The sequence below is a fragment of the Triticum urartu genome, unplaced genomic scaffold (assembly GCF_003073215.2).
Source record: "Triticum urartu cultivar G1812 unplaced genomic scaffold, Tu2.1 TuUngrouped_contig_259, whole genome shotgun sequence".
Classification (NCBI taxonomy): domain Eukaryota; kingdom Viridiplantae; phylum Streptophyta; class Magnoliopsida; order Poales; family Poaceae; genus Triticum; species Triticum urartu.
The window spans coordinates 1-66,237 of record NW_024113078.1 but is presented as its reverse complement, the minus strand read 5'-3'; the positions used below and the strand labels follow the sequence as shown (position 1 = coordinate 66,237).

The following is a 66,237-nucleotide window of genomic DNA, read 5'->3' as shown; positions in this document are numbered from 1 at the left end:
TGAGGGAGTCCTGGATTAGGGGGTGTTCGGATAGCCGGACTATACCTTCAGCCGGACTCCTGGACTATGAAGATACAAGATTGAAGACTTCGTCCCGTGTCCGGAAGGGACTTTCCTTGGCGTGGAAGGCAAGCTTGGCGATACGGATATGAAGATCTCCTACCATTGTAACCGACTTTGTGTAACCCTAACCCTATCCGGTGTTTATATAAACCGGAGGGTTTTAGTCTGTGGGACAACATACACATCAACAATCATACCATAGGCTAGCTTCTAGGGTTTAGCCTCTTCGATCTCATGGTAGATCTACTCTTGTACTACCCATATCATCAATATTAATCAAGCAGGACGTAGGGTTTTACCTCCATCGAGAGGGCCCGAACCTGGGTAAAACTTCGTGTCCCTCGTCTCCTGTTACCATCCGGCCTAGACGCACAGTTCGGGACCCCCTACCCGAGATCCGCCGGTTTTGACACCGACAAAGATCTTCATCGGTCAAACCACACAACAACAACATACGTTGTTCCCTTTGTCATCGGTATGTTACTTGCCCGAGATTCGATCGTCGGTACCTCAATACCTAGTTCAATCTTGTTACCGGCAAGTCTCTTTACTCATTCTGTAATGCATCATCATGCAACTAACTCATTAGTCACATTGCTTGCAAGGCTTATAGTGATGTGCATTACCGAGAGGACCAGAGATACCTCTCTGATACTCGGAGTGACAAATCATAATCTCGATCTATGCCAACTCAACAAACACCATCGGAGACACCTGTAGAGCATCTTTATTGTCACGCAGTTATGTTGTGACGTTTGATAGCACACTAAGTGTTCCTCCGGTATTCGGGAGTTGCATGATCTCATAGTCATAGGAACATGTATAAATTATGGAGAAAGCAATAGCAACAAACTAAACGATCATCGTGCTAAGCTAACGGATGGGTCAAGTCAATCACATCATTCTCTAATGATGTGATCCCTTTAATCAAATGACAACTCATGTCTATGGTCAGGAAACATAACCATCATTGATTCAACGAGCTAGTCAAGTAGAGGCATACTAGTGACACTCTGTTTGTCTATGTATTCACACATGTACTAAGTTTCCGGTTAATACGATTCTACCATGAATAATAAACATTTATCATGATATAAGGAAATATAAATAACAACTTTATTATTGCCTCTAGGGCATATTTCCTTCACAAAGTTCAAGGCTAGCTCCCATTTTAACAATGCTCGTCTTTCTCACTTTCACTTTTCTTTTTGAAAAAGTTTTAGGTTCCCCTCTTTATTTTTTTTGTTTTTAAACTATTTAAAAGAACTTAACAGAAATAAATGACTCTCTAAAAACTTTCGGGTTGTCTCCCTAGCAGCGCTTTCTTTAAAGCCATTAAGCTAGGCATAAAGTGCTTAAGAAATGGATCCATCCGGGTCCCAAGGTATATCAAATTCAATTTTAATTAAAAATAATTTGTGATTTAGTAGTGAGCACAAAGTAACATATATCATGCAACATCAAAGTCTAACTCTCTTCCTATGCATCGGCATGTCATAAAAGAACAATTCATGCACACAAAGTAAAGGCCAATGCATAGTATAAACAGTTTCTTGCAATTTTATTGTATTGGAAACATAGAGAGGTGGAGATGTAGTTCCTCTCTCATAATAATTGCAAGTAGGAGCAGCAAGCACATGCATATTATATTTATCAAAATCATCATGTGCAATAGTAAAATGCAACCCATCAATACAATCCTTAATAAACGCAAACTTGTCCGATATAGTGTAGTTGGGAGAATTCAAAAGGAGAATAGGACTATCATGCGTGGGTGCAATAGCAAAAATTTCATGTTTAACATAAGGAACTATATCAAGTTCATCTCCATAAGCATAATTCATATTGGCATCATGGCCACAAGCATAGCAATTATCAAGTTCATCAAAAAGGGATATTTTAAATGAATCAACAGGATCATAGCATTCGTCCTTCGGTAAGAACGAAGGGACATTAAACAATGTATGATTTGGAGGGATACTCTCATTAGAAAGGTGGGCACAGGTAGCTAATCCGCTCTTCCTCCTTTTGTTCTTCGCTCTCCTCATCATCTCTTTCATCCAATGAGCTCACAGTTTCATCAATTTCTTCTTCCATAGACTCCTGCAAAATGTTAGTCTCCTATTGGACAGAGAAGGAGTCCTCAATATATGCATAAATATCGGCATTGTATTCATAATTCTCATAGCAATATTTAAGTATAGCCAAAATTTCAGGTTTGTAAACAACATCATAAATATTTCCACACTTTTTAAAGAAAGATTCAATTTCATAAGCACCCTTAAAAGCAATGAATTCTTCTATTCGTTCAACATCATAGTAATCATATATATCATTAGCATAAGAAGCCAAGGTTTTATTATCATTAAATTTACATGACAAGGGAAGCTATGGAGCCTTCATCCTAGAGCAACAAGTACAATCATATCTCAAGCATAGTTCTCGAGCATACCAATGCAACATATAAATTTGATCCCATAATAGTTTCCATTTTTGAGTCAAGCGATAATCCCTAAAGTATTCACATTGATCCAACGTGTCTCCGATTATATAATTGAATGGGGCTTTCTCCGGATTATTAAAGTAGTGCATAATATTTTTCACATAATGTGCATCGAGGGTTTTAGGAGGTTCCCCATCTCCATGAGTAGCAAGTACACCTAATTTTTTTGGTATTTCGTGTTCCATATCCATAACTAAAGATATAAAACAACTTGGAACAGCAAATAAAATCTATTTAGTGATAAAGCAAACAAGCACACACGAGAATATTCACCCCACGCTATTGCTCCCCGGCAACGGCGCCAAAAAAAGGTCTTGATAACCCACAAGTATAGGGGATCAATTGTAGCCTCTTTCGATAAGTAAGAGTGTCGAACCCAACGAGGAGCTAAAGGGAGAACAAATATTCCCTCAAGTTCTATCGACCACCGATACAACTCTACGCACGCTTGACGTTCGCTTTACCTAGAACAAGTATGAAACTAGAAGTACTTTGTAGGTGTTATAGGATAGGTTTGCAAGATAATAAAGAGCATGTAAATAAAAAGTAGGGGTTGTTTAGATAAAGAAACAACTAAGTTAGTTTTAGTAGAGAGCTTTTTGTCACACAAGAAAGTTATTTGTCCCTATGCAATCAATAACTAGAGCGGTAATCATTATTGCAATTTTATATGAGGGAGGGGCATAAGCAAATATACTTTCTCTTCTTGGATCATATCCACTTATGATTGGAACTCTAGCAAGCATCTACAACTACTAAAGATCATTAAGGTAAAACCCAACCATAGCATTAAAGTATCAAGTCCTCTTTATTCCCATACGCAAACAACCTACTTACTCGGGTATGTGCTTCTCACTAGTAGAAAAAGGGTCAAATGTGAAGCACATTAGTGCCGGTTTGAATTTGAGCCGGCACTAATGTGACCATTAGTGCCGGTTCCAATGGCTAGGCGGGAGGGCATCATTAGTACCGGTTCGTGGGTAACCTTTAGTACCGGTTCATGCCACAAACTGGTACTAATGAGGCTGTGTCAAGCTATGGTCAGTCTAGGGCCCCACGAAGACCTTTAGTACCGGTTCATGCCATGAACCGGTACTGGAGTTTCTTTGTAAGCTGATTTTTAGTCCCACCTTGCCAAGAGAGAGGCAGTATGAGCGGTTTATAAGCCGTGAGTGCACAGACAATGACGAAGAGTTGCAATGCTCACCTACATGTCGATTAGCTTCAAGCCTTGCGGAATAGCATAGATTGCACTGAGCTATGTGCAGTGCAGTCTACACTATTCCGAATGGCTTGAAGCAAATTAACCAACATTGCACCTCTTTTTTATTTTTAATAACTTATTTGAACTCTGAACTTCTTTTGTGTTCAGTATGCAGCATTCAAAGCGACGTCATCAATTTCCAACATGTTCTGATATCATTTTTTGTTTTTCGGTCATTTACCTAATTGTTTAGAGAGCTAAATGACCGTGAAATTGAAAATCACTACAAAATGAATCCTGAAAATGTTGAAACTTGGCATGGTATCATCATATCACCCGCATAGCATGCGCGAAAGAGTAGAGGGTCACGGCAAAAACTGGACGCACTTCATGTACAAACTGGACAAACTCTTTCAGAGTATCAGGGTTTCGGACGAGAACTCATCTGTTACATGGCCACTTCAATATTTTTTAAACTTATTTGAACTCCGGACTTCTTTTGTGTTTAGTATGCAGCATTCAAAGCGACGTCATCAATTTCCAACATGTTCTGACTTCATTTGTTGTTTTTCGGTCATTTACCTAATTGTTTAGAGAGCTAAATGACCGTGAAATTGAAAATCACTACAAAATGAATCCTGAAAATGTTGAAACTTGGCATGGTATCATCATATCACCCGCATAGCATGCGTGAAAGAGTAGAGAGGGTCACGGCAAAAACTGGACGCACTTCGTGTACAAACTGGACAAACTCTTTCAGAGTATCAGGGTTTCGGACGAGAACTCATCTGTTACATGGCCACTTCAATGTTTTTTAAACTTATTTGAACTCCGGACTTCTTTTGTGTTTAGTATGCAGCATTCAAAGTGATGTCATCAATTTCCAACATGTTCTGACATCATTTGTTGTTTTTCGGTCATTTACCTAATTGTTTAGAGAGCTAAATGACCGTGAAATTGAAAATCACTACAAAATGAATCCTGAAAATGTTGAAACTTGGCATGGTATCATCATATCACCCGCATAGCATGCGCGAAAGAGTAGAGAGGGTCACGGAAAAAACTGGACGCACTTCGTGTACAAACTGGACAAACTCTTTCAGAGTATCAGGGTTTCGGACGAGAACTCATCTGTTATATGGCCACTTCAATGTTTTTTAAACTTATTTGAACTCCGGACTTCTTTTGTGTTTAGTATGCAGCATTCAAAGCGACGTCATCAATTTCCAACATGTTCTGACATCATTTGTTGTTTTTCGGTCATTTACCTAATTGTTTAGAGAGCTAAATGACCATGAAATTGAAAATGACTACAAAATGAATCTTGAAAATGTTGAAACTTGGCATGGTATCATCATATCACCTGCATAGCATGCGCGAAAGAGTAGAGAGGGTCACGGCAAAAATTGGACGCACTTCGTGTACAAACTGGACAAACTCTTTTAGAGTATCAGGGTTTCGGACGAGAACTCATCTGTTACACGGCCACTTCAATGTTTTTTAAAATTATTTGAACTCCGGACTTCTTTTGTGTTCAATATGCAGCATTCAAAGCGACGTCATCAATTTCCAACATGTTCTGACATCATTTGTTGTTTTTCGGTCATTTACCTAATTGTTCAGTATGCAGCATTCAATTTCAAGAAAAAAATAAATAGAAGAAAAGAAATAATGCAGAAAATAAAAAAACTATACAAAAAAATTACTCAAAAATAAATAGAAGAAAATAAATAATGTAGAAAATAAAAAACTATATAAAAAACTACTCAAAAATAAATAGAAGAAAATAAATAATGCAGAAAAGAAAAAACTATATAAAAATTGTTGGCGCGCTGCCCAGTGGGCCTGCCAGACCTAGGGTATGCAAATGCAGGCCCAGAAGGGCCAGCAGGCTCATAGGGCAGCGCGCCCTAATTAATTAGGCCCAGAAGCCTGCTATATAGAGGAGTTCGAAGAGGTAGCCGCGGCTGGGTTTATAAACCAGTGCGGCTGCCCTTCGCCCGGCGAGGTGGGACTAAACTTTGGGGTGGCAGCGCGAGGCCTTTAGTACCGATTGGTGGCTCCAACCGGTACTAATGACCACCCTTTAGTACCGGATGGAACCACCAACCGGTACTAAAGGCCTGCTCTTCCCGCCTCTTGGCCTGGCCAAAGTTGGCCTTTAGTACCGGTTGGTGGCTCCAACCGGTACTAAAGGCCTCTCCTATATATACAACACTTACGAAAATTCAGTTAGATCTCCCACTTCTTTCGTCTCCAACCTCTCGCGCGCCGCTTGAACCCGTCCTCGCCGTCCGTCGTCCGTCGTCGTCGTCGCTGTCCCCGCCGCCGCCCGTCGTCGTCGCCGTCTCGTGCCGCCGCCCCGAACGCCACGCGCCGCCGTCCGTCGTCGTCCCGCCGCCGTCCCGTACGTCTCTCGCTCTCGCGTATACCCGCCGCGCCGCCGTCCGTCGTCGTCGCACCCGGCCCGTATGGCGGCGCCCCCGCCCGTACATACGCCGCCGCCCCCGCCCCGTACGCCGGCACCCCCGCTCGTACGTACGGGGCGGCGGCGTACGGGGCCGCACACATACACACACATGCATATATACGTACACACTACACATACACACACACACATACACACACACATTTTTTTACTTATTTTCTGTTTTTTAGAAAAGTTAATTAGATGATCGAATGTTTGATTAATGTCGAATGTTAGATGAATTATCTAGATAGAAAATTGTCGAACTAGAGATTTGAACTAGTTTGAATAATTAATATAACTAGTTTATTTTTAGTAAGAAAATTATCGAACTAGTTTATTTAGGTATATGAGATTTGAACTAGTTCAATAATTAATATAACTAGTTTATTTTTAGTAAGAAAATTGTCGAACTAGTTTATTTAGGTATATGAGATTTGAACTAGTTCAATAATTAATATAACTAGTTTATTTAGGTATATGAGATTTGAACTAGTTCAATAATTAATATAACTAGTTTATTTTTAGTAAGAAAATTTAGGTATCTGAGATTTGATGATCTAATTAAAATATTATTTGTTAATGAGTTTTTCTGTTTATTTAATTTTTTATATATTTTGAGTTTATATAAATGTTAGATTACTGTCGAATGTTAGATGAATTAGATAGAAAAGTTAAATATATAGTAATGTCAATTGTTAGAGATGAATATAGTTAGATATATTAATGTCAAATGTTAGATGAATATATATTTGGCTAGATATTAATTAATGTTAGATAGTAATAGGTGTTTAATGTTTCACCTATATGAACATAGGAAATGTCATCTGACGACGAAAAAGATTTCATTATGTGCGAACACTGTGAAGACCAGCGCGGCCTGTGCGACAGAAATTTCCTTGTTGATGGTAGGCGCTTCAGCATCAAGCTGGATGAGACATTCAAAGTTGATACAGTAAGTCACTTTGTCAATTATTATTTCAATGCAAAACTTATACTTCATTTGCTTCAACTTATAATTTTAAATTTTCACTATTCTACTAGCGCATCCCCTGCCATCCAAGAATTTTTGTCTTGGATAAGATAGGTTTTAGTGCTATAGATGATATGGAGGTAAAGAGAGTTTACTTGAAGACGGAGCATGGGTATACTTTCAACGTCAAATTATATAATGGAGACACATACACCCATTTTGAATGCAAAACTTGGCAAGCACTATGCAAGGCTTATGCATTTGAGCCTGGTATGGTTGTCACCTTTGATATTCATCCGGAAGATGATATTGAAGGTAATATAGACATCTGGGTCGATGTGCAAACGCCTCCAGTTCTACCATTATGTGAGTTTTTCTCAACCATGCATGCATATGTTTATGTCTTTGATACAGTTTATTCAAAAATAGTTGACAACTAATTTGTATTGTCAGCTTATTTCGGTTCAAGCAAACATGTCCGGCGCTTGGTAGACAGGACCTACTACTACCCCGGGGCTCAACTAAACTGCGAGGAGATAAGTCATTATGTTTCATGGCTTGAGGATCTTAATACTGTCAAGACAAATTTTTTTCCTAAACTTATAAATGTTAGTACTCAAAACGTGCGACCAATGGTGATCGTATTGAACTACGGTCACATCTATAATCGAAAGATGGTAAGATTTTAACTATTTGTCCTTAATTAGTGCATCTTTTGCATACATTATTTTTGAAGCTAAACTTTCATTGCTTAGTATATTAATTACTATACGATGTTCTTCAACAGGGACTTTCGATGACAGTTGTGCCTCAGTGGATCGAGACTAAAGGTGACATGTCAATGGTTAGCTTACGGCCAAGATATCCTACATTGCACATGAGTGCATTCAGGATTTCTGAAAGCGAAGAATGCTTAATAGTGAAAGATTGGAGCAAAATTGTTAACGATCGCAGAGAAGTACTAGGGGGCAGCAAGGAGAAGTGCAACCCAAGATTAGGAGACAGATTCATCTGCATGCTCCAGTATGATGAATCAGGAGAGCTATACATGTTCTATGTTATTCTACCTGAGAGGGAGCAGCACTAGTTCATGCTCTTAATTAGTGTCTCATGTCCGTGTCCTGAACTTCGATGTTGGTGATGATTATGTTGAACTCGATGATATCTTTGCTTCTGTACAAAGTGAATGTTTCCTCTTTAAGCTAGCCAGTGTTGGTGATGATTAGATAGCTAGCGGTAATGACTATGATGATTAAATAGTGGTAATTAGACGACTACGATGATTTTTACCTAGCTAGAGTTTATTTATTTATTAATATGCGATGATGATGATGATGATGATGATGACTACAACTCATTATAACATAAAACAATCCTAAATTTAATTGATAACACAAATTTAATTGAAAAATACAAAATAAAACAAAAACCCACAAACATTTAGTACCGGTTGGTGTTACCAACCGGTACTAAGGGGCTCCCGGCCCCCGGAGCTGACTCGTGCCACGTGGTTTCCCTTTAGCACCGGTTCGTGCTGAACCGGTACTAAAGGGGGGGGCCTTTAGTGACCACACTTTAGTGCCGGTTATGGAACCGGCACTAAAGGGCCTTACGAACCGGTGCTATTGCCCAGTTCTGCACTAGTGTCTGTCACTCACGCCACCCACCATAAGCAAATCATGAACATATTGCAAACCTACAGCGGGGATCCCTCATGCTTGTGCGACATGGAGAGCACCATAGGAAAGCACCAATAATAAAGCATGCAACTCAAACCAATCACGATCATCAATCAACCCATAGGACAAAACGGATCTACTCAAACATCATAGGATAGCCATACATCATTGAGAAATAATATATAGCGTTGAGCACCATGTTTAAGTAAAGATTACAGTGGGGAGAAGGGGCGTTACACCGCTGCTTATAGGGGGAGTACTACTAGGGAAAACCCTAGCAGTAGCGCTGGTTTTGTGCTCACTAGTAGCGTGGGTAGGCGCGCTACTAATAAGGCACTACAGCTATTGCTTAGCAGTAACGCGTGCCCGCACGCACTACTGCTAGGACAAATAGCTGCAGCGTTTGTTCACTCCCACGCTACTGCTAATGTAACTACTGGCAGCGTGTTTTCTCTCCATCGCTACTAGTATTCTTTTTTATTTTTTTATTTTTAGTGTATTTATGTGCCATCGTACAAATATTGGTACAATACCAGTTATGAGGTTTACATCATTATGTCCATAACAGTGTGTCAAATGAAGGTGGATTAGCTTCAAGAGGCAATATGTGGTGCATGTCAAAAGTATACTACTAATCCACTTGATCTAGTTTGGACTAGTAGTACTTTCGATGTGCACCACATGTTGCCTCCACTTGAATCTAATCCGCCAGCAGAAGCTATTTAATCATCATCATAGTCATTACCACCAACAATATTTATTTAATCACCACTAACACTAGCTAATAATAATCATCATAGTCATTACCACCAACACTAGCTATTTTATCGTCATAGTAATAGTGTAGCACATCATCATCCTCAAACTCATTTCTAGCTAGCTAATCACTCCTGCTGCTCTCTCTTAGGTAAAATAACATAAAACATGTGTAGCTCTCCTCCTTGATCAAGTTGGAGCATGCAGATGAACCTGTCTCCTAATCGTGGGTAGCGCATCTGTTTGCTGCCCCCTAGTACTTCTCTGCGCTCCCCCATCACATATTTGGTCCAGTCTTGCACTATTAAGCATCCGTCGCTAATCTTGAATGCACTAAAGTAATCTGTAGGATATCTTGGCCGTAAGCTAATAATACTCATGGTACCTTTAGTCTCGATCCCATAAGGCACAACATTCATCGGGAGTCCCTGTTGAAGAACATCGTATGGTAACATACTTAACAATGAAGTTTAGCTTCAAAAATAATGTATGGAAAAGATGCACTGAGGACAAATAGTAAAAATCTTACCATCCTTCCTAAATGATGTGACCGTGGTTCATTACGAACACTATTGGTCGCACGTTTTCAGTACTAACATTTCTAAGTGCAGGAAGAAAATTTGTGTTGACAATATCAAGATCCTCAAGCCATGAAACATAATGACTTAGCTCCTCGCAGTTTAGTTCAGCCCCGGGACAGTAGTAGGTCCTGTCTACCAAGCACTGGACATGTTTGCTTGCACCGAAATAAGCTGACAATACAAATTAGTTGTCAACTATTTTTGAATAAACAATATCAAAGACATAAATATGGTTGAGAAACTTACATAATGGTATAACTAGAGACGTCTGCACATCGACCCAGATGTCGGTATTACCTTCAATATCATCTTTCGGACGAATATCAAAGGTGATAACCATATCAGGCTCAAATGCATAAGTCTTGCACAGTGATCGCCATGTTTTGCATCCAAAATAGGTGTAGTCGTCTGAATTGTATAATTTTACGTTGAAAATATAACCATGCTCGGTCTTCAAGTAAAATTTCTTTTCCTCCATAGTACGACTGAAACCTATCTTATCCAATACAGAAACTCTTGCATGGCAGGGGATACGCTAGTAGAATAGTAAAAAAATACTTGTCATGCTTAATGTCATGCTTAAATTATAAGTTGAAGCAAATGAAGCAAATGTCATGCTTAATTACGAAAAAAGACTTGTCGTTGTGACTTACTGTATCCACTTTGAAGTTCTCGTCCAGCTTGATGCTGAAGCGCCTATCATCATCTAGGAAGATTCCGTCGCACAGGCCGCGCTCGTCTTCGCAGTATTTGCAAATACGAAATCCTTTTCGTCGTCAGACATTTCCTATGTTCATAGTTAAAACATTAATTGAAAATCGATTGAAGACAACTACCAGGATACTCAACACACAAATCCGGGGCACTCGATATTTCCTACATATTCTAGCACAAGTCATGCCAAAATTCACGGAAAAATCCAGCATGACCTTTGCTAAAATAGGACATATCGAGCGCCTGAAATTTGCCGGAACGGAAATGAATCAACACTCCGGCAAAACATAGGCCACTCGGAGGTGTAACCTGCAAACATGACCGGCCACTTGGGCAAGCACATATCCTATTTGAGCAACACAAGATATACATTTCAAAATATCTTATAGGACTCAAATTAGCAAGCATTCAATAAGCAAAAGTAAATCATCTCATGCGTCTGTACATCGTCGAATATTATCACTAATACATCCCGAATAGTGTCATACATATAACATCACTAATACAACTAAAACCCTAGCACACGACGGGTATCGGCGCGGGCGGTGGGCACCCACAGAGAAGGAACCATCACGGGATCATAGCTCCAGTGAGATCCCTGGAGAACCTGCCAGGTATTGGAGAACCTGTGCTCCAACGCAAACAAGTAGCGACAGACGTGCGCTTCCTCCTCACTGACACGGTGACGCACCACCTCCGCGGGGTCCTCGAGCCTCTGGACCGTCACTGGCCCACGCGACCGCCACCAAAGATGGTTTGGGTCAACGACAGGCTGGCTCCTCACCAACCTGCGCCTCCCGGTAGGTAGCACCTCCCAGTACCACCCCGGCGGAGCCCAGTCCCGGACATGGTCCATCTGGTCAAGCAGGTGTCGTCCTCCGCCGACTCGATGATGAGGATGCGGGATAGGCATCGTCGACGTCGATGCGGGAAAAATTGCTTTAACTAAAAAAATAGCAACAAGTTCTTACTAACGAGTTCTATTAATTCAATTAGTTCTTACTAAAAATAAACTTACTATAAATAAAAATAAACTAATACCTAAATAGTACCTAGTTCTTACTAACTAATTAGTACCTAGGACCTACTGCCCTAATTACCATATAAGTAATTAACTAACTAGCACTAAAAATAGCCTAGGGTTCATACTAACTAGCACTAAATAGCTAGGGTTCATACTAAGCAGAGAAGAGGGGTCGGAAGGGGAGAATGCTTACAGAGGGCGGGGAGAGAGATGGGGTCGGGGGAGACGGCAGCGAGGCGGAGGCGAGGCGGGGTCGGGGAAGACGGTGGCGAGGCGGGGTCGGGGGAGATGGCGGCGAGGCGGAGGCGACGAGGAATAGTAGAGGAGAATTGGAGAGGAAGCAAAGGAGAGGGAATCAGGCCACGCGGGGGGTTAGGTGAAAATAGCTTTAATAGTAGCGTGGGGAGGCAAAACGCGCTGCTGCTAAAATCCATAGTAGTTGCGCTGTTCGTAGAAGGGCTCTACTAATATACCTAGCACGTCAGGAACGGTGTTGCAATTATAGTAGTAGCGCGTTCTGTTCCTGCCGCGCTACTGCTAAGCGGGTAACAGTAGCGTCGTTCTAGTAGACGCGCTACTGCTAAGTAGCAGTAGCGCCTCATTTTAACAAGCGCTACTGGTAACATTCTGTGTATAAGGTTTTCCCTAGTAGTGGAGAGAGTTGGTGATGACGGCGGCGAAGTTGTTGGTGTAGATTGCGGTCACGATGATGGCCCCAAGGGTGTTCCGGCGCCACCGAGAGAGAGGGGGAGAGAGCCCCCCTCCTTCTTCTTCTTCCTTGACCTTCCCCCTAGATGGGACAAGGGTTTCCCCTCTGGTCCTTGGCTTCCATGGCGGCGGAGGGGCGGGAGCCCCTCCGAGATTGGATCTCTCTCTCTCTCTCTCTCTCTCTCTCTGTTTCCTTCTGTTTCTGCGCTCCCTGTTTCTGGCCTTTCACCGTTTCTTAAAATCCTGGAGATCCATAACTCCGATTGGGCTGAGATTTTTAACATGATTGTTATCCAGATATTGGCTTTCTTGCGGCGAAAGAAGGGCACCAACCTCCTTATGGAGAGTCCACAAGGACAAGGGGCGCGCCCTACCCCCTGGGACACGCCCTCCGTCCTTGTGGGCCCCTCGGGCATCGTCTCGCGTTGATTCTTTTTCCCAAAAAATCACATATATTCCAAAAATAATCTCCGTAAGTTTTTATCCCGTTTGGACTCCTTTTAATATGGATTTTCTGCGAAACAAAAAACATGCAACAAACAAGAACTGGCACTGGGCACTGGATCAATATGTTTGTCCAAGAAAATCATATAAATTGTTGTCAAAAGTATGTAAAAGTTGTAGAATATTGGCATGGAACAATCAAAATTATAGATACGACAGAGACGTATCAGCTTCTCCCCCTCTTATTCTGGCATTCTGCAATTCAGTCCACAGATGCTACCCTGTTCATTGATACAGATGCATATGTAGTATAGATCCTTGCTTGCGAGTACTTTGGATGAGTACTCAAGGTTGCTTTGCTTCCCCCTTGTCCCCTTCGATACCCGGTTATTGTAATCAGATGATGGAGCCCAGGAGCCAGACGCCACCGTCGACGATGACCCCTACTACACAGAGGGTGCCTACTACTATGTTCAGGTCGCCGATGACCAGGAGTAGTTTAGGAGGATCCCAGGTAGGAGACTTGTGCTTCTTTGATCTGTGTCCCAGTTTGTGCTAGCCATCTTATGGCTCCTTGTTTAACTTATGTCTATACTCAGATATTATTGCTTCCGCTGACTTGTTTATGTTCGAGCACTTGTATTTGAGCCCTCGAGGTCCCTGGCTTGTAATATGATGCTTGTACGACTTATTTGTGTTTAGAGTTGTGTTGTGATATCTTCCCGTGAGTCCTTGATCTTGACCGTACACGTTTGCGTGTATGATTAGTGTACGATTGAATTGGGGGCGTCACAAAGATTACAATTGCGAGTCAAGGATGGACATGCAACTGGGGTAACTACACTACTATAAGCCTAAGTTGTGAGTTGAGGGTAACCTTGCAACTAGGGCAATTATAACTAGGAAGAGCCCTAGTTGTGATTCAAGTGTGCACTTGCAACTGCGGAAACTAAAACTACAAAATAACAATTTACGAGGCGAGGTGGACTTGCAACAGGGGCAACTACACTACAACAAGCCCGTAGTTGCGAGTTGCTGGTTAACTTAACCATGGCGCAAACTACAACTACAAAAAAGTTCGCCCAATTGCAGACGAGGATGGACTCGCAACAGGGGCAACTACACTACTACAAGTCTCTAGTTGTGAGTCGATGGTGGACTTGCAACTAGGGAACTACACACTACTAGGGAAAAGGCTAGCAGCAGCGCGGGTTCTAGGTATATCAATAGTGCGGGGACCAGCGCTACTAATAAGGCGCTACAGCTAACCCGTAGCAGTAGCGCGTGCACACCCACGCTACTTCTATACAAGTGTAGCAGCAGCGCGCTTCGTGGAAGCTCGCTACTGCTAATAGCTATAGCACGCTTTTCCTGGACGCGCTACTGGTACTGTGGTGCTGCTGCTAACTTTTCTCCACTCGCTACTGCTAATTTTAGTAGTTTTTGTTTTTTCCTGCATATTTGTTTTGTATTTGAACAGGCTTTATACAAGAATATGTAGCAGATACAAATGTCATCATGATACACATACAAATGGCTGCGAGACCACAAATGTAATCATAGCATATACATACAAATAGTCTCATCATAATCATCATCCAACACAAAGTGGTATCTCGTCATCATCTCGAAAATAGCGATACATGCAAGTCTCAAATACTTGCAACTACAACGTCATCCATCTAAACAATGGTATAGGCGAGAAGAGCTATCACTATGAGTGAGAGCGGAACTATGTAGTACATGAGGCGGCGGTTACGAGTCCTCTCTCACGCTAGCGTGAAACTCAAGTAACTAGCTTCGGCTTCTTGTCTGGTTTTGAAGCCTTTATGGCTGGCGCTCGAGACCCCATTCACTTGCGCCTGACACTCAGGCCACTCGTTGTACACCCCCGGAACCTTCCCTTTGTACACGACATAGCACCACCATCTCGCCATCAAGAAACTAGGTACCTGTTAGAGATGCATGTTCATCAAGAGGATGTACAATCATATGCAACAAAATATATATATATATTAGAGCAACACGAAAAAGAAAGGGTTAATTAGCAACTAGATGCAACATACACTATGCAAACTAATTAACTAGAGGTACGCAGGTCATCGTACCCAAACAAACAAAGTAGTGTTACGCAAGTTCGGCAGGGACCGTGGACATCACAAAGTTTCATCGCTACAGAAAGTATACAAGTTCAACCGACACATATCATCATCATCGGCATCGTAAATCACTAAAAGTTCCATCCTTCCATATCATCGAGGATGGACCCTAGATTCTTGAACGACGTGAGGTCTTGATGTTGCATGCCTATGCGAGTTCAGATGTCAGCTTGCGATATAGGGCCGTGGTGGAACATCCCCTTCTCATCGACGACTTCTTTCATGATGATCGTCGCAATGTCCCTTTGGATGCGAAAGAAGTCATCTCGAAGTTTATAATCCGCTTCTCCATGAGAGTCTAGCCACTTGTGGATATGTTCATCATTTCTGCTTATCATGCGAAGCTTTTGGTGATCCGTGTTGAACTCAATCATGAGATGGAGGATGTAGAATCCATCCTTCTTGCTTGGTTTTGGGACATGGATGCAGCAGAAGTTAGTTTTATGCGCGAAACCCATCTTCTTGTTCCTTTGTTTCCTGATCTGCATGTGGCCACCTCTAATGTTGAAGCCCTGGAGAGCATCATCCAGAATATTCATTATGTGGGTGTAGTCCTTCTTCTCGTAGTCCCTGGAAGGGTCGAAATACACGGCGTGGGAGACTCGCCGGTAAAGAACGATAAGGACGGCGCACCCGTTGCTGCGGGGAAAAGATACCTCAAATTATTCTTCATATGAGCAAGAAGGAATGATTGAAATGTACAAAAGGGTTGTCCGGAACTGACTTACTTTGGATGATAAGGTAGGAGGACAATTTCATGGTCCTTATTCTGTACCATGAAGTTTTGGAGGTAGTCCCTAGCAGTTTCATGCTCAAAGTCGTCGAGATTCAAGAAAGACTCGTGCATGTAGTACGCATCCGCCACACAGATTTGCGAGACTTCTTCCCTCGTCATGACGGAGCTCATATGTAGCACAAAAAGGCGAACGATTGTAAAATCGAGCCGCCTTGTCAGAAACATCTCAAAGATATGGTCAAACCGCATGAAGAACACCTCCGCGGGCCGTATGTCGACGTAGCACTTCCCCTCAGGCACACGAGCCGCGTATGTCGGATATCCTGGATCCTTCGAGGCTAGTAGGCTTTTCTCAGTCGACAGCACATGGTCGTGCAGTCTCCTGAGATCCCCTGATAGTGCCTCCAGCGGTTTCAACGGTAGCATCGGCTCGCCCGTGAGATGGAACATGGCCGCACCTTTCACGAGTACACGCTCTTCAGAATCCATCATCTGGCCGCTATGTGCTCTGGCTTGTCCCCGATCTCTTCCTCTCCTTTTTCTTGGGCACACCTTCCAGACCCTTCCTTAACCCCTGCCCCGGTGTTCCCGGGCTAAGCACTGTACGACCCTCGGCTAGTTGAGCCTGTGTTGAGGCGGCATTTTCAGGCGTGTCCTGTGAGGATTTCATGAAGAGAGACTTTTTGCAATCCCTGCTACGACCTTCCTGCCCGGGCAGATCATCCATATCCTCATTAGCATGCTGATAGCCCGATTCGTCGTATGGTTGACTCATCATATCTATGTCACAGTCATACGCGTTTGTATTGAGGAAACCCATTGGGTCGACCTCCGTCTCATCATCCATTATATGTTCTACAGGACCGATTACATCAGCCAGTACTATTGCACCCCCTTCATCATGTCGTCCACCGCTCTCACCCGACACTACATGAGCTGGTAATTGCGTAGGCGGGGTGGTGGTCTCCGCACATGGTTGTTGATGTGTGGTTATTGGTGTGCTCTCGGCCAGCTCTAGACGAATAAGATTCTTCGGCCATAGCAACACCCAACCCTTGCAGTTTCCAATCCGCGGCGGGGTCTCGTCGTCCTCTCCCACAGGATGTACTGGAGGAGGCAAATGCTCGTGCCCCGATTTCACACTAGACAAGTTAACCCTGAAGTGCCCAGCGGGGATCGGCTGGTTGTGGAACGTGGGTTGCAAGGGGTTCATTATCATCCCCTTTCCCACGTCCACCTTCTGGCCTTTGATCAAGTAGAGTATGGTGCATGGGGTTTCTTTGGCCTGCAAACACATATGTCTGTGGCTAAAACATCCGAAAGGCAACGAAAATGCAATATTCTATATATATATATGTATATATATATGTTGGTGCGACATGTAATTACCGTGACGGCGTCGAGCTCAGCCAAAGACGAAGGCCCACCTAGCGCGCCAGAGACTAAGGACGGGCTGCTATGAGCGGGAGCGACTGCGAGAGGAGGCCCGGTTGCGTAAGCAATTGATGGTGCGGTGGTGTTGTTGTTCATGGAGTTGCTCCCAACGAAACTGGGCAACAGGAAATCATGTACCGTCTTGTCAGGATTTTCCTTCGTCCAGTTGATGATAGCTGGAACCAAGTTAGTAGCAAAATCATTTCTGCAGGCAGTTACAGCTGCATTGACTGCTTGCAGTAGCAACTCATTTTTCTCCCGGCTGTTTTTTCGCATCCTCAGCTGCTTTTTTCTCGACTGCAAGCTTCACCTTCGTGTCGATGTCTGCCTGACTAAACTTCCTTTTCTGCTTCTTGGCCTCCGGGCCCTCGTTGTAAAACACCTTCCACGTGGCGTCGTCTCTAGCACTGTGCACACGACCATATTGTGGCCGCTGGCCCAAAGGGAGTCCCTTAAGTTCGTTCAAGGACCGGTTGAGAGGGGTGTCCCACTTGGGCCTCATCGGAGAAGTAGGACTTTCGGCTGCAAGCTGGTGTTGCTTCTCCTGCAGAAGGAGCGTGAACCGTTTAGGAATGTGTAGTCGACTAGATATGGAGCTAAATGTAAGGGGTTAAAGAATAATTACCAGTAGTCTAATCAATTTCCTCGTGATCTTGTCCATGTAAAAAACCTTCTTTTCCTTGTCCCACTTGTAGAGGGCCCTGATGAAGTCACGCTCCAAGGGGTTGGTGAATTCGCGAAGGGGTCTGGGAGACCCGCGGCTTCATGTTCCGCGTCCTCCTTATCCCATCTGGGCCTTTTACCGAGGTAGCCACGGCTTCTGAGGCGATGCTTCCCCGTGTTCCTTTGCTGAAGGCTCTTGAATTTCGTAGCCTTAGCCTTGGCTGCCTCGGTAGCGCAAGTGTCCTTGAACTTTTCGAACTCCTCTACCGTAAGTGTCGGATTTTCCTCCAAAATCTTGGACAGGGGTTCCTCGGCCTCAATAGCTAGTTTCACCCTCCCTTTCCAGGAGGCCAAATCATTGCTGAACATGCCCATGGCATGATTGTTAGTCTTTTTCATCTTGGATCATCCAATGGTTCTTCTATGTTATCATCCTGGTCGGGGAACTTGAATCTCTTGTGCAACTTCGTCAGGAGCAACTGCGTCAAATGTTCTTTACTCCTTAAGTCATCGTCGTTGATGCTCGCGCATTCCCGTAGGATGCATCCTACTTGGTTCCCATAGCACTTGCGAGGTTCTTCCGGCTCTAATGGCTCAAACTTCCCAGGTTCCATCTTTGTGATCACTGGTCGTCCAATCCCTAGTTTGTTAGGTTTTCGTATCCTCTGCTTCTTCTTTTCGGTAGTGGCATCGGCGCCGATGCCATCCCCGCCAGTACCTTCCCTGCCGGTCTCGGCGCCGCCATCGGTCTCGGCGCCGCCATCGGTGCCGGCGCCGTCAGTGTCGATGTCGGCGTTAGTACCATCATCGAGGCCGACCTGCAAACCTTGCTTAGCAGTCAAATAGTCGAGGTACTCTTGTTCACCCTCATAATCCATCTCGTCTGCATCTTGGTCAGAAGGCTCAGTTTCTTCGTTGTTCGACATGTTTCCTATGATTAAGTCTCCTTGTTTAATTCTAAAAGTATAAAAAAATGAGAAATGACATAAAAAAGAAATCTATGTTTGTCGGAATGTCGTTTCCCAGCAACTCCCAGCACTCGATATGCCTACTATCTAGCACAAATCATGCCAAAAATCATGGAAAATTTTAGCATGACCTTTGCTAAAAATGGACATATCGAGCGCCTGAAATTCACCGGAACGGAAATGAATCAACATTCTGGCATAACATAGGCCACTCGGATCATTTACCCTGCACATAATCATCATTTTCCAAATATGACATGTCCAAAACATCACATGTCCAAATTCCAAACATGACATGTCCAAAACATCACATGTCCACATATCACATGTCCAGTTCAAATTTGCATATAAATTCAGCCTACCTAAATTTGCTTTAACAAGGGATGTTGATTTGGACAATTTCTTAAATGCTGCCTTTTCTTTTAACTACAATTGCTTAACCCTAAATTTTTGTCCTATTTTAAAACGTACGGTTCATAAAAAACTAGCTAAATTCATAACTAAATAGATAACCTAATTAACCTACTGCCCTAACTAAAACCTAAGTAAATTAACCGAAGAACCCTAGCTAGCAGAGGGAGGAGGAGCGTTGGGGGGGTTTACAGAGGGTGCAGGGGTGAAGAGGTAGGCCCGACGACGGCCGAGGTTGAGAGGGGAGGAAGCATAGGAGGGAGGTGTGGTGCGTCGGGGTCGGGGGCGAGCGTCGGGGACGGGAGCGAGCACCGGGGTCGGAGCCGATGCCGGGGACGGTGTCGGGGCGAGCGCAGGGGCGCGGCAAGGGCGGGGCGAGCGCAGGGGCGCGGCGAGGGCAGAGCCCCAGCGGGATTTGGGGAGAAAAGAGGCGGGATGAAGCAGAGAGAGTGAGGATTTTGGGTTAAGTGGACGTAGCAGTAGCGCGTTTAGAGAAAAAGCGCTACTACTATTACAGGTAGCTATAGCGGTTTTGTGTAGAAAGCGCTACTGCTAACTTGACTAGCTGTAGCTCTTTTTCAGTAAAGCGCTACTGCTATAACCAACAGTTTTCCTTTTTCTTTTCCTTTATTTTATCTCACTTTTTTTCCGAGAGCAGTGAACGAAGGGAAGGTGATATATATTGCATCATTTGACGATTAAATATGTATACAAAGTAGGAACATATATATTACATCATTGGACCCATATGCATAATAATGGCTAAGTGTGTATACAAAATAGGAATATATATATAGACACACACACACACAAACACTATTCTGATCACGGGATCAGAATAATATTCTGATCACAACATGAACTTCCCGAGTAACGCGCCTGACCTCCCCTGATTACTAGGTTGAACTTCAGCTAAAAGGTGTCCAAATGGGGCTTGCGATATACCGTTGGAAAGCTATGGACATCAGTATCATGACCCAAGTTAAATTTTTTGCAAAATGTAAGCGGTTTAAGAGCAGTTTTGAAAACCGTTTTTTCTTCATACAAAAAACATGAATCGTATTTTCGATCGCATTTTAAAACCGTTTACCGGAATGAGGCAAATAATATGGCGTTGGAAAGCTGCTGAAAAACCTCTCCTTCCACATGTTGAAAGTTTTCTCTAATTCCCTACGGTTAAAGAGTAATTCGGATAATCGTAGAATTTCGCAAATGGAACACCCGAGTTTGTATTTTCGATGTCATTTCTAAACGGCTAATCCAATTGAGGCAAATAATATGGCTTTGGAAAGCTTATGAAAATGCGCTACTTTTTCATGTTAAAAGATTTTTCAAATTTTGAACGGTTTAAAAGTAATTTAGAAAACGGTACAAGTTCCACCGAGTTCATATTTTCGAACTAATTTTTTAACCGTACGTCCAAATGCAGCAAATGATATGGAGTTGGAAAGCTTGAAGAAATGCGAAACTTTTTTGTATATATTGTTTCTCCTAATTCATTATGGTTTTATGTCAGTTTTGAAAATGGCTAAAAACATATTTTTGCTGTAATTTCTACAAACTTTATCAAAATGGGGCAAATAATATACTGTTGAAAAGCTACGGAAAATTCAAAACTTTTTCATGTTGATGGTTTTCTGTGATTCCTTGCCATTTTCATGTAATTTCAAAAATGACGAGATCGTTCGTTCTGCCTTTATCGCGAAACAGATTCTTCAAAAATGCACCGCGTGAAGAACCTGAACTTCTCGGCATGTCTACTTGAACTTCACTCTGTTTTCACGTGCTTTTTTTGCTCGTAGATCTCCATCCACTGCTCGTAGCTCTCCATCCACTCACCGGAATTGAGCAAGTGATATACCTGTGGAAAGCTGCTGTAAACACGCAACTTTTCTGTGTTGATCGTTATTTCATACTCGCGACGATTTTAAAACTTTTTCATCTAAAATTCATTCAGTGCATTAGTTGAACTTCCTGCTGTTTTCACGTTGAACTTCTGTGACGTATTTTTGTTTATAATTTTCTCATCCATTCGTTAGTGTTACACAAATGATACTCATTTTGTACAAACCCCTCTCACAATAATTTCTTTAACTTTCTTCAACCGAGGAGTTGAACTTATAACAACAAAACTTTTAGTCATTGCTTTCTTATTCTTTTTTAATGTAAAACGCACTCTGTGTAGTACGTGAACTTCTCTCGGTTACGTGAAAATATCTAAAAAAATTATAAATATTTATCTGAATTTCTTAATATATTTTTTATGAATTTCGAAGCGCTCTATTTTTTAAAAGTTGAACTTCTTGTTATTTTATTTTTGAACTTCTTGTTTCCATTCTTTAATAACGAGGAAAATCTGAGTTTTCTATAATCATTGAACTTCTCCATCTTTTTAATATGGACTTCCTAGTTTTATTTTTTCTTAATCTTTTATATGAAATTTTGAAGCGCTCTATTTTTTAAAAGTTAAACTTTTTGTTATTTTATTTTTGAAATTCTTGTTTCCATTGTTTAATAAAGAGGAAAATCTGAGTTTTTTTATAATCATCGAACTTCTCCATCTTTTTCTTCAGTATGTGGTACTCGTGAACTTATGAATTTCTGAAACACGAACTTCACATGCTATTGAATTTCAAGAAAATTTTCTGCACATATAAAAATTTGAGCACAATAGTACAAGACAAACAGTGCATTTTCTGTATCCATTTTTTGACATGGCAACATGGGTGCAGGGGCTCGTCGGGGTCGTTGTGCACCAAACCAAAACATATGTACACGCATCAACAATAGAGGTGATGTTCATTCGTTGAATTGTTTACTATGTTAAGACATAAACACCAACGGGGGAGAAAGAACCGGAGAGGGAGAGTTGGATGCGAGTGCTACGACCGCATATCAACTACTGCTCATTTAGGGGAGCAGCTGCACCTCTGCTAGGGCCACACCAATGGCACGAGCAAGGCATGGTTGTGCCCTACAGTTTAAACTGTGGTCGGGACGCAAGCGATGAAAAACATACACCGGAAGTGAGATTGCATCCCCATGTTGGAATGCACCCCAAAAAAACAGCACAAAAATCACACCTTCTTTCTGCACAAACTGTTCTGAACTCCACAAAAATCACACACACACACACCGTTCTGAACTCCGACCTTCTTTCTGCACCTCACGTGACCTTCTCCGCTGCCTGATGGTGACCTTCTTCCTGTCTTTGTTCATGCGGGTAGCGAGCACCAACGGCACGTAGGTCCCTGGAGACACAAACTTTTTGAATAAAACAGTGAGAAAAAAACAGTAAAGAACTAAACACATGAACATCAAGCAAGAGGAGCAGCCGGCAATTTTTCTTCTTTCTCGAACTGTCTTTTTTTACTGAGAATTGAAGATGTCAAATGAAGTTGACCTGTACTCCTTCTTCTTTCTGAACCATCCTAACTTCAATTTTCACAGAAAAATGATGCCGGCTCGCCGCCCGGGATCCTCCGCCGTCGATGAACTCCAAACCCCGGAACCGGGTTACTGTCGTGGACTGTAGCTCGCGATGGTATCGACCTTCCTACCGCTAAGGGGCTGGACTGGGATGGCCTGAAAAGAAATGATATGCATGGCTGCATTAGCGAACTAGACGAAACAATACTAAACTTTCTCAATGTCTATATACACGTTTGACATGCACACTCATATTCATCTGCTAATGCACATGGAAAAAATGAAAAAAAACTGAATTGCTGGAGCAGATTGAACTGCCTGCCCGCCGCACACAAGCATGAATTCCGGCCACCTAAATTACCAAATTTCGCATTTGGAACTTCCTATTCCTCGAGGAGACATCCAGAACCTCGCTGGGCTTGGGTCAGGGGTCCATTGAGCTCAACAGAGAAGCTGCGGGAGCCCCCTTAAGTGAAATGGATGTACGCCATGTCGCTTGCTGTCAGTGTTGCATCGGCAGTTTGGAAGGAGGATGTAAGGTGGAGGAGGAGGGCAGGGGGTCTCACCTCTGCTGGCGAGCGAGCGAACAAGGATGGACTGCGCGCACAGACGAGGTTGGACAGCGAGACGGTAGCAGTTGGACGGGGAAGGGGCCGCATCTCATTGACAAATTCGATGGCGGCTCCCTACTGCTACTCAACGCTGACGCCCGTGTGACCCGGGCATCTCCCTAGCCTTCTCCCACATAGCCGGCGAGTTCCCCTTCCTCCCGTGGGGGCGGGATGGGGTAGTGGCGGTGGTGGGGAGGCGCCAGGCCGGCGATGGTTGGCTGGGGTCGTGGCTGTGCTGGGTAGCCGGGTCGGCGGCGCGTCAGGTGGAGGTGGTGGGAAAGTACCGCGGAGGTGGTCGGGACCTGGGACGGCAGCGTGTCGGGTGGAGAAGGTGGGATGGTGCGGCGGCGCGACCGGGAAGGGAGGCGATGGTGGCGGGGCGATTTGGTGAGGCGTCGGCGGTGGCGGGCCGATCTGGTGAGGGCCGACGGCGGCGCGGGCCAGTGAGGGAGGCGGCGGTGGAGGAGATGCGGGATCGGGGGAGATTAGGGGAGGAGGTGGTGGGTGGATTTTTTTCCTTGTACCGTCCGGATCAGTTTCTTGCGTTCTCAGGAACACACTATCAGGCCCTTATAGGGCCGACCGTGATCCGAATAACTATTCTGATCCTGGGATCAGAATAGTGTTACTCTCTCTCTCTCTCTCTCTCTCTATATATATATATATATATATATATTACATCATTTGACTGATAACATACGGTTCCTTAGCGTTGACGTTTTCATTTTTTAGTCAGCTTATTTCCCTTCTTGTTCATTGAAGAATAATTGAGCCCCTCATTGTGACTTTGCCTTTTCCATGGAGTATGATTTTTCTTAGGTAATATAGTATTGATTCTTCTTTTGACGTATACTTCATCATCATCGTCATCTTCTCTCATTGGGTTGCCGTACTGATCGTAGTCTTCCTTGTTGGCGACTCCATCCATTCCAATGATGTTCCTTTTGCCTCTCCTCACGAGAACACGGCTGGGATTGCGCGGGTCGGTAATGAAGAAGCATTGTGTCACGTGCTTAGCGTGTACCCATGGCTCTGTTTTGTGATAGCGTTCACGGTAGCGCTCTTGGCGTCGGGTATAGTCATGGTAGTGAAATGCCGGTTTTCTCTTTCGACATTCTTAGCCCATCTGACACGGAACATCATCGTGTTGTGCAGTCCAGAGTAGTCAAGCTCCCAGATCTCCTTGACCCTTCCGTAAAATCTTTCAGTTGCGTCGTTGTCGCTGCCGGTCATGCATTCCATCATCACCCCTGAGTTCTGATCGTCATTGTCCATATCTTTGGCCTCCGTGTAGAACGTGTATCCGTTGATATCGTATGCCTGATAGGTTAGGAGGTTGGGCGAGGGGCCATGTGCTAAGGCGTATATGAGCAATCCGTCCTTAGAGCCCTCCTCCAGGGGATTAGCAATAATATGCTCTTTGAACCAATGCAGGAAAGTGAAGTTGTGCTCTCTAGTAACTTCGGCGTCCATCCTGCATACCCCCCGGTCATGATACTTCTTTGCGATAATTTCTTTGTGCAGTGCCACGAAATGATCTACCTCGTCTAGGTGTTGTAGCACTACCAAGTTTGCTATGCCAAAGTCGCTGCGTCGATCTGAGTATGCCACGTGCAGTTCGCTGCGACCATTGGAGTGACCTTCTCCTTAGAGCCTCCCATCGTGCTTGTTAATGGGCAAACCAACACTAACATCAGGCGGCTGGTCTGCGCCATATAGAAAATTCTCGCAGAAAGAGATGCACTCTTGTGTCAGATAGCCCTGGACGATGCTTCCATCCGGACGGGACATGTTACGAACGAATCCTTTGATGATCCCATTCATCCTCTCAAACGGCATCATGTTGTGCAGAAATGACGGCCCCAAGTCTATTATGTCGTCCACAATATAGACACACAGATGCACCATCACGTCAAAGAACGCGGGTGGGAAGTACATCTGCTTATCTTGCCACAGTAACCGGAACTAACTTTGGCTCCGGTAAGGTACTTAAAGAATTGATCGATCTCAGCCTGACTTAAGGTGAAGCAAGAAGGGGGGCAATAATCCTCTTTCTTTATTTTCTTGCCCTTCTTCTCCCGCGCCTCTATCTCCATCTTTGTCTCGTCTGACTGTTTACGGGGTGGCATGTGCAGATCTTCCCTGATTTTCAAGTCTTGCGAGTCTTTTCTTGCCTTTGGCCCATCCTTGGTCTTATCTGGCATGTTCATCAGTGTCGCGAGCAAGCTCTCAAGGACATTCTTACACATGTGCATTTGATCAAGGCAATGAGGTGTATCGAGTTTGTGCCAGTACTCCAAGTCCCAGAACACAGACCTCGTCTTCCATACCTTCAGCAGCGGCTCCGGTGCCTTTTTCATCGTCTTTCCCGGCGTGGGGCACTCCTTCCAGTTTTTCAACAGCTCATCGATTTCGGCACCGCTCCGCTTACGTGGAGGTCCTCGATGCTCAGTGTGACCATTGAATAGATCTCCACGGTTTCTCCACGGGTCGTCATGTTCAAGCCATCTTCGATGCCCCGTGTACACGATTTTCCCAGACCCGCCATCTTTCCTTGACGTTAGCTGCTGAGACGTCGTATCATCCATGCACCGCGTGCATCCGCAATATCCATGGCACACCTGGCCTCCGACATATCCGTAACCGAGATAGTCGTGCACCATCGTGATCAGCGCGACTCTCATGTAGAAATACCCGCCTTTGGTAGCATCCCATGTCTTGGCCGGTGTTTTCCATAAAGTGTCCAACTCCTCTTGAAGTAGCCCCAGATACAAATTAATATTATTTCATGGTTGTTTCGGCCCTTGAATAAGCATGCTCATGTGAATGTACTTCGACTTCATGCACAACCAGGGGGGAGGTTGTACATCCATACAAACATGGGCCATGTGCTATGGTTGGTGTTCTGGTTGCCGGATTCATGCCATCAGTACACGCGCCGAGCACGATGTTCCTTGCATCACATTCAAAATACCGATAGAAGTTGTTCAACGCTCTCCACTGGCTTCCATCCTTGACGTCTCTCAACTTTGGATCATCTCCATCGTCGGGCTTCTTCCTCTCCATGTGCCAGCGAATTAGCTTTGCTTCCTTGGGATCTACGAAATACCGCTGGAGACGAGGAGTGATTGGTAAGCACCATACAACTTTCTGGGGACATTTCTTCCCGGCCTTCTTGTATCGGGAAGCATTGCACACCGGACAACTTGTTTTTTCCGCGTGCTCCTTCCAATAAATTATGCAATTGTTGATGCATGCATGGTATCTAACATGTGGCAGATCAAGAGGGCACACGATCTTCTTGGCCTCATCAACACTAGTAGGACATAGATTCCCCGCGGGAAGAACATCCTTTAGGTACTTCAGATGCTCATCGAGGCTAGTGTCGATCCATTTGTTTTTAGCCTTCGTCTTCAGGAGTTGGAGCGTGAAACTCAAGTGGGTCACCTCGGGATTGCAACCATCATACAATGGAGTGTTCGAGTCTACCACCAGTTGCTCCAGCTTAGCCTCCTCTCTAGAAGCAGCTCTCTCGGTACTCGTCTCCTTGCGAAGCAGTGCTTGAACATGAGGGTCCCGCACGATTGAACTTAGTACCGATGAACTCTGCTGCGTGGAGTCCACGTTCTCTCCGCCGACATGTCCAACCGCTTCTCCTCCACCATGCCCGGCCCCTTCTCTGTCGCCATGTCCGGCCTCTTCCTCGCCGCCATTATCGATCATCTCTTCGTCTTGCCCAGTGTCGTCATTGGCTGCCCCGTCGGCGTCCTCAACATCATCATCCTCATCTTCAATTATCCACCGAGTATGGCCATCCATGAAACCAGTCATGAGCAGGTGCGCTTCGACACGCCTTCGTCATAGGGGTCGAGCCAAACTATTCCTTTGCATCTTTGACACGGACATAAAACCTCTGTCAGGTTATTTTCTTTCATGTCCTGCACCGCCGACCGCAACCACCTGTCCACCATCGTTCCACTGACCATCATGAACACCTGCACGGTAGTAATACACAAATTGATTATAAAAATGCATGCATGCATCAAAGTCATACAAAAATTCGGCATGACCTCCCTAAAAATAGGACATATATAGATCTAGAGTTTGCCCGGAATTCACCGAAACGGAAATAAATCAACATTTCGGCAAAACATAGGCAACTCAAAAGCACAATTTGGTGTCAACTCATGCCACACACACAATTTCCATCATATTTCCCAATTATCATATCACACACACATACACATATTTCCATTTTGTAAAAGCATGAAATTTTAGTCACCTCTATCTCGAGATCGAGCACACGGTGTGTGGATGATGATGTAGGATCAAAAGTGCACAAAGCTCTTCTTGACAAAGAAAGATCTAGTTAGGGGGCAAATAGGTCACCTAACTAAATGCTACATCTACCTAGCTAGCTAATTTGGGAGGAGACAACTTTAACTAGTGGAGGGGGAGGAAAAAAAGAAAGGAGATGCATTAATGGAGGTGGTGTAGTTAGCTAGGAGTAATAAAGAGAGAGAAAGGTAGGTAGAAGAGGGAGAGTAATGGGGGGAGAAGTATTGAGAAAGAAGAAGAGTGAGAGAGGGGTGATGTGGGAGGGGAAAGGGAGGAGAGGGAGATGTGGAAAAAGGTGGTGGGTCCTGCGTGTTAGCAGTAGCGCGGTAACAAAAACGTGCTGCTGCTAAGAGCGTAGCAGCAGCATGCTTTCCTATCACGCGCTACTGCTAAACGGGTCAACCGTGTGGACAATTTCAAAATTAGCAGCAGCGACGTGACTAAAAAGCACGCTACTACTACGGCGTTAGTAGTAGCACGCTTCCTGACGCAGCGCTGCTGGTAAACTTAGGTCGTTGTGTACTGTCGATGGATTTTTGTAGCAGCGCGATTTAGACATCACGCACTACTGCTAAGTTTACATCAGTAGCGCGCTTTCCCTAACCGCGCTGCTACTAATTAGCAGCAGCGCCTCTTTTTGTGCCGCGCTGCTGCTAAGATTCTGTGTATAAGGTTTTCCCTAGTAGTGACACTACTAAAAGCCCCTAGTTGTGAGTCGATGGTGGACTTTCAACTAGGGAACTACACTACTATAAGCCCCCAAGTCTGACTCGATGGTAGACCTGCAACTGTGGGAACTGCACAACTACATGCCCCTAGTTTTGAGTCGGTGGTGAACTTGCAACTGTGGCAACTACAACTAAAAAAACAAGTTGCGATGATGTGTCGACTTGCAACAAAAGCAACTACACTATTAAAAGCCCTTGTTACGAGTCGAGGGTGGACTTGCTACAAGGGAAAGTACAACTATAAAATAGTCCCTGGTTGTGAGTCGATAATGGACTTGCAATTGGGGCGACTACAACAATTACAAGCCTCCAGTTGTGAGTCAAGGGTGGACTTTGAACTTGGGCAACTACAACTACAAGCCCCAGTTGCGAGTCAATGATAGATTTCCAACTGATGCAACTACAACTACTAGAAGCCCACAGTTGTGAGTCGAGGATGGACTCACAGCTAAGGCAACTACACTCCTACAAACCCCCAGTTGCGAGTCAAGGTTGTATTTGCAAACAAGGAAACTACACTAATACAAAGCCCCCAGTTGCAAGTCGACGCTGGACTTGCAACTGGGTTAACTACACTACTCAAAGCCTGTTGTTGCAAGTCGAGGTTAGACTTTCAACTGGGGAAAGTACACTACTACAAGCCTCTAGTTGCAAGTCGAGTGTGCACTTGCAACTGGGGAAACTAAAACTACAAAAAAAAACTAGTTGCAAGTCGATGGTAATCTTGGATCTGTGTCGACTACAATTACAAAAAAGCCCCTAGTTGCGAGTCGATGGTGTACTTGCAACTAGGGAAACTACAACTACCACAAGCCCCCAGTGTAATTACAATGGAACATGAATCCATAAGCAGCAAAGATGACTATCCCATCATGGTGTTGTAGCATCATACCAGCCGCCGTTGTACCATCACTCTCCAAAAACGCCCCATCCACTGACAGTGCAACCTCGTCCCTAGGAGGCGGGATCCCAGGCCAAAGTACTTGTTGCGTTAGTCGGTTTTGGCCTTTCTAGTTCCAACACAAGCGACATTTTACCCCTTTAGAATATCCTCTGTCGAGTATCTATTAGCTGAATCAAGCGACTACCAGTAGCTCTGAAGAAACTATACAGAAATTTCAAGAGGAGGTATTTTGTTACCATGCATAACATCATTTTGTGTCTGCCTTATACGCCAAAATAACAAGATTATCCTACTCCTTTTGTCCTGGTCACAACAGTCGAGGATATAAAGCAACTAACATTCCCAGACTCCCAATGATCCCGGCTATGAGTACGAGTTCAAATCCTAGCATAGAGCCACACTTTATGCATTCTTAGGTCATGTTTGAGGCAATTCAGATAAATTCTTCTTCATTGGTCAATACAATGGACATGTATGTTTGCATTGCAATGTTGGTGAAAATGCGTTGACATGTTGTACGATATCAGACACTGCCATGACATTTTGACTTGTAAAGCCCTTTATGTTCATGTGTTTAATCTCCTCCTTGGGCACATTCACAGGAATGTGGGTTACATCAATGGCCTTGATGACATCCTTGGATTGAAATGAGGTCAACAATTAAAAAATTTCTAATTGTGATTTGTGAATGAACTTCAGTGAAAGTTGGATCATTCGGTCCAAGATAATCACCAGGCATGCATTCTACACACTCCAAAACCTCATAAACATTGGGATGACTTTGAGAAACCAATGTAGTTATATCTCTTCCTTCATCGAGAAAGAAGATACAGAACGAGAGGGATAGTCCTAGAGAACCATTGGATTGGAAAGATGGATGGATACACCATTCAGAGTAGGTCTAACATGCCTTCAACACGCTCAGAGCATCGTTTCTTTGGCGGAATGACAATCACATTCACATGGTTGTGACGGCCCCTCCCCTTCCTAATAAAAAAAATATTCATTAACAAGTAAATTTAGGAGAATAAGGGGTACGTGACTTTTGCTTACGTAAACCGGCCATAAGTAGCCTTCGGGTGACTCAACGAGGCATTGGGTGACCATGGCCATAAGTCAATTTTCAGGAGCAAGTTAGATTGTGGCAGCAACAAGGAATACGATGATGATAATGGAAAATGGATGACACAGTGAGAGATTATGGCAGCAGTGGTTGGACAATGGTTGTGAGCGAAGAGGGAAGCAAAGGCAAGGGTTGATCCAATTCCTACGAGCTTTTCATATATTGAACTTTGCTAAGTTACTTTTGTCGTCGTTGTTGTTACAATCACTACAAAACTGCTACTGTTACTATTGACACTGTTACCGTTACTATCATACTACTTTGCTACAGATATTAAGTCTTTCAGGTGTGCTTGAATTGACAACTCAACTGCTAATACTTGCGAATATTCATTGGCTCCCCTTGCGTCGAATCAATAAATTTGGGTTGAATACTCTACCCTCGAAAACTGTTGCGATCCCCTATACTTGTGGGTTATCACCTTCACAGAGGGAAGCATGGATTTGCAGAGGTGCTAGAGCTCGAAGCTTAAATCAGAGATAAATATAATTTTGGTAGGTATACCTTTCCTGTCAACATTACGACCAAGAGTTTACAATATTTTCCATGCTAAAAAAATTAGCAGCGGTTCCCAAGCGGTAAAAGTGAGGTTTACTCCCCCTCCACCAATAAACACAAGCCATGGCTAGCCGAATCCTCAGGTGCCCTCCATACCAACAACTTTTTGGGGGAGTTATTATTATTATTATTATTGCAATTTTAATCATGGGACCGGGCATCCCGATTACCGACTCCTCTCATGCAAGGACAAGCGAATAAACACTCATCATGAGAATAACCCGCTTATCATGGAGATACTGACCGCCCCTGCCGCTCCATGAGCAGTACGGGCACACAAAACAGTTGTTCATTTGAATATTTAGAGCTGGCACATGCAAATTTACTTGGAACGGTAGAGTAATACCGCATATAGGTAGATATAATCCGCCTATGAAGAAATTACCCACTCCCGGCGATGAGCATCATGAAATTGATGATGGAGGATGGTTGATGATGACGAAGACGAAAGATCCCCTTCTCCGAAGCCCCGAACGGACTCCAGATCTGGCCTCCCGATGAAGAACAGGAGGTGACGGCGGCTTCGTATCATAAAACGCGATTAAACTTTTTCTCCTATTTTTTTCTTAGAAAATAGGAATTTATAGTGTTGAGATTAGGGTCGGCGGAGCCATGGCACGCCCAGGGTGGGGCACGCCTTGGTGCCTTGTGGGCACAGGTGGTCCCCCTCCAGTGGGTCTTTGCTCCAGTATGTTTTATATATTCCATAAAAAAATTCTAAAAAGTTTCGTCCAATTCCAAAAATTTGTATTTCTGCACAAAAACAACAACATGATAGTTCTGCTGAAAACAACGTCAATCCGGATCAGTTTCATTGAAATCATGCAAATTAGAGTCCAAAATAAGAGCAAAAATGTTTAGAAAAGTAGATACGACGGAGACGTATCACATGCCTTCAACACGCTCAGAGCATCGTTTCCTTGGCAGAACGACAATCACATTCACATGGTTGTGATGAGGCTCCTTCTTCTTCCCCTTCCCAATAACGAAAAAATTATTAACAAGTAAATTTAGGAGAATAAGAGGTACGTGACTTTTGAACCGGCCATAAGTAGCGTTCGGGCGACTCGGGCATCGGGCGACAACGACCATAAGTCAATTTTCAGGAGCAAGTTAGATTGTGGCGACAACAAAGAATACGACGATAACAATGGAGAATGGAGTTGGCAAGGCCCGATCGAGGGATAAGGGGAGATAATGCAGCAATGGTCGGACAATGGTTGTGAACGAAGAAGGAAGCAAAGGCAAGGGTTGACGAAATGAATGACACACCTTTCTTTGACTTCGACAATCGGCACGCCATTGCGCCGCTGGCATGTCGGTGGCACCCCGTCAGTAACACAAAGCGTGTCGTTGGTGTGAAAAAATTGTGCCGTTTGTAAAAAGAAGAGAGAGGGGGGGTTGCAAAATGGGAGGGTTTTTTTTTTTTGCCTTAGATAGAAGACAAGTCGGGGCCACAAGTAGTGTGCAGGGAACGCAAAGCGCTGGTTGTGGCGGGGATCCAACGGCTGGGAAGGGCCCGGAGCGCGGTCGACGGTTCAGATGGAATAGATAAACATCCCCACCGGCACCACCACGTCTGAGCAAGTCAAGTAGGAGGGGGGAAAGGAAAGAAAAACCCACCCAGCCCAGCACAGGCACAGCACACACATCTTCTTCCCTTCTCCGAGATCCAAATCACCAAACTGAGCCCAGATCCACCCGCCTCTCCCTCCCTCTCGCTCCCGCCGGTGGGTTTAGTCGGAGGAGCGCCGTCCCCGGCGGCGGCGGCGGCGGCGAGATGCTGACCAAGTTCGAGACCAAGAGCAACCGCGTCAAGGGGCTCGCCTTCCACCCGCGCCGCCCATGGATCCTCGCCAGCCTCCACAGCGGGGTCGTCCAGATGTGGGACTACCGCATGGGCACCCTCCTCGACCGCTTCGACGAGCACGACGGCCCCGTCCGCGGCGTCCACTTCCACAAGACCCAGCCGCTCTTCGTATCCGGAGGTACCTACCCGCTCCCTCCCTCCCTCCCTAGATCTCCCCTCCCCCGCCCCTCTCCCCTGATCCCCGGATCTGGCCTTGCCAACCGCTTCCGCCGATCAGATGGCTCCGCTCCCAGCTCATCAATGGTCGGCCATTCTGTTATCAGCCCACCGTGGAACAAACACCCTGATCCTACTTCTAGTGATGCATCACTGTTTGATCAGCAAACAAGAATCGGACTAGATCTGCTTGTTCATTCTTGTTATTTGTACTTAGCAGTGTTGTTGCAACTGGTTGGTAGGTTCTGAGTTTCCATTTGCATGATCTGGGATATACTTGATGCGATTCCAAGTCCTACAAGCAGTGACTAGTATAACATTATAATCTGGAACCCCACCTAGCAGTACTCTAGGTGCCTGCCAGTCAACTCATCATATCATATGAGCCCAGAAACACCGACCCCGATCGCACTTGTAGTTATTTTCTCAGTATTTAAGCAAATCAGGAAGGACAGATCTTAATGGCTATAAGCGTGCTTTCTACTTATTAGTTTTTTTTTTGATATAAAAAGTTCTACTTATTAGCTGTGTTGCAACTTCTGAGCAAGTTGTGGGTTTTCTGTGCATACTTTGTGGTGCTATGTGTCATGCAATTCTTGGTTCTAATAAGTATTGACCAGTTCATGTTCACATTATAATCCTAAGATTAGATTGGGCTGTAGTTGCGCACGCATCTCGTGGCAATGGATTCTGTATAACGCTTTTTGCTCTTTGGTTTGTGCATTGCAGGTGACGATTACAAGATCAAGGTGTGGAACTACAAAACGCACCGCTGCCTCTTCACGCTCCATGGCCACCTTGACTACATCCGCACGGTCCAGTTCCACGACGAGCACCCGTGGATCGTCAGTGCCAGTGATGACCAGACAATCCGTGTCTGGAACTGGCAGTCACGCACCTGCGTGGCCGTGCTGACGGGGCATAATCACTATGTCATGTGTGCTTCCTTCCATCCCAAGGAGGACCTGGTCGTGTCAGCGTCTCTGGATCAGACCGTCCGGGTGTGGGATATTGGCGCGCTCAGGAAGAAGTCGTCGTCCCCAGCCGACGACATCATGCGTCTCACTCAGATGAACACTGATCTGTTTGGAGGCATTGATGCTGTGGTCAAGTATGTCTTGGAGGGTCACGACCGTGGGGTCAACTGGGCATCGTTTCATCCCACCCTGCCACTTATTGTTTCTGGGGCAGATGACCGGCAAGTGAAACTCTGGAGGATGAATGGTAACACTGTTGATCCCTTCTCAACTTTGCACCTTTTTTTCTGCATGGTACTTCACATGCCAAGTTACAGTGATGATACCCAACAAACTTTCATGTGCCAACTAATAAATAGCATGCCACTATTCATCTTCATTTAATTCTGTTAAGAAGTATGTTTTGTCTTGCTCTTTCATGAATATTATAAAGTTTGTTTTATCTTGCCATTTCCTGAGTTTAGATGTTTATGAACAGATACAAAGGCATGGGAGGTTGATACTCTTAGAGGTCACATGAACAATGTCTCTTGTGTATTGTTCCACGCGAAGCAGGACATCATTGTATCCAACTCAGAAGACAAGAGCATCCGTGTTTGGGATGCCACAAAGAGAACTGGTATCCAGACATTCAGGCGGGAGCATGACCGCTTCTGGGTCCTTGCTGCTCACCCTGAAATGAATCTTCTTGCAGCTGGTCATGATAGTGGTATGATTGTGTTTAAGTTGGAGAGAGAGCGCCCAGCTTTCGCTGTTAGTGGTGATACAGTGTTCTATGTGAAGGACCGCTTCCTCCGTTTCTATGAGTACTCAACACAGAAGGAGGTCCAGGTGGCTCCGATAAGAAGGCCTGGGTCGGTCAGCTTGAATCAGTTACCAAGGACATTATCATATAGCCCGACTGAGAATGCTGTCTTGATCTGCTCTGATGTGGATGGGGGCTCATATGAGCTTTTCATTGTTCCTAAAGATTCTGCTGGCAGGGCTGATTATTTGCAGGATGCAAAGAAGGGATCTGGTGGTTCTGCAGTTTTCATAGCCCGGAACAGGTTTGCAGTCCTGGAGAAGAGCAGCAACCAGGTTTTGGTGAAGAGTCTTAAGAATGAGATTGTGAAGAAAAGTCCTCTTCCTATTGGAACTGATGTTATTTACTATGCTGGAACTGGTAATGTATTGTGCCGAGCTGAAGACAGGGTGGCCATCTTTGATCTGCAGCAGCGGCTTGTTCTTGGTGAACTCCAGGCATCTGCTGTTAAGTATGTGATCTGGTCGAATGATATGGAGTCTGTTGCACTACTCAGCAAACATGCTGTAGTCATTGCAAACAAGAAGCTTGTCCATCGCTGCACACTTCACGAAACCATACGTGTAAAGAGTGGTGCCTGGGATGAAAATGGTGTGTTCATATATTCCACTCTGAACCATATCAAGTACTGCCTTCCTAATGGGGACAGTGGCATTATCAAGACACTTGATGTTCCTATTTACATAACCAAGGTTGCGGGGAACACCATTGCCTTTCTGGACCGTGATGGAAAGAACAAGATTATTACAGTTGATGCTTCTGAATACATTTTCAAGCTGGCCCTTCTACGGAAGCGCTATGATCATGTTATGAGTATGATTAAGAACTCACAGCTGTGTGGGCAGGCAGTCATTTCTTATTTGCAACAGAAAGGATTTCCAGAAGTTGCTCTCCACTTTGTGAAAGATGAAAAGACCAGATTTAACCTGGCTCTTGAAAGCGGGAACATCCAAATTGCCGTTGCTTCCGCAAAGGAGCTCGATGACAAGGATCACTGGTACAGGTTGGGAATTGAGGCTCTGAGGCAGGGAAATGTTGGTATTGTTGAATATGCATACCAGCGGACAAAGAATTTTGACAGGCTTGCTTTTCTTTATCTGCTAACTGGTTACTTGGACAAGGTGGGCTTCATGTCTAAGATAGCTGGGCAGAATAACAATTTGATGGGCCAGTTCCACAATGCATTGTATCTGGGAGATGCTAAGAAAAGAGTTGAGATCTTGGAGAATGCAGGACAGCTACCTCTAGCATATGTGACTGCTGCCACTCATGGGCTCACTGAAATTGCCGATAGGCTTGCTGGTGAGTTAGGAGAAGATGTACCTTCTCTACCGGAAGGGAAAACAAGATCACTTTTAATCCCTCCAGCACCTCTCACAGCTTGTGGTGATTGGCCATTGTTGAGGGTGATGCGTGGTATTTTTGAGGGTGGACTAGATGCTACTGGGAGGGCAGAGCAGGAGGAAGATTATGATGATGCTGGTGGTGATTGGGGTGATGAAGACCTGGAAATTGTTGATGCAAGTCATGTGATAGAAAATGGAGATGCTGGCCATGCTGATGAAAGTGAAACAAATGAAGAGGATGGGGACGAGGAAGGTGGCTGGGACCTCGAAGATCTGGAATTGCCGCCGGAGGCAGATACACCGAAAGCTAGAGGTCCGGAACGCTCTGCTTTGTTCGTGGCTCCCACACCAGGCATGCCTGTCAGTCAAATTTGGACTCAGAAGTCATCTCTTGCTGGGGAGCATGCTGCAGCTGGGAACTTTGACACAGCAATGCGTCTGCTTAGCCGCCAGTTGGGCATCAAGAACTTTGCTCCTTTGAAGGCCTTGTTTCTTGATGCACATATGGGCAGTCATACCTTTCTGCGTGCATTTGCAAGTGCTCCAGTGATCCCTATTGCTGTTGAGAAAGGCTGGAGTGAATCTGCCAGTCCCAATGTGAGGGGCCCACCTGCACTTGTGTTTAGCTTTGCGCAAATGGACGACAAGCTGAAGGCTGCATACAAAGCCACAACCGAGGGCAAGTTCCCAGAGGCACTGAGGCAGTTCCTCAACATCCTATACACCATCCCACTCCTCGTCGTGGACTCACGGAGAGAGGTTGATGAAGTGAAGGAGCTTATCGAGATAGTGAGGGAGTACGTCCTTGGTCTCAGGATGGAAGTCAAGAGGAAGGAGCTGAAAAATGACGCCACCCGGCAGCAGGAGCTGGCGGCATACTTCACCAACTGCAAGCTGCAGAAGGTCCACATGCGCCTTGTCCTCACCAGTGCCATGGGCCTCTGCTTCAAGGGCGGGAACTACGCCACCGCGGCAAACTTTGCCCGCATGCTCCTGGACAACGGCCCGAACGAGGCCCAGGCGAAGAAGGCCCGGCAGGTCCTGCAGGCCTGCGGCGACAGGAAGGACGCCCACCAGCTGAACTACGACTTCAGAAACCCGTTCGTCGTCTGCGGGGCCACCTTTGTCCCAATCTACCGCGGGCAGAAGGACGTCTCCTGCCCCTACTGCGCGTCCCGGTTCGTGCCCTCCGTCGAGGGTCAGCTGTGCAGCATATGCGAGCTCTCGGTGGTCGGGGCGGCCGCCTCGGGCCTCCTCTGCTCCCCTACACAATCGAGATAAGATAAGTGGCGACGACTTCGCCTCTGTGTTCATCATGTTTGTATCTCCAGTTCGAAGACTGTTGTGTCAGTTATATTCTACCTACCAGAGATTTTTATCACCAACTTGCGAGGAATAAGTATAGTATAATTGCGTCGTTTCTTCCCCCTTTTTTTCTGTCATCGATCGGTCGTGGCCTGATGGCTGTGATCGGTCAATCAACAAACGGTGTAGGATTTTTGGACAGATCCATTTTTTAGGGCACAATGATGATGTATTTAAATCGGGATTTCGTTATATGATGTACTGCCTACCATGTTTGTGTAATGTTTGGCTGGTATTCGTTACTTTTTAAAAATCCTGTTTTGGTCTCAAGAGCTGATTTCGTCTGTGTGTTCGGTTGCTGTTCATTGTCCTATGCTTTGTTAGTAAGCAAGCCTCTTCCAGGGCTTACATCTTCACAATGCCTGTAGATAAAAACTTGTTTTCTCTGAGCAAGAATAACATGGATTCCGTTAAATTGTCGCTGGTCACCGACGACGAACATCAAGCGCACGAAAATCGCAATCTCGGGGGCTAAATGAGAGGTTGAAGAAAGTAAAGTTCAACAGTACCCATGGCACTGGCAGCGTGGCTGCTTCACTGATGTTCCCAGTTCCAGGCTGGGAACCACCATAGATCACTGCTGCCTTGGAACCCTGGGTAAACTAAACTACCTTGTGATGATGATATCTATCAAAGTTGTACAGCTATATATAGATAAGAAAAAACTCATCCACACTACTATCCAGCATACATACAGTTCTAATGCATCACAAATTCTGCACTGAGACCAATTAGGTGCAGTATACAACACCGGTTCAGCAAACAGATTAGAGCATCTCTAGCAGACTCCTTATTTCGCGGGCCTTTAAACCGTGATAAGTGTCGCAAAAAACGTGTTTTAAGGGTCGATTTTACCAACCACAGAACACCCTGCAAATGGCACTGTACAAACGAATATTCCTCTCAGAGATGCTCCCCGCCGTCCTCCTCTGCCTCCCCTCCCCATTCCCCGCCGTCCCCCAACGCCCCTGACGGCGGACGGTCACATCCGTGAGGTGGCGCTCATCTCGGCCGCCTTACCCCGCCCTTCTCCGGCCCCAAATCGAACGGCGGCGGCCAATTCCGGTGAGGTATGCGGTGGAATTGCGGCGGCGCGTCCTTCCCGACGAGGTTTGACGGTATAAGGGCCACCCTCAGTTTGGCCTTCGAGCCTTCAAATATATGGGTCTTGGGTGTGGGTTTTCGGTGTCCTTTATAAAATATTTAAGGATCGGACCACTTTTACAGGATCTGTCATGGACACTTTTTTTTGACCAAAACCTTAAAAACTGAAAATTACAAGGGTTTGACCGCTTTTAAGGAGTCTGCTAGAGATGCCTCTTACGGATGCCTACCGTCGTCCCAATACAACGAAATAGGCCGTCGCCCTTTACTGAAAAAATGTCAGCACAAGAGCATCCATCATGCATGATCTCTGCTTTTCTCCCCTTTGAGTAACAGAAAACTCGACCTTTTCTCCCCAGTCAGGAGCAGCAACTAGATACATAACCATAATCTCCCAATCTCCTATTTTTACCCGGCCATGAACATTTTTCATTCATTAAGAGTGAACATCTTCTTGTTTCCAGTCTTCTTTGCTAGATTACCGTATCTTGTCAAGCACACTCTACCCATTTCCTACACACCAGGAGCACCATCAGACTTTAATTTCTGTTGTATCGACGTCTTCAGGTCCGCTGAACCAGGCTCAAGAGATTATCTACATTTACCAACTCTAAGTTGACAGCCCCGACAGAGTGTCGCATACAAATCGCATAAGTTGGATATAAAAGAGCACTGAATTATGCATCTCTCTCCTATATCACCAGCCCCAACACAATGCAAACTCAAATCTTAGTAAAGCTAGTTCATAACAAAAGAGTGAGCTGAATCGATGCGTGTTATCCCCAACAGTCACTTGCCTATGCCGATCAACTGCAACCTACTGTATATGATTGAAGTGTATTTACCTCTCCTGCACATAAAACCTAAGGCGTCAAATAAACACAGAATTGAAGGGCCTCATGTTCTATTCATATAGCTTAAACACTAAAATAGCCACAGGCTGATGGAAGGAAATTGCAACCTTAAGCATAACCGTGGCAGTATATCATACACAGCAAAACGCCAATTCACCTACCTAGCGCACATCCGTGCTAAAAAACCCGACAATCTTCTTTAAGAGATAAGAGGGCAATACCAAAACACGGTATTACTGCCATCCAAGTTAAAAAAAGGCGGCATTCAGTGAGTAAACTACAATCGAGGGCAGGTAGATTACAAACTAGACAAGCAGTGAATTCTCCAAAGATGCATATAAGCTAAAACACATTTGCTATTTCTCCACCACGCGACGACGACAACAATGCTACTGTGATCAGGATCAGCTGTGGCAACAAGCAAAGCTGACTGTTCCCCAGGATCATGTTGACAATGCATGGCATCAATCAAAGTTATGCAGGTATTGACAAAAACAAGAAGAACTCATTGGATTGGACAGCAGCACACACCAGTTTGTTCCCCTTTCATTTCATTTCATCACCAAAAAAATTGCGCGACTGCTCATAGACAAACATACATACTGCAGATAGAAGATTCACAGCTCAAATGCTACCACTACTACACCAGAGACAGACCGCGGATACAGATGTGATTTCTTCTCTTTTCTTGCAGAAACGAGCTGGCGCTACCAGCTACAGCAGCGCCAAACGGAATGCGAGCGCGCCGGTGATCAGAAGAGCCCCTTGCTCCTGCAGGCAAACGGAGAGCGAGAACGAATCAGCAAAGCGCCAATCTTTCAGAGGGGCGGAGGAGGGGGAGCGGGGATGGGTAGGCAGAGCACACCTACGTCTGCTTGGAGAAGGAGGAGGAGGGGGCGGCGGAGGCGATGGAGGAGACGGAGGCGGCGGCGGCGGAGGAGGAGCGCTTGCTGCGGAAGATCATGTAGGCGAGCGGGAGCACGACGCCGGCCATCATGATCGCCGCGCCCAGCAGGTACCTCGCCGGCGACGGCGCCTCCAGCTCCATGGATGGATCGCGCGCCGGTGGGTGGGTGGGTGATCTGGATTTGGATTTGGATCTGGAGACGAGAGGATTCCAACTGCCGGGTGTGTCGAGACGGACTACAACAGCTCAGCCCAGGCTCACGCCTCCGCTGGGACGAAAGCGGGGTTACGCAGTACGTTTCCCTCCGAGGTAGGCGGCTTCTGGTAACCGATGTTTTATTATTATTATTATGTTGCCTCCTTTCTTTTTGTGTCTACTAAAAAACCATAGGTGGGTGCCGATGAGTGAAATATCATGTCAGACAAATGAGTGGAATTTATAGAGGCTTGGTTTTGCCTTTTTACTATTTTCTTGACATGCCCTAGGTGGGTGCCAAGAAGAAGCAGCAACAGAAGAAGATTGTTGAATTACATTATGTAATTATTAAATGTGGGCATGTGAAGAAAATACGGTATATTTTGGTATTTCTGGTTAAAAGTGCATCCCGTGGCTGATTTCATCGGTACAATCAGTGTAAAGCAGATGAGAATATGAACATGTAACTAATGTTTTACTACCAATGGTGTGTTATACTTGGTGACATGGAATAGATCGCTTGTGTTGTAAAATGCACACCAATATTCTCCTGTGTAACGGACTGGTTATTCAATAGAAATCTAAAGAAGAAATTGCTCCCATGTGTTTGTGCCTATATTATTATTATTATTATTATTATTATTATTATTATTATTATTATTATTATTAAAAGATGTTTTATTATTATTATTATTATAAAAGATGTATACATATAAAGATGTATATTATTAATAATATTATTATAATTATGATTTTGACGGGTGAGACAAAATGCATCAATGGTATAGATAAACATGCTTGCATTGGTAGTAGGCCAGGATCAATAAATTAGCGGTTTTCCTTTTCCCAGAATGCTCCAACGATAGGTACACATGCTTGCAGTGGCAGAGCTTGATGAAGATTGTTAAGGGGCCTAATCATAGTTGAGGGGCGCACAACTCGACGACTTTTTACGTGAACCTACGAAGAAAGGGGCTCAAGATTTCTCTGTATTGTCTAGTTTGTTGCATTCACGAGGATCATGGGGGCTATCTCCTTTTCAAATGCAAGCAAATCAAGGAGGTTTGGCGTCTTTGTGGATTGGAGGCGGAGTGGCTGCTGTTAATGGACCAGCGAACGACTACGATAATGATAGAGAACTTGATGGCCTTCCCTGTAGAGAAGCAGGCTTTCATCGCTACACTCATGTGGAACTGGTGGTGTGAACGCAACAACCGTAGAGAAGGGGGTAAAGGCAAATTGAGCGAGGAACTAGTATGGATTATCCAACATCAGACGCACGAGTTCTACAATCTTTAGCAAAATCAAAGAACGTTGTTCGATACCCAAACAACGATGGACGCCACCACCCGAGGAGTGGATTAACATTAATATCGACGGCTCCTTCAGGCCAAATGAAAAGAAATGGGGGCTGAGGTGCAATGTTCAAGGACCATGTGGGCGATGTGATGGTTTGTGCTGCAAGTTTTGTTCCTAATATTCTGAATGCCCTACATTCAGAGATGCTTGCTGCTGAAGCTGCACGCCATTTGGCTTCAGACCTGGGAATGGGGAGGGTGTACTTGGAGACAGATGCACTACAACAGAAAGGTGCTATTGATGACAGGGACATTGATTTCTCTGATCTAGGTGTTGTGGTCGATCATTTGAAAGATTTCATTCGGCATTATTTTATTGAGTGTAAGATGGTGTACTGCCCTAGAGTCTGTAATCAGGTTGCTCATACCCTGGCGACCAAGGGATCACTGATGGCCGAAATGGCTTCCTGTGTAATTGACGAACCTGATCCGTGTGTATCTCTCTTAGTGGGGAGCGATTTGGTTTCGCACATTGTTTAATGCAATGCATTGAGGCTAAAAAAAGAATGCTCCAACGATAGGTACACATGCTTGCAGTCGCGGAGCTTGATGAAGATTGTTGAGGGGCCTAATCAGAATTGAGCGGGCGAAGAAGATAAGTTATGCATGAACTCTGAGAAATCTTTGATACTCAAGCCTAATAATAGGGGGGGGGGGGTACACTTACGAGTTTTCCTAGAGTAGGGGGGCAATAGCCCCTTTTGAGCCCCATGAAGCTCCACCACTGCATGCTTGCATTGGTAGTAGGCTAGGATCAATAAATTAGCACCTTTTCTTTTCCTGGATCTGGCCCCAGTTAGCTTTGATGGTGGCGAATGTCGAGTTCATCCTCGCCAGCCTCCTCTACGGCTTTGACTGGCAGTTGCCATCAGGAGTGGAGTCGGAGGATGTTAGCATGGAGGAGGCTGGCCGCGTCATCTTCCACCGAAAGCCCATACTTCCAGTTGGTATAATATAGGCACATCTTTAGATTTATACATCTTTTATAATAATAATAATAAAATTTTAGTATATGACTATATCAACCGAAAAACCACTAATTTCTTTAGATTTATACATCGTTTAGTATATTACTATATTAGCCTTTCCCATAGAAAAACTAACTAGAGAGAAAGATGGAGAAACAATGACGCCGATATAAAAGAATGAAAATAAAGAGGAAGCTTGATGCAAGAACCTCTGAAGGAAAAGAGAACACTGTAATTTATTTCGAAGAATGGAATAATCCAGTTAATCAAAAGATGGTTTACCGTGCATTTGAAACCCTTTGAAGCTCATTTAAACATCCCTTATATTTAGAACCCTTGGTAAAGAAATCTCCTTGACAAAGAGTGGTTATTCTACCGTCCGTGGTTGTTTTGAGATTCATGCTATTTTCCTTGATTGTTGCTAAATTTCATCTCGTTTCACAATGTTCCATCAACAATTTTTTTGTTGCTTGTTTCAACGTGTATCACCATGTTTTCATCGTGTGCCAATAAAAAAAAAGAAATGCACTTGTTTTGGAGCAGGTTTGTGTAGCAAAACCAAAGCCAATCAGCGATACAAATGAAACGTCAGGATACATTTTGAAACGAGAAGAAAATGCCTGATGCAAATGAGAAAAATCCAGTACCGTCTATGAGCGCTTCGAGACACGTGTTTTTTTATTCGTTGTTTTTCAAATTCGTCATGTTTCAAAGCTTCACATTGTTTTCCTTTCTCGAGACTTTAGCATTGTTTTTGTTCCATACACCTTGAGATCAGGGCCGGTCCTGAGATTTCGGGGGCCCGGGGCGAATTAAAAATTGAGGGCCCTTAATATACAAGTCATTGTAATTATATGTGCGTTTGTGTGTGCGTGTATATATATATATATGTGTATATGTATATTTGTCTCAAGAAAATGTATACATAAATTATTATTAGTAATACTTAAATGCATCCAAAATCAGTATGCATATCAAATAATTTATACATATTACCTTAAAAATTTCTTCTAACATTCCTCGATGCAAAGTCACTTATGATGGGGTCGATGTCAATCTCATCCAATAATTTCTTCTCGATGCATAATGTAGGCAAACCATTTAACCTCTCTTGACTCATTGTTGACCTCAAATAATTCTTCAATAATTTCAACTTCGAAAAGCTTCTTTCGGCCGATGCGACTGTCACAGGCACAGTAAATAAGATGCGATAGGCAATGGAGATATTTGGATAACAATCAACTTCTCTGACATGCCCGAAAATCTCCATAGCACACATTACGCCATCTGGCAAAGTGAATCTCATAATCTTCAATTCAGAAATAAGATCATATACCTCAACATCAGATGAACCATTAAGAGAGAAAGTTTCTGCAAATTTTGTGCAACATTCTTCAAGTTCATTGTCACTTAATGACTTTAGGGTGCCCGAGCTCAATAAAAATCCGAATATATCTTTAAACACCATGAGTTCTTCAAATCTATCATTCAAAGAAGTGATTGCCACATCAACCAAAACATTAAAATACTTAACTCGGAAAGCTTTCTCAGCTTCTAGAATTTCTTCTTGACAATCACTTTCGTCATACTGTTTCTTCCTCTTAACACGACGTTTCACTAGAAACAATGGCTCTATTCCCATTTCAGTTGCAATACCTTTAGCGATGCTCAAACTTGAAGAAAACCTCTCATCTCTGTACTTCTCAAAATAGTGTGTTATACCTTTTATTTGCTTCAAAACGGAGTCAATGCACATGGTTGACGATTGCAACATCTTGCTAACTTTATTCACAGCAAACAAAATATCATGCCAGATAATCATACCAAGTAAAAACTCAAAGTGACCAAGTGCATCAAATAAATTTTTTGCATCACTTTTGTCTTTAGGATCAGTGTCAGAAGCATGACGTAACTCAGACAAAGCTAACCTTAACTCAGTGGCTTGATATCTTATTGCTGTAACACTTTTGATTCTACTATCCCGACGACTATTGCATAATGATTTCACGGTCAAACTAGGAACATGTTTAAGCAAAACATACCACCTTTTTGTAGAGCCAGCAAATAATACATATATGCGTTGAACAATTCCAAAAAATGGAACAGCTTTCTCACATGATTTTGCCATATCACAAAGAGTGAGATTGAGACTATGACAAGCACATGGCATATATAATGCTCTTGGATTCATATCAAGTAACCTAGATTGTACCCCTCGGTATTTTCCTTTCATATTAGAACCATTGTCATATCCTTGACCCCTTATATCATTAATATTTAGGCCAAAAGACTCAATAGATTGAAGCAAAACTTTAAAAATCCCTAAGCCAGAAGTGTCATCCACTTTCAAGAACCCCAAAAGGTACTCCTCAATTTTTATTTTGCCATCAAACAGATTAACACATCGGACTAAAAAAGTCATTTGTTCTTGATGACTAACATCAGGGGTACAATCTAGGATAACAGAGAAATACTTAGCCTCTTTAACAACCTTTATAATAGAACATATGATGTCAGAAGCCAACAGAGATATCAACTCATTCTGTATTTTGTGACTGAGATAATGATAATGGATTTCTTTATTCTCAATACGTCTAAGATGATCTTGCATTACCACGTCAAATTCTGCAATCATCTCAATGCAAGCTAAGAAATTACCATTATCATCCTTGTAAAGCTGCTCACTATTTCCGCGAAAAGCCAAGTTGCGTTTACCAAGATATTTCACAACAACTATTATTCTTAACAAAACTTGCCTGACACGTTCTTTCTCCTTTGTTATTTGATCTTGCAATTCCTTGTCAATAGTTTCCTCTTTCCGCAGTCTAACCCTCAATTCATTCCACTTGTTCATGTTAATAATATGCTCGATGCTGTTTTCATGTTCTTTAAGCTTGTCACTAATATGCCTCCAATGTCCTAGTCCATCATGTGCTAAGGAACTCTGACTCCTGTTGATGCTAGACTTGAATATCTTACAACAGAAGCAAAAAACTTTATTGACATCTTTTGAATAAACTAGCCATTTTCTATCATGTTCCTCTCCATTGCTTAATTTTCTATGATAATGAGCATACGAAAAATGTCTTCCTGCATCATCTACCTTGTATTCCATTTTTCCCTCTCTCATAGGTCCTTTCTCAACTAACACATCTCTTGCTTTATTATCAAGATTATCCCAATTTCTTGGATCATAAATATCGGCAGTATAAACTGGTTGTTCATCAACACTAGCAGATTGGGCATGTGCATCCGACGAATTACCTACATTCTCAGAGCCACTTACAACGTACTCCCCCCCCCCCCCCCCCCCCCCCCCTACTCGAATCCTGGCTCCGCCACTACTTGAGATGAGAGGGAAAAAACCCCAATGAAAACCTTTTGAAACATGTGATGACAAATTTAGAAACAGTATTGAAAACAACACGAATCTCAAAGCAGACATAGACGGTGGATTCGTGCGCAGAGTGTCACATGCACGATAGAGTAACTTTTCTGCTCTGTGCTGTGGTGCGGTCCCACACCCACCGGACTCGCGACTCCACCAACCAACCACCGAGCCAGGATTAGAATAGCGGCGCCGATGGGCTGTGCCTGGCGCCATCCGCGTGCGCCACCACCACCAACCGCCCCCCGACGGCCGACGCCATGCTCTCCCTCGCCCGCCGCCCGCTCTCCGCCGCCGTCCCCGCCGGCAACCTCCTCGGCATCCACCTCTTCCAGTGCCCCGTACGCCCCTCTCCTATCTATTCCCCCCATCTCATTTTCCCCCTCTCTTCTTCCTCTCGGAGCCGATGTGAAGAGTTTCCTGCTGGTGGCCAGGACGCGGTGGGCATCGTGGCCAAGCTGTCCGAGTGCATCGCCTCCCGCGGCGGCAACATCCACAGCGTCGACGTCTTCGTCCCCGACGACGCCCCCGTCTTCTACGCCCGCAGGTAGCTCCTTCACCCCACCTCCCTGCCGTGCCGCCTCCATTTCCCACCTCCCATTTCTTTATCCACCTACCATACCATACCAGTCTGTCAGTCGGTCCGACACCTGTTCGACGGATTGCCCATGTACATACAGATTGTTCATCGGCCCTCACCCGAGTCCTCTCACGCAATGCAATCCATACGAATAAGCACCAGCAGAACCTGACAGCAACCTGAGTGGACTCTGAAACCTTTTTATGCCACCACAATCTCGACCGTGCTCAGTCCCAAAGACGTACTGTACTATGCTCACGATAAGACAAAACGGGTGGCCACTTATCTTCAGATTGTCTGGCGCCAATTTGCAGTGAGTTCACCTACAACCCGAGGCTCTGGCCGCGCGACGTGCTTCGCACCGACTTCCTCCGTCTGTCAGACTGCTTCGGTGCACAAAAGTCTACTGTGCGAGTACCTGACATTGACCCCAAGTACAAGATTGCAGTCCTCGCGTCCAAGCAGGTTTGCCGATTTCATACCTCTCTTCCTTACACTTCATTTGGCTAAGATTTCTATGTGAAATTACTCATCTCTCTTTGTGTAGTGATTTTGACAAGTATGTTTCCCTCTTCTTCTAGGACCATTGTTTGTTTGACTTGCTGCATAGATGGCAAGAAGGCAGACTCCCAGTTGACATTCATTGTGTGATAAGGTGAGTGAATCATATAAGGCTTTCTCTCGGCTCTGTTTTTGCTTATCAGATCTGGTGTTTCTCAAGTTGATATGCTCTTTATTTTCTTGTACAGCAACCATGATCGACCTGTAGATAATCATGTGATGCGTTTTCTTCAGAGGCACGAAATCCCCTATCATTACTTACCTACGACTTCTGGGAATAAAAGGGAACAGGAGATACTAGAATTGATTGAAGGTACAGATTTTGTTGTGCTGGCAAGATATATGCAGGTACGCTTATTTTGTCACTTTTTTTTTTGGTTCTTTCTCTCTTCTGGAAGTTGCTACATTGCAATAGAAAAAAAAGGACTGCTAGTGTCTCATACTTCCTCCATCTCAAAATAAGTGTCTTTAATTTAGTACAAAGTTGTAAATCAGTGATTCTTATTTTGGGACGGAGGGAGTATTTTATATACAAGACTTGGACTGTTATTTGGCCATTTCCTAGAGCTATATACGAGTTCTGCAATAAAGTTTACGATATGAGCATATTTAAGTGTAGATCGTTATACTTGTATCTCTGTGGGGCATATGAATATCTTTGTCGCCATAAGGTGTACAGACTTTTTTTTCCTGAGAATCAGGTGTACAGACTTTACGATTCAATAGTGCTAACATCAGATTTCCGCCACACAAATATTGGTGACACAAGTCATTTTCTGTGACAGGTAATGTCTGAAGGCTTTCTTAAAGCATATGGGAAAGATATTATTAATATTCACCATGGCCTCCTTCCCTCGTTCAAAGGAGGAAGTCCTTCTAGACAGGTACTGAAATTTGTTACATTGTGAACCTAATCTGTTTTTTTCTGTTCTTTTTAAATTTGCAAGTTATGTAACTTATTTCAGGCCTTCAATGCTGGGGTGAAGTTGATTGGTGCAACTAGCCATTTTGTTACTCCAGAACTTGATGCTGGGCCAATTATTGAGCAGATGGTAATAATATTTTTGGCATAACGCACGTGCCAAAACTGTTTATCTGTCATTTATAAACTTCTACCGTGCTTAGTTTTTCTGATAGCGTGGACATGAATCAAACGGTCAGTTGATGTCGGATTGCTTTCTTTTCACCAAATTTAGCCAACTTCTCTTCAGGGCGTTCTTTATCATTTGCTCTCCTGAGATTTATCAGCATCGACTTATTCAAAATAATGTCATGCTGCTTGACCACTTTCACAAGTAGAACTGTTATGACATGTGAAATTGTCTTAATAGTGAAGATTCACTTGCTATGATGAAGCTGTATTAAACCAATGCTTTTTTCCCTCGCCTGTTCTAGTAGGCAGTTAGAAATTTAATATTTTCTCTTTTGCATGTGATGCAGGTTGAACGGGTTTCTCACAGAGACACGTTACATAGCTTTGTTGTGAAGTCTGAGAACCTTGAGAAGCAGTGCCTGGCAGAAGCTATCAAGTCATACTGCGAGCTCCGTGTGCTACCATATGAAGTGATGAAGACTGTTGTGTTTTGATTTTTTTATGGATTATTACGATGTGTATTCTTTTTTTTCTTTCAAAAATGAGCAATACATTATTCTTTTGTTAATATATTCACGTCGAGCCATTAGGTGTATCTTAACCTGGGTTGAAGTTATGAGAATAATCAGGCAATATTACATACCTCTTGCCAAAAACACAATTCGCTGTTTATTGCAGACGCTGATAGTGCAAAGCACTTGTCCTAAACTCCTAATACACCCTCTGTCCTGCAAAATTTGTATTCATGTACTAACTGCACCAGTTGAGTTTTAGTGTTTCTAGCCTGTGCCCTACTTGGTCAGCTACATCAACCTGCTGGAGCAGATTTTGCACACCATGAACCCAGCTCTGTTTACTGGTGCTGCTCTCACACTTGAACTCAATCAGGCCCTGTGCTGTACTCAAGCCAAAGCAGCATGTCTCTGGTAAGCCTTTCCCTGGCTCGGTCCACTCTGGGAGCTCACTGTATACCCCATAAACCACACCTGTAAGTATTTTCAAGCATAAGGTCAGTATTCTGATTCCAGGAAGCATTGCCATCAGGTATTGATCGTTGATATGTAAAGCAGAAAATTGTCGACCTACTTTTATTGTTTTTTGATAGCGCACCTCCAATGTGTTTGCTCTTCAGCTTCAATATGACCTGTAATTATCCATATTTACTGTTAATTGATATTCAATTGTATATAGTGTACACATGTTCACCAGAATTGGGCAGAGTTATATAACCGTAAACCTTTTGTGTCCTATTACAAATGAAGCCAAGGAGGGGAATGCCCTACCTGTGATCTCTTGTTAATGTAGACTGATAGCCGTCTCTTGTGTAAATCCCCTGATTGGAACAAAAGTTTGCTTGTCAGGTCTCTTGATCATGCTTCAGAAGTTCAGATTTAGTTCCATCAAAATGTAATTAAATGTTCCAGATAGTTAAGTACTCCATCCGTTCCAAAGTAAGTGTTTTAGTTCAAATTTGAACTAAAACCGTGACACTTATGTTGGAACGGAGGGAATAGTTCTCACCTTTTCTTGTGCGTTTTAGCAGCTTGCCTTCCTTGCACCAGATATCAGGACTCCAGGAAGGGGCCTTGTCATAAGGAATGACTCTGGCATTGCTTCTCGCCTCGCGCTGGATCCTCTTCTTCAGCGCCGCAGCTCCTCTCAAAGCTTTGCACACAGTATCATCAGGGGGCACAGAATTCAATCATCTTTCGTATACCATTGATACACACAGCATATGGATTTCAGTGCTATGGCAGCTATGGATTTCTCACCTGTCGCTGCGGCCGCTGTGAGCGTCATCAGATCACCCAGACCGGTGACACCAACTGCAGACTGGACAGTAGAGGACACCTGCTCATGACCAGCCCCTGCAAGTTGGGCTGCCTCGGCGCAGTGTGAAGCCAGAAGCTTGGTGGCAGACTCCATGGCTGCAGCTATCTTGGAGTCCTGGCTGTCACAGCTGGTGGCTGCAGTGACGGCTGCTACCGCGGCGGACACCTGGGCCATGGAGACCATCGCGTGCGCCTGGGCTCGGTCGGCGCGTGCCTTGTCTCTTCCCCTGTGGCCTGCAGCCTCCTTGTGTTGGAAATACCACCTGGTTACCGAGTTGGAATGGCGGCGACAGCTGATGGAGCTCCTTGTTGCATCTAGCTGCAGAGCAGAAATAGTTACAAACTCTATTGCATTTCAATTAATTTGTTTTTTTTTTGGGTCCAACCTAATCGACACTTGCAGATAAGTAAGAGCAGGCAGAAAAAAAGGGAAAGAAGCAAGAGACGATGTGGATTGATTGGTTACATGTTGGCGCTGGAGCTGTTGACTGGAGGCGGCGGGGGTGGCGAGGAGCTTGTAGGAGGAGGTCTCCGTGTCGTGCAAGGCGGACGTGCGTGGCAGAAGAAGACTGTCAACGGGGGCGAAAAAGCTCCGCTTGCTGCTCCCTTTGAGCAGCAGGGCCTTGGATATCTCGTTGGCGGACACGCTCCAGGACCTGGACAGGTACTCCATGGGCTCCATGGGGGTTTGCGGTGGAGGCACCGCCGCTGACGACGCAGGCATCTGGTCATCCATGCCGTGACGGGCGAGAAGAAGAGCAGGAGGCATGCCCAGCCGTCTCTTGCAAACTCTGTCCATGTCCATGGCCAAGGGCGACCAAGCAGCAGCAGAGTGTGAATGTCCTTGCTGGGCACCAGCGCGGTAGGCTAGCCAGGGTTATATGGAAGGAGAGGAGGGAGAGGGAGCGGAGGAGCAGAGCACAGGGTCAGCAGCAAGGTTAGTGTGCTAGCTACAATGTATGGTGATGCCGTGATGGTGATGGTGATGCATGCGCGTGAAGGCAGGGGGACAGCTCCCAGGTAATCTTTGCTGCCCTGTCTCCCTAATGACAGTTAGGTGGCGCAGAGAGTTGTTAACCAGTCATGCGTGCATTTGGGTCCCGCCCCGTCCCAGTATAATGGAATGGAATGGAAGGCTCCTCATCTTGTGTCTGCTCCGGTCAACCTCGTCACTACCCATTTAGTGCCTTTTCTTCTGCTATAATACTAAGAGGGAGGAGGAGAATCAGGTGGTGATAAGACTAGGTTGTCGTTTGCAGCAATACTTTTGTGTTAAGAGAGAAGATGCATGCCATGCCATGCCATGATGAAGACGGAGGGTAGGAGGTAGGTGGTGGTCCTCGCATTGCATTGCCTTTTCTACTGCCGCTGCACGGAGCTCAATTGGTTTGGTTGGTCTTATCATTTGATTTGATTTCAAAAGATGAAGCATTCTTTTCGGACAAGGGTCGATGGAAGGGCGGCAACTCTCCCTGCCCCTGGGGGTCATAAGAAAGTTTCCCCAGAGAAAATGGGGGGAAGGACTCTACCTACTAATGGTGAGACTAGGCTCCTCCTCAGCTCATGTATCAAGGTGCCTCTCTTTTAGCCGCATCTTACCTTCTAATCTTCTCTTAAAAGTACGTAAGAATCATATATCTTCTAATCTTCCCGTGTGATAAGGTGAATGAATCATATAAGCCTTTCTTCAGGCCCTGTTACCTTTTGCTTATCAGAATATGCTTTTCCTCAAGTTGATATGCTCTTTATTTTCTTGTACAGCAACCACGATCGACCTACAGATAATCATGTCATGCGTTTTCTTCAGAGGCACGAAATACCCTATCAGTACTTACCAACGACTTCTGCGAATAAAAGAGAACAAGAGATATTAGAACCGATTGAAGGTACAGATTTCGTTGTGCTGGCGAGATATATGCAGGTAAGTTTATTTTGTCACGGTCTTTATTTTCCTTGTTCTAGCATAGCATGTAATACAGATTTCTGCCGCACAGATATTGGTGACACAAATCATTTTTTCTTGCAGGTAATGTCTGACAACTTTCTTCAATCATACGGGAAAGATATTATTAATATTCACATTTGTAACAGGTATTGAAACTGTCCACAAAGGAGGAAATCCTTCTAGACAGCTATTAATAATCACGGTCTTTATTTGTGAACCTAATCTGATTAATTTTCTATTTAAAATTTAAAACTGTGTAACTTCTTTCAGGCCTTCTAGCCATTTTGTTACTCCAGAACTTGATGCTGGGCCAATCATTGAGCAAATGGTAATAATATTTTTCTCATAGACTTGAGTACCATAATTATTTATATGTACCTAATGGCTCAGTTTTTCTGATAGTTTGGACATGAATAAATTGGCAGTCAATCTGGAATTGCTTTTTTTCACCAACCTGGGTTAACATCTCTTTAGGACGTTCTTTATCATTTTCCCTCGGTGGGAATTTTTACCACCGATTTATGTCCAAAATAATGTCATACTTGACCACTTTCATATTAAAACTGCTGTGGAATAGTCTGCTTCGTGAAGATGCACATGCTATGCTGAAGATTTATTAAGCCAATGATTTTTTATCTCGCTTATCCCAATAGCCAGTTGGAAATTTAGTATTTTCTCCTTTGCATCTGATGCAGGTTGAACGAGTTTCTCACAGGGACACGTTACATAGCTTTGTTGTGAAGTCTGAGAACCTTGAGAAGCAATGCCTAGCAGAAGCTATCAAGTCATACTGCGAGCTCCGTGTGCTACCATATGAAGTGATGAAGACCGTTTTGTGTTGAACCCTTTTTTTTTATTAATTGTTACAATGTGTATTCTTTTTCCAAAACTAGCAGTACATTATTCGTTAATTAAGTAATATACTCATGTCGAGCCATTAGGTGTATCTTAACCTGGGTTGAAGTTATGAGAATAATCAGGCAATATTACATACCTCTTGCCAAAAACACAATTTGCTGTTTATTGCAGACACCGATAGTGCAAAGCACTTGTCCTAAACTCCTAATACACCCTCTCTGTCCTGCAAAATTTGTATTTCATGTACTAACTGCACCAGTTGAGTTTTAGTGTTTCTAGCCTGTGCCCTACTTGGTCAGCTACATCAACCTGCTGGAGCAGATTTTGCACGCCATGAACCCAGCTCTGTTTACTGGTGCGGCTCTCACACTTGAACTCAACCAGGCCCTGTGCTGTACTCAAGCCAAAGCAGCATGTCTCTGGTAAGCCTTTCCCAGGCTCGGTCCAGTCTGGGAGCTCACTGTATACCCCATAAACCACACCTGTAAATATTTTGAAGCACCAGGTCAGTATTCAGATTCAGGGAGCATCGACATCAGGTATTAACTGCTGAGATATAGAACAGCTAAACCTACTTTTATTGTTTTTTGATAGTGCGCCTCCAATGTGTTTGCTCTTCAGCTTCAATATGACCTGTAATTATCCGGACTTACTGTTAACTGATATTCAATTGTATATGATGCACACCTATTCATCAGAACATTGATATTTCCGTTAAGAAAATACTGAAAAGGGGGTTAGCCTGGCTGGAAAATCTATTCACCAGAATTAGCCCAGACCCCAGAATTATATAAATGCAAACCTTTTGTGTCCTATTTTACAAAGGAAGCTCTGGAGGGGAATTGCCCTACCTGTGACCTCTTGTTGATGTAGATTGATACCCGTCTCTTGTGTAAATCCCCTGATTCAGGGACAAAAGTTTGCGTGTCAGGTCTCTTGATCATGCTTCAGAAGTTCAGATTTTATTGTCAGCAGAATGTAATTAAATGCTCTCAATAGTTTATTAGCTCTCACCTTTTCTTGTTCGTTTTAGCAGCTTGCCTTCCTTGCACCAGATATCAGGACTCCAGGACAGAGGGGCCTTCTCATAAGGAATGACGCTTGCATTGCTTCTGGCCTCGCGCTGGACCCTCTTCTTCAGCGTCGCAGCTCCTCTCAAAGCTTTGCACGCAATATCATCAGGAGGCACACAATTCAGCCATCTATCGTATATAACAGCAGATGAATTTCAGTGTGATGACAATTTATGGGGATTTCTCACCTGTCGCTGCGGCCGCTGTGAGCGTCATCAGATCACCTGGGCCCGCGACATCGACCGCAGACCGGACTGCAGAGGACACCTGCTCATGACCAGCCCCTGCAAGCTGGGCCGCCTCAGCGCAGTGCGAAGCCAGCAGCTTGGTGGCGGAAGCCATGGCTGCAGCTATCTTGGAGTCTTGGTTGTCAAAGCTGGTGGCCGCGGTGACGGCGGCCACCGCGACGGACACCTGGGCCACGGAGACCATGGCGTGCGCCTGGGCCCTGTCGGCTCGCGCCTTTTCCTTTCTGCCGTGCTTGGCGGTCTCCTTGTATTGGAAGTACCATCTGGTCACTGAGTTGGAGTGGCGGTGGCAGCTGATGGAGCTCCTCCCTGTTGCATGTAGCTGCAGATCGGAGAGATGGCTGGGTGAGTAAAAGCAAGCAGATGAGAAATGGTTACTACTTACTACTAACTCTTTTGCGTCCGAATTTGTTGTTTCCAACTTGATTGACACATACATATATGTTGCAGAGCAGAAAAAGAAGGGAAGAAGCAAGAGACGGTGTGGATTGATTGGTTACATGTTGTTGGCGCTGGAGCTGGTGACCGGAAGCGGCAGGGGAGGCGACGAGCTCGTAGGAGGACGTCTCCGTATCCGGTATGGTGGCCGTGCGTGGTGGAAGAAGAGTGTCGACGGGGGCGAGGAAGCTCCGCTTGGTGGCCCCTTTGAGCCGCAGGGCCTTGGATATCTCCTCGGCGGAGACGCTCCAGGACCTGGACAGGTATTCCATGGGCTCAACGGGGGTCTGCGGCGGAGGCACGGCCGCTGCAGTCGATGACGTAGGCATCTGCTCATCCATGCCGTGAAGGGCGAGAAGGAGAGCAGGAGGCATGCCCGGCCGTCTCTTGCAAACTCTCTCCATCTCCATGGTGAATGGCAACCAAGCAGCAGAGTGTGAGTGTCCTTGTTGGGCACCAGGCGTAGGCTAGCCAGGGTTATATGGGAGGAGGGAGAGGGAGGAGCAGATCACAGGGTCAGCTGCAATGTATGGTACGGTGATGGCGATGCATGCGCGATCGAGGGGACAGGAGGGGGACAAGTGAGCCCCAGGTAATCTTTTCTGCCTTGTCTCTCCCTCCTCTACCCCGTTGGTTGCTGCATTTGTTAATCCGTCATGCATGCATGCATCTGGGAGGGAGGTTGTTAGGCTAGTCATAGTGGGAGTAACTTAGCAAGTAACATAGCGCACTTTAAGAAAGTTTTGCTTATGTGGTATGTAGTTAATGAGAAGTGATAACATAATATGTTATTGTAACATAGCGCTTCCTAAGACAAGATGAGTCTACAAGCTAATTAATGAAGTCCTCTATGACATTACTACTATGTTACTTTACACTATGAAGGTAGTAACTTAGACTAATGTCACTAGTATAAGTTACTCCCCACTATGACCAGCCTTAGAGAAGGTGACATGCATGGGTCCCGTCCCGAAGGCTCTACTCTACCTTCTTCTTGTGTCTGGAGGTGCCTGTCCTCCTGTGCTCCGGTCAACCTTGTTATACTGCTACGAGTGCCTCCTCTTTTCTGCTAATGAGCTATGAGGCTAGTCATAGTGGGTGGGAGTAACATAACATACCCTAAGACAAGTTTGCTTATGTGACAGAAAATTCGGAATAGCTGCACACACGACCTTTTATGCATGGAGGGATTCAATCCAATGATTTTTAGCCTGTGTCGTCCATGCATCGTCCGCAAAATCATCGGCTGTGTAGCATTGCTCCAGAAAATTAATGAAGATAGAGGTGTTTGTGGTAACATACTATTCATTCCGTTTCAAAATATAGCGTGTCCTCGGTTCTCGTGCTTCAACTTTGACCATTAATTTAACCAATGAGACCAAGTACGACGGGAGCAAAATTTATACCAATGAATTCGTATTCAAAAGAACTTTTCAATTATATAATTTTTGCTCCCTCCGCAGTAGGTCTTGTTGGTTAAATTTATAGTCAAAGTTAAATCTTAGGAAATGCGGACACACTAAATTTTTGAACGGAGGGAGTATGTGTTACCGTATAACATAACGCAGCCCAAGGTAAAATGAATGTACAACCTAATAATAAATAAAACCATCTATCTATCTATCGATGATACCACGTGTACGTTACTTTGCCCTATGAAGACACTATGACTATAAGATGAGGAGGAGAATCAGGTGGTGATAAGACTAGGTTGTCGTTTGCAGCAATACCTTTTGTGTCAAGAGAGAAGATGCAGCATGCCATGATGAGGCTGCAGGTGGTCCGGTCCTCCTCGCGTTGCCCGTGCGCTGCACACCTTTTCTACTGCTGCACGGAGCTCAACTAGCGAGTAATCTTATGATTTGATTTCCTTCAAAAGATGAGGGACAATTCTCCCTGCCTCTAGGTGGTTAGAAAAATCGGGGATGGAGTCTACCTACCTACCACTAATATAATGGTGAGACTAAGCTCCTCGGCTCATGTATTAGCTGGCCTTTTTATTTGTTAGATGAGATCGACCAAAGTGGTGCCATATATTGCCAGCAGCACTCAAGATCTTTCCTTTCTTCCCTTTTCTGTTGCCAAATTAAGAAAAACACTTACCCTGACACATGGACGACGGACATATGCTTCAGTGAGTATAGTTTGTAAGAGTGTTACTATATACTACTCCCTCAAATTCATAATAAGTGCCGCATTATTAAACTAAGGTTAGTTCTTTTTTTTTGCGGGGGAAACTAAGGTTAGTTCAAAACAGCGACACTTATTTTGGATCGGAGGGAGTACTAATCTGGCAGGAGGAACCACAGAGCACTTGGCCGCATGCAGCTTTGCAGGTGCCTGCCTCTTCCTTTCGTTTCCCTGTGAATGAATGAGTAGTACCTACCGGGGTACATATGTCGTCTGTCTGTACAGCCTTCTCCTTGTGGATGCATGCAAAGGTGCCTCTCTTTTAAACGCATCTTATCTTCTATCCTCTCTTAAAAGTATGGATCATCATGTCTGCCAAGGCACCAACCCCATACGTGCACTGTTTAGTTTTTCTTGTTTGTGAGGGGCAGAGGGAGCAGCCGAAGCTGCGTCCTCACTCTGTGGTGCAGTGCAGGGCAATTAGCAATGACTAGTCTTTTCTCCACTGGGATGGGAGGAGGAATCCCCACCTGTTTATTGATCTCTGTTAAAAAGAAATTGACCAGTTTATGTGAGAAACCGGATCAAAAATCATGATCCAGTTTACGAGGAAAACCGAACCGAGAACCAGCCCAGGGCAATACATCTCGCCGAGGCAACAACATGACAAACACCAAAAAAACACCCAAGTGCATAGTCACCTATAGAGCCAGGATTAGAGCTAACCCATGGTCAATTTTTTTTAGGCAACATAGATTTTTTAATGCTTGTAAATTCCCCCAAACTACCCCACGTAAAAACATCAAATATGAACTCAACACTTTACGATTTAACAATATGACAAATACTACAAATGACAATATGAGGATACACAAGATTACCAAATAACAACACGGGGATGACATGATGCATCAATTCGAGTTCAATCACAATCAATACATACACAACTCTACTCCATTCGTTTCGGAATATAAGGTGTACCTATTTTCGTGCAAGTCAAACTTGTGTATGTTTGACCAAGATTATAGAATAAAATATCAACATCTACAATATAAAATAAATAAATCTAGAAATACTTTTCATGATGGACCTAACGATAGAAATTTTGTACCGTAGATATTGATATTTTTTTCTAAATTTTTTGGTCAAACATGCACATTTGAAAAAACTAATGCACCTTATATTTTGAAACGGAGGTATTTCAATTCAGTTTAAGGTAAATGTTCAATGCATCAATTGATTCGTTTATTTACAAAAATAAATCTTTTCGTCCAAAGCAACTAGGAACAGTTCCTGCTCAGGTAGGCGAGCAGCTGCACGAGACCGTAGTCCCGCATTCTTGACGTCGACAACTTGAAGTCAGAGCCCGACCATTGGCGCAAGAAGAGTCACAACAGCAGGACTGCAGATGTGGAGCATTGCTAGTCCGCCACCATGCCATGCATTGGGGGGGACATGGCGTGATCGCAGGGCCTGGTCATGGTGTGCCTCGCGGAATCTTTGCGCACCATCGCCCTCCGCCATCACCAAGGCAACACCAGAGAAAAAGGAGAACAACCATCATATCCAGATATGATGGAGCACCTTCTCATACAAGGATGATTTTCGAGCCGATGAACCGTACCACCGCAAGCGACGCGATCTGAGTGTTTGTTGAGAGGAGTAGTTACGGGTGCATGAAGCCACCTGACGATTGATTTCTGTGTGTGTGGCCTGATCGATGCAACAGTCACATTTTCAATAGTTTGTGGTAAAAATAGTCATGTTATCAACCAACAACTCATTATACTAACAGTCTCTCTCTTTCAATTAACTCATCTTCTTTATCATTGCAAAACTCAGGTAAACATAAGCACCCAACAACGCGAATACGAATCCATGCCTATGTTCCTTGGAATTTATTTTTCAAACAGAAATATGGATCCCAAACTCAGGTCTCTTTGGCAATTTACAAAACCCTTACTCTCTCTGTTAATTATTTTTTAACAAATTTGCACACGACCACCCCCTCCCCCTTTATTTTGACATCTTAACGCGAATTAACCCAGTTAGCAATTTTTCATCTGGATTGCCCACTTAGAGAGAGTTTCACCAGTTTTTCTGTCCCCCCTTTAAAACTTTTTATGTTGCAGATAGTTCTTTTGGTGGTTCTTTTCTGGACAAAGCTTCAATGGGGTTACGTCTACTATGACGCAACGCCCAGAAGCAAATGCGGTGAATAAGAATAAGGTGAATGCAATGAACACAGAGTTGAGTGACATGAATAATAGTCATCAAGGCGAGGCAATAGGGAAGAAACCGTGTCTAACTAATCAATTCAACTGATTAGGACACCAGTCCACCAGGGTTCAAATCCTGGTGCTCGCATTTATTCTTGGATTTATTTCAGGATTTCCGGCGATGCGCATTCAGTGGGAGGAGATGTTCCCATCGACGACGAGGTGCCTACGGTGACTTCGTAAATTTGAAGATGATATGCCGGCTCAGTCTTTCGGAGGTGCTCATAGAGGTAGGGTGCGCGTGTGTGCGTTTATAGAGATGAGTATATGCGCGTGTATATGAACGCTTGTGTCTGTACTGATGTTAAAAAAAACTGATTAGGACACCGAGAAAAACATGAGGAGAAATATTGTGACGTGACGCGCCACATGTACCTAGTGGTCGGGACCTACATGATAGATCACTACATGGGATAAAATCTGGCAAACGAACACCAAATAGGGTAAAACCTAATAGAACATTCGCTAAATAGGGCAATTAGGATGAAAAGCTTTTAAATAGTGCAACTTGCTCCAAATATGTTAAAGCAGGGGGGTAAAAAACGAAATTTCACTCTAATCTAATAAAGGTAAGGGTATGTACAATGATTGATAAGACGGTCTTATCTTACACCCACCATCCAATTAAGATATGACAATAAAACATAACGTACAATGGGTTATATGTTAGTCTTATCTCTGTTCCTAAATTTATGGTGAGACAAACTGTACTAAGAGATCATCTCTTGATTAAAATAAGACAAAACTCTTTTTTTATTTCTCTCTCCTCCACCTCAGCAATGTTAAGGCTAAGATATAACCATTATACATGCCCTAAAGAGGGACTTGGCGTATGCTCAAAAAAAAAAAGAGGGATTTGGCGGAGAGCAGTTGTGCTATGACTTTTCCTAAGAGCATCTCCAACAGGTGCTGCAAAAGACGCGCCCGCGCGGTAAAATTTGGGTTTAGCGCGCGCCGGCTGGTACCGCGCGCTCCAGTGGTGGCGGGAAGTTACCGCGCGCGGAAAGCGTTTGCGCGCGCGCGGGAGAAAGCGGCACGCGGCGCGGTAGATTTGACGCGCCGCTTCGCGCGCGCCTATAAAATGCCGCGCTCGCCACGCGCACAGACACAGCCACGCACCCTCCCCTCACAACCTCGCCGCTTCGCCGCTTTCCGCGCCACCACCGCGCCACCATGCCGCCGCGCCGCCGGGGTTCGTCGGGCTACCGCGGCGTCTGCGAGCGCCCCAACGGCTAGTACTCCGCCGAGATCCGGTCCGGCGACGTCCGGCTCGGCCTCGGGTCGTTCCGGAGCGCGTACGAGGCGGCCCGCGCGTACGACACGGCGGCGTGGCGGTTGGATAGGCCCCGGACGCAGATGAACTTCCGGGACGTCTTCACGCGCGAGCAGGCGCAGCGCGTCGCCCCTCCGCCGCGTCTCATCACCGACATGGACCGTGCCGACCACGCTCGGCGCTGCCGCCGCCTCCTCATTGCCGAGGAGGACGAGCGAGCCATGGTGGAGTGGCGCCGTCGCCACCCGGAGGACGTCGCCGACGAGCGTGCCTACTGGGCGGAGAGGACGGCAAGGCGCCGCGCGGAGCGGGCAGACCGGCGTCGGCGGAAGGCATTGGCGAATGCGCAGTGCGACATCGTTTCAGCAGGTGGGAGGTCGATCTTCACGTCAGACGATGAACGTTGGGACGACATTTGGCTCGATACCTCGGACAACACCGACGAGGATGATGATGGTGATGATGGTGGTAGCGATTTGGAGTAGTTTCTATCTAGTATACCGTAGTAGTTTCTATCTACTTGCACCGTAGTTCTATCTATCTATGTTTTCGAACTATCTATCTAGTTGCACCGATGTAAAATACCTTTGTATCGTTTATCTTTATTTTTTATCTATGCAATTTATCTTATTATGCTTTCGAAAATGTTGTCGCGCGCGCTGCATTTTTAGCGCGCTGCTGGAGCGGCGCGCGCTACATTTTAACGCGGCTGCTGGAGCCAGTGCTGCCGCCGCGTCAAATTAGGCGATGCGCGCGTGGCAAATTTGTTTTTTACGCGCGGCGTGTCCGGCACCTGTTGGAGATGCTCTAACAGAAGTGTCTCGTTGGGCTACGGCTAGCATCAGACTCCGACTCAACCTAACAACATATAGATCGATAGCGATGAGAGATCCATATATATGCATGACATCTCGTTCCATCGAGCCAATCAAGATCGTCATGGCGCCGTCGCAGCCGCGGAACAAGACCTCGTCGGCGCACCGGTCGGCGTTCCTCCGGGGCGAGCACCGCTTCGACATCGTCGGCTACCGCGCGCGCAAGGACCTCGGCGTCCGCAACACCGTCCGGTCCGCCGACTTCCAGGCCGGCGGCTGCACCTGGGCCCTCATGTGCTGCTTCGACCACCCCTATCCTTACGCGCGGCGTCGCGGTTCCGGGGACCAGATCCAGCTCGTCTGCATCACCCTCCAGCTCGTCTCCAACCGTCCAACGACGGCCACGACGTGGTCGCCAGGGCCAGCCTCAGGATCGACGACCCTGCGCCGCCGGAGAAGAAGGGCGGTCCTCGCCGGTGGCCGCCTGCTATGTGGCGGAGCGTCGAGGCCAAAACCTTCCTCGCCGCCGCTCATGGTCGTGGGTACGACGACGACCCCGATGAGTGCACCGGCAAGAGCTACTGGGAGCTGCCCGTCCCCGACAGGTTCCGGGAGTCTATCTACGTCAGGGACGACCGGCTCACCATCCACTGCACCGTCGACGTCCTCCAAGAGGAGGCCGACGAGACCGCGACCAAGGACTGCTCCGTCTCCGTCGTGCCGCCGTCCACCATCCTCCGTGATCTCCGCAAGCTACTGGACGTGTCGCAGTCGTCAAAGGCAGACAAGCCGGGCACGCGCTTCGCGACGGACGTGACGTTCGTGGTGGAGGAGCAGACCGAGATCCGGGCGCACAGGCTCGTGCTCGCCATGCGGTCGCCGGTGTTCGCCACGCAGCTGCTCGGGGAGATGAAGGAGGGCGCCGCGCGCTCCCGCGTCACGGTCGACGACATGAGCGCCTCCACGTTCAGGGCCATGCTGCACTTCATCTACACCGACGAACTCCCTCCTCTCAGGTCCAAAAAACACAGTGTGGACGTGGCCGGCGATTTGCTGGTGGCCGCGGACCGGTACGACCTGGAGAGGCTGAGGCTCATGTGCGAGAAGATACTCGCAGACAACATGGACGCCAAATCTGTGATGACGACACTGATGCTGGTGCACGGCCGAGACAGCTGCCGGCAACGGAGGAGTACAAGGAGCTCAAGGAAAGCTGTGGCGTCTTTGTGACCGACGTGTTAGAGAAAATATGGACGCACACCTTTGCCTTCATCATCGTCATCTTCCTCCGAGTTAATTGCACAGAACCACAATTCAGGCATCACATGCAGATTGGTACCATGATTGCTAATTTTTACATGTCAGTACCAACATTGGTCCAAGTTTTTGCAAAAAGGTCTAAATCGCGCATAAATACGTATTGACAGTGTATCTGACCGAGGGGCCCGCCTGTCGGGTGCCTATGTGGCAGTTTTTTTGCAGAAAACCCCCTAGCTTTATATGTAATCACATAAATGCCCAGTATTTCGCGGGAAAATCGCTATTGAGGGATTTTTTTTTGTTCGCAAGTTTTCCACAGACTTGTTTGAAAGTTTCCGGCGAATTGAACATTATAATAGCAGAAACGAAAAATGCCGCGCGAGGAGGGTTCGAACCCGCGACCTATCGGTCTGCAACTGAGCGCGCTAGCCACGCCGACTTTAAGACCTTGGGCCGGAAGTTGGTCTTAGCGAAGCTGCGCATCACCCAAAATTTATGTCTCTTCACTCAGGCCTAATACACAGTTTTTTTAGTTACTCGTGTATTAATTGTATTTTCTTCAATGCGCAGTTACTTGTTTCTCAAAAATTATAATTTCAATGCGCAGTTACTTGAAAAGTAGACAAAATGTATTAAAAATAATTGTGTAATCATAATAAATGTTTGAAATGCATTAAAACTGTTCAAATTTTATTAAAAAAAATCAATGTATTTCTTAAAATGCAAGAATTATTTTACACGCTAAGTTCTTAATACGTGCTGAAACATTTTTTGAAATATACATTGTCGAAATAATTCATCATGTCTAAGAAAATGTTCACCAAAAATTACAAAAATTTCACCTTGCATTATGTCAAATATTCATCATATCTTAAGAAAATTGTTCAACGTATATTAAAAAAATGTTAGCATGTATTACCAAAAGTACATTATATTTAAAAATGTTCACCATTTGGAAAGAAAAATACACCATGCATTAAAACATGTTCTCTATATGCAAAAAAAGTGCTCAGCGTACATTAGAAATTGTTCATGCGCATTGAAAACATGTTCACAATATTACTGAAGCCGATCTTAAAAAATGTTCCAAGTGAGTGAAAAAAGAAGAATAAAAAATAAAGAAAAAGAAAGAAAACTTCATCGGTTTCTAATAAAGTTCATCAAATTTTAAAAATACTATCTATTGTGAGAAAGAGAAAAGTTTATCAAATTTTAAAAGAAAGAGAAAAGTTCATCGATTTTTAATAAAGTTCATCAAAAAAAAAGAAAGAGAAAAGTTCATCAAAATTTAAAAATACTATCTATTGTGAGAAAACTTCATTGTGTTTTAATAAAGTTCATCAATTTTGAAAAAAGTTCGTTGATTTTCAAAAGAACTTCAATGATTTTGATAAATTCACTGATTGTGAAGAAGTTAAATGATTTGAGAAAAAGTTCGTTAATTTTGAAAAAAGTTCATCGATTTAGAAACAATGCTTGTGATTTTGAAAACAACTTAAAGGATTTTGGAAAGCAGCTTGCGAATCTAAACAACGAAGAAAATGAAAAGAAACGAAAAAAGAAGGAAGAGTAAAAAGGCAGCAAGTGTGTAACTGAATGAAAAAAAAATATTGCAGGCTTTGCTTGGCCCAGCTGCCCGGCCCAGCGTGTATGTACTGGTATAATAAACGTTTCTCCAGGATCTCGTCAACAGCGAAGATGTGGCGTTGTGGCTAGCCCGCGCAGACCTACGACGACCGGTGGCGGGTCTCAGGTTCGAATCCTCCTCGCGCGCGTCTTCTCGTTTCGGTTATTTATTATTTGTTCAGTTCGCCGGAAACTTTCAAACAAGTCCGTGGAAAACTTGCGAACGAAAAAAAAAATCCCTCTTGATAGCCATTTTCCTGCGAAATAATGGGCATTTATGTGATTACATATAAAGGTAGGGGGTTTTCTGCAAAAAAACTGCCACATAGGCACCCGACAGGCGGGCCTCCTCGGTCAGATACACTGTCAATACATGTAAAAATTAGCAATCATGGTACCAATCTGCATGTAATGCCTGAATTATGGTACTTCTGTGCAATTAACTTTCTTCCTCCTCCTCAATGGCCAATGGCGGCTGCACTCAGCAGCCACAAAAGAGCGCGTCCATGTTTAACTCGTCGGAGACGTTCAAAGGCACGCACGAGTTCAGGATCCCAAACTTCAGTGCCATGCAGAGGAGGTTCGGCGTGGACGAATGCATCCAAATCGGCGGTCACGGCTGGGTCATTCTCGTGTACCCGTCAGGAATCCGCGGGCACGGGCACGACGACAAGGAGGAAGACCAAGAGAAACACATAGGCGTGTTCCTCGAGATGATAACTAGTCCTCCTGGAGCTGCAGACGTGTGGGTGGCGTGCACCTTGAAGATGTGTGACCCGAGCGGCAAATTGCCACCGGTTTTCTGTTGGGTTGATGACTTCTGCAGTATTCATAAATACTTGGGAATGAACAAGTTCGGTGACCTGGCGTCTACCAATTCATGCTACCTGGGACACGACGGCTCCATCACACCTGGACACTGCGACGTCTCGGTCACCAAGGAGTACCCAAACACCAATGCCGGCACCGCCGCCGCTGCTGAAGCTATGACAACAGCGATCTCCGTGCCGTCGTCCAACATCGCCTCGCACCTGGAGAACCTCCTGGTGAGCGAGCAGGGCTCCGACGTCACATTCCTGGTCGGGGACACCGAGCTCCGCGCACACCGCCTCGTGATCGCTGCACGCGCGCCGGTCCTACACAAAGCCATGGCGGCGATGGATAGCATGGACGACCGCCTAAGGATGGATGACGTAGAGGCCCAAGTTTTTACTTCTGTGCTTGACTTCATCTACACCGACGAGCTGCCCGACCACTTGGGAAACACCACGACGATGGCCCGGGTCATGCTGGCTGCAGCGGACCGGTTCGGCCTGGAGAGGATGAAGGCCATGTGCGAGAACATACTGTGCGAGCACGTCACGGCAAAGAATGTGGTGGGCACGTTGAAGCTGGCGGACCACCACCTTTGCCAGGGGCTCAAGGACTTCTGCATGGAGCACATTTCGCAGCCGCATGTGCTCGAGCAAGTGGTGGGAACTAAGGGTTTCAAGGATCTCAAAACCACATGTCCATCACTTCACTTCCATGGGTATGCCATCAATCACTATCCCCGTTTCTGCCCGGACGATTCCATAAAATAAATAAAAAGAAAAGTTCAGAGGAAAACGCATAACCAGAAGAAAAAGATATCGTGATGTAAAATGATCATGGGGACACATTGTTTTTAGGACCGACAATTTCCTGCACTGCTTAAACCAAGAAAAAGATACATACTAGTTTTCATAGGTAGGCCTCTCTCTCCTACAGAATAGG

The 66,237-nt window shown here is 44.9% G+C and overlaps 5 protein-coding genes across 9 annotated transcripts; 3 read left to right on the top strand and 2 right to left on the bottom strand.

Moving 5' to 3' along the window:
- Positions 1-32,782: 32,782 nt before the first annotated feature.
- On the top strand, positions 32,783-37,919 carry LOC125527019 (coatomer subunit alpha-3-like). Its single transcript, XM_048691599.1, has 3 exons — positions 32,783-33,166; positions 33,934-34,428; positions 34,660-37,919. The coding sequence occupies exons 1-3, from the start codon at positions 32,959-32,961 to the stop codon at positions 37,611-37,613; spliced, it is 3,657 nt and encodes a 1,218-aa protein (XP_048547556.1). The 5' UTR covers positions 32,783-32,958; the 3' UTR covers positions 37,614-37,919.
- Positions 37,920-40,168: 2,249 nt separating this feature from the next.
- Positions 40,169-40,816, bottom strand: LOC125527020. Of its 2 annotated transcripts, none has more exons than XM_048691602.1 (2): positions 40,521-40,816; positions 40,169-40,426 (listed from the first exon to the last, which is right to left on the bottom strand). In XM_048691602.1, the coding sequence occupies exon 1, from the start codon at positions 40,701-40,703 to the stop codon at positions 40,521-40,523; it is 183 nt and encodes a 60-aa protein (XP_048547559.1). In that variant the 5' UTR covers positions 40,704-40,816; the 3' UTR covers positions 40,169-40,426. The 2 variants fall into 2 exon arrangements, with proteins under 2 accessions (XP_048547559.1, XP_048547557.1); XM_048691600.1 differs by having other exon boundaries at positions 40,525-40,812.
- A 5,830-nt stretch (positions 40,817-46,646) lies between these two features.
- Positions 46,647-49,347, top strand: LOC125527016 (formyltetrahydrofolate deformylase 1, mitochondrial-like). 2 transcript variants are annotated; one of them, XM_048691595.1, is made up of 8 exons: positions 46,649-46,812; positions 46,906-47,018; positions 47,366-47,516; positions 47,633-47,706; positions 47,801-47,960; positions 48,398-48,496; positions 48,578-48,664; positions 49,053-49,347. In XM_048691595.1, the coding sequence occupies exons 1-8, from the start codon at positions 46,732-46,734 to the stop codon at positions 49,197-49,199; spliced, it is 912 nt and encodes a 303-aa protein (XP_048547552.1). In that variant the 5' UTR covers positions 46,649-46,731; the 3' UTR covers positions 49,200-49,347. The 2 variants fall into 2 exon arrangements, with proteins under 2 accessions (XP_048547551.1, XP_048547552.1); XM_048691594.1 differs by having other exon boundaries at positions 46,647-47,018.
- A 108-nt stretch (positions 49,348-49,455) lies between these two features.
- LOC125527015 lies at positions 49,456-59,009 on the bottom strand. Its single transcript, XM_048691593.1, has 13 exons — positions 55,162-59,009; positions 54,602-54,983; positions 54,355-54,501; positions 54,192-54,241; positions 53,916-53,973; positions 53,592-53,822; positions 52,373-52,381; positions 51,027-51,404; positions 50,478-50,882; positions 50,227-50,370; positions 49,989-50,038; positions 49,792-49,849; positions 49,456-49,691 (listed from the first exon to the last, which is right to left on the bottom strand). The coding sequence occupies exons 1-13, from the start codon at positions 55,507-55,509 to the stop codon at positions 49,456-49,458; spliced, it is 2,496 nt and encodes an 831-aa protein (XP_048547550.1). The 5' UTR covers positions 55,510-59,009.
- LOC125527017 (formyltetrahydrofolate deformylase 2, mitochondrial-like) lies at positions 50,793-53,471 on the top strand. Of its 3 annotated transcripts, XM_048691598.1 has the most exons (6): positions 50,793-51,863; positions 51,961-52,075; positions 52,299-52,458; positions 52,564-52,628; positions 52,753-52,810; positions 53,178-53,471. In XM_048691598.1, exons 3-6 carry the CDS (start codon positions 52,330-52,332, stop codon positions 53,322-53,324), a joined length of 399 nt encoding a protein of 132 aa, XP_048547555.1. In that variant the 5' UTR covers positions 50,793-51,863; positions 51,961-52,075; positions 52,299-52,329; the 3' UTR covers positions 53,325-53,471. The 3 variants fall into 3 exon arrangements, with proteins under 3 accessions (XP_048547555.1, XP_048547554.1, XP_048547553.1); XM_048691597.1 differs by having other exon boundaries at positions 50,793-52,075; XM_048691596.1 differs by having other exon boundaries at positions 50,793-52,110.
- Positions 59,010-66,237: the final 7,228 nt, after the last annotated feature.

What these genes read in the sequence shown, in the direction of transcription:
- LOC125527015 (XM_048691593.1), bottom strand. Translation starts at nt 55,509, where the DNA reads ATGGAGATGGAGAGAGTTTGCAAGAGACGGCCGGGCATGCCTCCTGCT. An exon ending in CACAGCGGCCGCAGCGACAG is followed by an intron (nt 54,502 to 54,601) that starts GTGAGAAATCCC and finishes TTGCGTGCAAAG; the next exon opens with CTTTGAGAGGAGCTGCGACG. An exon ending in ACATCAACAAGAGGTCACAG is followed by an intron (nt 53,974 to 54,191) that starts GTAGGGCAATTC and finishes GGATAATTACAG; the next exon opens with GTCATATTGAAGCTGAAGAG.
- LOC125527020 (XM_048691600.1), bottom strand. Translation starts at nt 40,703, where the DNA reads ATGGAGCTGGAGGCGCCGTCGCCGGCGAGGTACCTGCTGGGCGCGGCG.
- LOC125527019 (XM_048691599.1), top strand. Translation starts at nt 32,959, where the DNA reads ATGCTGACCAAGTTCGAGACCAAGAGCAACCGCGTCAAGGGGCTCGCC. An exon ending in GCCGCTCTTCGTATCCGGAG is followed by an intron (nt 33,167 to 33,933) that starts GTACCTACCCGC and finishes TGTGCATTGCAG; the next exon opens with GTGACGATTACAAGATCAAG. An exon ending in GAAACTCTGGAGGATGAATG is followed by an intron (nt 34,429 to 34,659) that starts GTAACACTGTTG and finishes GTTTATGAACAG; the next exon opens with ATACAAAGGCATGGGAGGTT.
- LOC125527016 (XM_048691594.1), top strand. Translation starts at nt 46,732, where the DNA reads ATGCTCTCCCTCGCCCGCCGCCCGCTCTCCGCCGCCGTCCCCGCCGGC. An exon ending in TGCTGGCAAGATATATGCAG is followed by an intron (nt 47,961 to 48,397) that starts GTACGCTTATTT and finishes TTTCTGTGACAG; the next exon opens with GTAATGTCTGAAGGCTTTCT. An exon ending in GAGGAAGTCCTTCTAGACAG is followed by an intron (nt 48,497 to 48,577) that starts GTACTGAAATTT and finishes AACTTATTTCAG; the next exon opens with GCCTTCAATGCTGGGGTGAA.
- LOC125527017 (XM_048691596.1), top strand. Translation starts at nt 51,989, where the DNA reads ATGGAAGGGCGGCAACTCTCCCTGCCCCTGGGGGTCATAAGAAAGTTT. An exon ending in TGCTGGCGAGATATATGCAG is followed by an intron (nt 52,459 to 52,563) that starts GTAAGTTTATTT and finishes TTTTTCTTGCAG; the next exon opens with GTAATGTCTGACAACTTTCT. An exon ending in AATATTCACATTTGTAACAG is followed by an intron (nt 52,629 to 52,752) that starts GTATTGAAACTG and finishes AACTTCTTTCAG; the next exon opens with GCCTTCTAGCCATTTTGTTA.